Below are 70,826 nucleotides of genomic sequence, written 5' to 3' on the forward strand. Positions count from 1 at the left end.
GATGGTGGTGTGGGTTGATGTGGACTGAGGGAACTGTCTGCCGGGAAGTTTCATGGGTGTGTGACCTGGGCAGTCACACACAGCCCGACACTTAGAAGTGCCCTGTGCTTAGTTTAATGCTCAGATGTCACTGTCCTGAAATTCTTAATAATTTCTGAAGAAGGGGTCCTGATTATATGAAAGGGATATGGTGTCCACTCCCTAAGGGACCTGTAAGTAAGCAGGTATGGCTAAAGTGATGGATGCTTGTAGGAAACTTCCTGGTATGGGGTGAAAGTCTTGGGCTAGGAGCCCAAGTTTAAATCCAAGTTCTACCATTTAGATATAGGGCCATAGACAAGTTAAATAAGATCAGGGACCCTCGGTCCCTCATTTGTAAAATGGGGCAAACACCATCCAGCAGGGCTACTGTGAAGATCACTAAGGCTGCCTTCCACGCCCCTTCAGCACTGGTGTTTCCAGTCAGTAAGTCTAAAATAGAGATGCGTTAAGACAATCTATAGTAAAACTGACATCCATACCCAGACTCTTCAGCCTATAAAGGGCCTTGGTGGGGGAATCATCTATTCCAAGCATCCACCGAGGGCTAACATAGGAGGTTTGGGCTGATCAGGATTTCTCAGGGCGAGGTTGGAACTCAAGGAGGAAAAATTTGGCCTTGATCAACCAACCATGAAGCTGGGGGCTGTCCTGGCATAAGGGATGTAAGGGTGTGTGTAGGTTGCTGGATCTGGCTAGAGCAGCCCGGGGAGAAGGGGGACGAAGCAGTGGAGGGGAGCCAGAAAGCACACGGGGCAGATGGGAGCTGTGTAGCGTGGGGCCCAGGAGATCTGGGTTCTGGTTTCAGCTCTGCCATGGACTTATCGTGTGACCTTGGTCAAGGTGCTTGGTCCCCAAAGGCCTTGTGACCACTCTCTCCAGACAGGGTTCTTCAGACTGAGAGTTGTGACCCATGAATGGGTCAGGAACTCATTCTGGTTGGTGAAGACCAGTATTACAAAAATGAAATAAAATAGAATTGAAAATTTCAAAGCACATCACACATAGAGTAAGGATTGGTTTGTGAAACATTTTAGTTACATATGTATGTATGAATATACTAGCTTGCCAAGAAATATGTATTTCCTACTTTGGCTTAAGAGAAAAAAAAGATTTGAAAGCCAAATGTTTTGGATTCTGTACTTCAACAGCAAAACCTTTTAAAGAGCAGGGAAATATGTACAAGGTTTTTCTTTGTAATAGCAAAGAATTGGTTAGAATACAAATATCCATGTAATAGAAAACATACAGCAGTTAAAATGATTGAACCAGAGCAGATTAATCTAAAATATACAATGTTTTAAGTAAAAAACAGCAAGCTACAAATGGGTATGTACTGAATGATAACATTTATTTATATAAAGTTTAAAAATATGCAAACTAATAACATATGAATGTAACAAACCTATAAAAACACATGGGGAATAATAAATACAAAATTTTAAATTTACTGCACAAGCTACCTCTGAGTGGGAGGATGAGGAGAGAGGTGGAGGAGTGAAGTATACAGGGGCCTTTAACTGCACTGATAAAGATTTAGTTCTGGGCTTCCCTGGTGGCACAGCAGTTGAGAGTCGGCCTGCCAATGCTGGGGATACGGGTTCGTGCCCTGGTCCAGGAGGATCCCACGTGCCGCGGAGCGGCTGGGCCCGTGAGCTCATGGCCGCTGAGCCTGCGTGTCTGGAGCCTGTGCTCCGCAACGGGAGAGGCCACAACAGTGAGAGGCCTGAGGACCGCAAAAAAAAAAAAAAAGATTTAGTTCTGACCTGGGCTGGATGGTGGCTAAATGGAAGTTTAATATATTATAGTATGTTCATTTCCAGTTTTATTGAGACACAATTGAATTTTAACAATGCATTAGTTTAAGGTGTACAACATGATTTGATAATTGTATATATTGTTAAATCATTACCTTAGTAAGCGTAGTTAACATCCATCACCACAGTTACAAATTTTTTGTGTGTGTGATGAGAACTCTTAAGATCTAATCTCTTAGCAACTTTCAAATATACAATACAATATTGTTAATTATAGCCACCATTTTGTACATTACATCCCCATTAATATATTACTCTTGATATCTTGGAGTGTGTCTGAAAGCTTTCATAATTTAAAAAATTTAGAATGGAAGAAAAAAGTTTTTGAGAATTCATCCCAATATATATATATTTATCTGTACTGTTAATTTTTACATGCTATATATTAATACATATTGTTAAATGTTATAAAACCTAAGTAAATAAATTAGTAATTACATAATAAACAATAGTGAATAAATATTAATAAAAATTTACTATTTTTCTTTTAGATACTTTTAGATATTTTTCCATATCCCGGTAGATCATTATGGTCATTCCCTGGGGTGTTTGCACCCCACTTTGGAGGAAGGACTTAAAGTTTCAGCAGTGTTTCTAAAAATGTGGTTCTCAGAACGCTTGCATCAGAATCATCTGAGGATCTTATTAAAGATGCTTTAGCAGCTTCCCCAGTCCCATTCCATCTGGGGACCAGGGACCAGGAATATGCATTTTTCACTAGTAAGTGTCCTCGTAAGTTTGATGCACTGCTGCAGAGCAAGAATGTTCTGAGCTGCTCAGAAGCACCTGGGGGCGCTGGGTAAGTTGTGCCCAAGGCCTGCCCGCCAGGAGCTTCCAGGCAGCAGGGGCTGGGGTGGCCTCCTTCGTCTGTCTCACGTGTCTCCCCTCCCACTCCAGGAAGCAGATGCCAATGGAGGATTCTGAATGCAGCTCTGATGACACCAGCATCTCCCCCATGTCATCCACTTTGTTGAATCCCATCAAATTGGCCGTGACCCAGCCCAGTAGCAGCTTCTTTGCAGGGATGCTGGAGGGCGAGCTGAACAAACTCAGCTTCTCCTCGATGGACAAGAGTATAGAAAAGGGGGACCTGGCCCTCTGCCCCCAGTCTAAGTCCCAAATAGCCCCTTGTGGCCTGCTGGACCTTGACAACCCTGAGGTGGACACAGACACCTCCTCAACGCCCTCAGAGTCCTCTGTGGTCCTGGATGTGCCGGAGGCGCCCTTCATCTATGAACACACGGTCAGCGATTCCATGGCTGTGGTGCGTTTTCCCCTCCTTGTGCATTTGGTAAAGGCTTAATGGCTGCCCCCAACGTGCCAGGCACTGAGCTGAGCTCACTGGGGAGTGTGAAGATGCCTGCATCCCGACCTCAAGAACTCCAGCACAAGCTAGAGAGGGCTCAATGCTGTAGGAAAAGTTCAGATCAAGTGCCAATAGGGATTCAGAGGGAAAGAAATATTATTTCCAGGTGCAGAAATAAGCTTTGGTGGCATTTAGTAACATTTGAGCTGGGACACAGAGGTCGGATTTAAACATCTAGACATGGGGAAAGGCATTCCATGGAGGGCTGACACTAGCAGAGGCTCACAGGTGGGAAAGTATGGAAGGAAACACCTAGGTCCAATCCAGGGCTTCTCATACTTTCCCGTGCCTGCGGATCTGATCATCAAACCGATAAGATTCCTGGGCTTCAACCCTAGAGGTTCTGATTCAGTAGGTCTAGGGTGGGGCCTGAGACTCTGCACTGCTAACATTCCCAGGTGGTGTTGATGGCCCATGGACCACATGTCGAGTAGCACTGTTCTAGATACAGGGAGGGAAGAGAGCAGGAGTTAGTCTGGGGTCACTTTCCAGAGGTTCTTTAACATTACGCTACGTTATAGATTTTTCAGTAAGCAGTAACGATTAGCTTTTTGCAAAGCTTTATATCAGGTGATAGATGCAATTTGAGCTATATTTTGGAAGATGAATCTGGAAGTCCCATTGTTGGATGGCCTAGAGCAGTGTTTCTCAGTGTGGTCCCTAGACCGCCAGTAGCATCAGCATCATATGGCAACTTATTAGAAATTTAAATTCCCGCTTTCCCTACCCCCCACTTGGGCCTCCTGAATCGGAAACTGGGGGCAGGGGCCAGCGGTCTGTGTTTTTGTTTCTTTTTTTTTATAAATTTATTTATTTATTTTATTTTTGGCTGCGTTGGGTCTTCGTTGCTGTGCGCAGGCATTCTCTAGTTGCAGCGAGCGGGGGCTACTCTTCATTGTGGTGCACGGGCTTCTCATTGTGGTGGCTTCTCTTGTTGCAGAGCGTGAGTTTCAGTAGTTGTGGCGCACGGGCTTAGTTGCTCTGCAGCATGTGGGATCTTCCCAGATCAAGGATCGAACCCGTGTCCCCTGCATTGGCAGGCGGATTCTTAACCACTGTGCCACCAGGGGAGTCCCCAGCGGTCTTTGTTTGAACAGGTCCTCCGGGGTATTCTGATGCACACCAGAGTCTGAGAACCACTAGCCTAGTTAGAGGAGAAACTGGAAATGGGAGAAAAGACAGGTGACAGTAGGGCCAGGAATCTGCAGTGTTATAAAAACTCTCTGAGATCCTGGCTTGGCAACCACTGTTGTAGTACAAAGTGTATGGACTCTGGAGCTATTGGTTTGAACCTTGGCTCTGCCACTTAACTGCTGTGTGAACAAGGGCCAGCTACTTGCTCTCTCTGAACCTGTAATCCCATCTGCAATGAGTGAGGTGGACGAGATGATGGCTAAGGTCCCTTTCAACTGACACACAGTCTAGAATATGGAGTGAGGGTACACTCTGAGGTTGGTGAGGTTGCCCAGGGAGAGTTGCTCATGCTTTGGGCTGGTGGGGCCATATTTAGTGTTGGGAGTGCCTAACACTTTCCATCAGCTCTACCTCAGCTCCAGCAGGAGCAGGGATGGGAGTGGGGTCTTCTGACCCACATTGTGAGGGATGGCGGGGTGGTGAGGGGAGGCCAGGCCAGGCCAGGTCTGAGGAAGCCTCGGGGGTTCTCTTCCCCTAGATTTCCTGGACCTACGCCCCAGGCAAGCAGCGGGTCAATTTCTACCAGGTCCTGTTGCAGGAGATGGTCAGGAAAAATGATAGTGAGATGCCCAAGGCAAAGAATCACCCATGGATCTTCGATAAGATCATGAGCACCACCGTCAAGCTGATGAATCTGAAGACTAACACGAGTTACTGCCTGACTGTTCGCGCAGCCAACACCGCTGGGGTGGGGAAGTGGTGCAAGCCCTACAAAGTGAGCCCTGGGAGAAGGCAGGCCCGAGGGGTGTGGACCAAGGGTTTTGGAGGTTGGAAACACCCCTATACCCCCACGACTCATCCTCCTGCTGGCTCTCCTTCTCCCTGGGCAAATAAGCCTCAATTCCAGGCCACTCTCCTCTGGGAGGGTTCAGGGTTCAGCCACTTTGGGGCCCACTGGGAATGCAAATTGATCTTTTCATTCATCTCTAACGAAAGTCTCCCAAAGCCATTGGTTTCTGGATTCTTCAACTTAGTATCAATAATTGTGAGTGGGTCAGGAAGTCAAGGGCATTGAGGGTAAGAGAGGGAAGAGTCTAAAGCGGGACAAAGAAGGAACAGCCTGGGGGTGGGCAGGAAAGGCCCCAGTAAAGACAGCACACAACTGGCGAGGCACAGGTTTGAATCATGCCTCTTCCTGTTCCTGGTGTCAATGAATAGGTTGGTAAGGCTGTCGGACACCCCATTTAGCAGACAAACGAGGGGGTGGCAGAGTCGAAGAGGTGAGCTCAGGGTCAGGAGTTCTGAGGACTTTGGTTTATTTCAGTTTGCAACCGTTGATACAGACTTGACCAGCTTCCCCGAGAACAGTCCTATCCAGATCACCGTGCAGCGCAAGAAACCCCAGCGGAAAACCATATCCATGGGGTTGGAGGACATGCGGAGGCTAGAAGATCTGGAATACCTCTTTCCCTACTAAGGGGGAGGGCCCCAGGAAGCCCCTTAACTACTTTCAGCTTCGGCCCAGGGCCCTTAGGAACCGGAACCATGGAATGTACCAGCAGCATCAAGCCAGGGAACCGCTGACCACCCTGCTGGTCCCGGGCCTGGGGCTGAGGCCAAGTGGGAGCTCCATTCACCTGGAGATACCACAGGCCAGGCCAGGTCAGATCAGCCTCCACTGCCCATAGCTGCTAGGCTTCCTTCCCCAGATCTGGGCCGGTCCAGGTCCCTCATTAAAACCTGCAGGTCACCCAGCACCTTGGAATTCTGTTTCATGTCACCGACAGCCTCAGTTGGGCTGCTGCCACCCACCCTCCTGGCTTCTGCCAGGACCAAGAGTCCAGGTGGGTCAGGGGATGGGGCAATGAGATGACATCACCCTTTCCCCATGGGAGGAGGAGATGGTCCTCAAAGATTAAAACACACACCAGGAAAAAGAGCAATGTTGGACAGAGGTAGCGACAGCCCGCACACTGTCAGCCTCAGACTTGAGCTCTGGGGGACATGATGCAAAGTGCACAAGCTTTGGGGGGAGGGTCTGACTTAATTCTGTCTCTTCCTGGATGTGAGGGTACAGGCAAACCACTTAAGCTTCTTGGGCTCAATTTCCTCATCAAAAACATGGGGACGTGGTCTGACCCTTCCAGGTTCGGCTGCAGGGTTACTGTGAGGGTCACGTGAGAGCACAGAACAGTGCCTGGCACCGAGTAGGACCTCAGAACCCGCTGTCTCCCTCAGCCCCTCACGCAGCCCCCCTGCAGAGACCGGCCAGGTGGAAGCCAAGAACCACAGCCAGGCGACGATTTAACAGCACAGATGGGGCGGGGGAGGGTGAGAAGAAGCAAGATGTCAGAAGTGCTGTGGCCCCGAGCGGTCCATACAAGGATGGTTTGGAAGCCAACCTGAGTAGATGCACCTTGGTATTGGGAGAGAAAGTGGACGCAAGACGCACGGAGGGCAAGATCTCCACCAAAGGTTTGAGGATGTCCTGGTGGGGATTCCCTTCACTATGTGAGTCTTCACGGGGCAGAGAACCATCCTCCCCATTACACCACCCCCACTTCCTCCAGAGCTCCCACCACTGCACGGCCTGTTAGAGGGAACCCTCCGGGACAGCCGCTGCCTTCCTCTCTGTGCTGCGAGAGCCCAGCAGGGCTGTCTGAGGCCGAGGAAAGCACCCCAGAGCAGCACTGACCAGCACAAGTCCTTGTGATGGTCAAAGTGTCCTCTATCTGTGCTGTCCAAATCAGTAAGTAGCCCTGAGCTAGTGTGACAACTGCATTTCTAACTGGACCGAATTCTAGTTAATGCAAACATCTTCATGTGGCTGGTGCCAGCAGAATGGACAACACAGCCTTACATCATCCTCTGGCCACTAACATACTGGCTTCAGCCCATCTCCCCAGCCTCAGCTGGCCTCTCCCTCGTAGGCACGGTGGGAAGAGGGGAAAGGCGACTTCCTGATCAGCATGGTTTTGGTGCAGCCCAGAGGGAGGGGCTAGACAAGCTGACTTAGCATAGTCCTCAGTAAAGTCCTGAGAACCTGGGACAAGAAATCATAACCCAAACACACAAACTATAAGTTATTTATTTGGTCACAGAATCTGGGGTCTGACCCTAAATAGACGGCATTTAGGAAAGGAGGCAGGGGCAGCAGTAAGGGACAGTCATCGCTCGGCCTCCCCTGTGCTGGCATCAGCAAGCTATCAAGTGATGGCCAAGGGCTGAGCTCAGTGAGAACCTCCCACGACCTTCGACCTCCTGCTCTGGGGAGGGACGCTACTGGGGTCTGTCCAAGGACGGCAGGCCACGCTCATTCTCAAGGTCATCACCCCGGCCTTTGGTCTCCATCAGGGCAGACAGCTGGCAGAGGCTGAGTCCAGGTGGGGATCCTTGGGATTTCTCATCTCCTCCATCTGTGGAGAGAGGGACGGAACAGGATGGGGATGCCACCTCGGGAAAGGGAGGCACCATACAATCCCAGAAGCCCACTAAGGGGAGAGCTTGTGGTCCCCCCTCGGTCTACTCCCCCTGCCCCGGCTACTGTCCCTGCTCCAGCCACCCGAACTTAGGCCAGGCGCCCACCACTGCCTCAGCCAGGATCTCATTCAGGGGCCTGGCCCCTGCGATGCCCACCAAGGCTGTCCAATGACAAACAGTGGCAATCCTTTACAAGTACACAACCCTCAGGTTACAAAGTGTATTCACCTATCTTTGATCCTCCTGTCTCCTGGTAAGTCCCAGGAGACAGGTGAACCAAGCTCTCCACGACTGCACACTGAAAGGCAGAACAAGGATTTGACCTAGGTCACAGGACTCCAAAATCCAGTGTGCTAAGAACTACCGCCTCACGCTGGAGGCTACTGTCTCGGGACAGTGTGGGCACCTGGAGAGCCCTTGGAACTCTACACCACAGGGGACGGTCACAAAGGGCAGGAGAGCCGCCACCTCCCCCAAACTCACATCCGGAGGCATTTGTCCTTTCCACCACTTGCCACTCTCTGGCCATCTGGACTCCAGTCGACAGCGTATACCTGAAGGGAGGAGGGGGAGGGGGACGGTGGCACAGTGAGGAGGGTGGGGAGGAGGGCCAGGCTTCAATTCCCTCTCAACCACTTGCCCACGAGGGTCGGCCGCACCTCATCCGCATGGCCTGGCAGGTCTGTGGCCAGCTTCTGGGCCTTCACATCCCACACCTTCAGTGTGCTGTCACTGCTGCCACTGACCAAGAGCCGGCTGTCGGCCGACCATGCAATCTGGTACACGGCAGCCACATGGCCACGCAGGGAGGCCAGGTACCTGGGCCAGGGGAAGGAAGATGAGGATGGATATGAGATCTTCAAACACGCCTGAAGGGCCCTCTATGCCCACAGCGGTGGTTCTCAACCTTGGCTGTGTGTCAGGTTTACCTGGGAACTTTTACAAAATCTCACTGTCTGGTCCCCACCCCAGACCAATTTAATCTTTATCGGTCATTACGATGCTGTAAAACTTCTCCAAATGAGTTGCTTCTGGAATGCTTCTTGCCAGGCCTCCATACCTGCTCAACTTTGCAAGCCTCAGAATCCAATGCAGCCGTCTGCTTAGCCCATCTGCACGACACCACCCTCCCCCAACCACCATGACAGGTGCCTGCTGACAGGTGGCATGGAGAAACAGTGGGCCAGGCCCACCTGGAACCTGGTCGGGACAGACTGGCTGTGTCTGCTGGTGCAAGTCGTTGGGCCTCTCTGAGACTCAGTTTCCTTATCTTAAAAAGAAACCAGGGCTTCCCTGGCGGCGCAGTGGTTAAGAATCCACCTGCCAATGCAGGGGACACAGGTTTGAGCCCTGGTCCGGGAAGATCCCACATGCTGCGGAGCAACTAAGCTCATGCGCCACAACTACTGAGACTGCGCTCTACAGCCTGCGAGCCACAACTACTGAGCCTGTGAGCCACAACTACTGAAGCCCGCGCGCCTAGAGCCCATGCTCCGCAACACGAGAAGCCTGCGCACCGCAACCAAGAGTAGCCCCCACTCGCCACAACTAGAGAAAGCCCACATGCAGCAACGAAGACCCAACGCAGCCAAAAAAAAAAAGAAAAAAAAAAGAAACAAAAGAAATTGAATGATCTATTTCACAGGGCTGTGTTGTGAAAATACACGGAGACTGACACATAGGTGCCCCTTCGGCCTCAACAACGGTTTCCTTGCTCCTTTTCTCGCCCATGCCTCTGCCTCTCCTCCTAACTAACTGCAAGGGCACTGTGCCTCGTCATAGCAGTGCTTCTCAGACTTGAAAGGTGACCTTAAAATGCAGGTCATCTGATCCCCAAGGTCTGGGATGGGGCCCAAGGTTCTGCATTTCCATCAAGCTCCCAGGTGATGCACTGGCTCACTTTGAGGAGGGCCAGATAAAGACTGGACCACAAACCTACACTTGTGTTGCATCCTCAGCCCTTGGCCAGCTTTTTTTTTTTTTTGGCCATGCTGTGCGGCTTCCAGGATCTTAGCTCCCCGACCAGGGATCGCATCCCTGGCAGTGAGAGCACAGACTCCTAACCACTGGACCGCCAGGCAATTCCCTTGGCCAGCTTTAACATCATTTCTCTCCCTAGATATGAAAGAAACTAGCATTTTCAGCGCCCACTTAGTGATGGTGCTAAACAGACCACTTCATTTAATCCTTGTAACAAAGCAGAGAGGTAGGGGGTCTGCACATTCAGAAGAGGAAACAAGAGGCTCAGAAAACCCAAACACTTGCCAGGGCCACACAGCTAGGAAGTGGCAGAGCCAAGCTCCTTCCGGAGGAAGAGCGTCGCTCCTCCCCTCCCCACGCCCGCCACTCACTTGCCCGTCCTGCCATCCCACAGCTTGATAGACTTGTCAAAGGAGGCGCTGGCGATGACGCGTGAGTCCGCGGAGAAGAGCACCTGGTTGATGAGGGCCTGGTGCCCCGTCATCCGTGCCAGGGGCTTCTTGTTCTCCGCTGGGGACCACAGGAACAGGGTGAAGTCATCTGAGCCAGATACCAGCCTCTCTGGGCCCCGGCCCTGGGGAGGCACAAAGCGCACATGGTCTCAGAGAGGACAGCCCGACCTCGGCAGCGAACACACCACTGACTGCTCAATACCAGCACGGAGTCCAGGACTGCAGAAAGGAGGCTGGTTACTCCCCCCAAAGGGAGACTTCATGAACATGGGACAGGACCATTTCTATGACGTATAATTACAAGAAGAAGCAAGGTACAGAGCGGTGTGTTAAAAAGGGGAAGGAGGGCTTCCCTGGTGGCGCAGTGGTTGAGAGTCCGCCTGCCAATGCAGGGGACACGGGTTCGTGCCCCTGTCCGGGAAGATCCCACATGCCATGGAGCGGCTGGGCCCGTGAGCCATGGCCACTGAGCCTGTGTGTCCGGAGCCTGTGCTGCGCAACGGAAGAGGCCACAACAGTGAGAGGCCCGCGTACCGCAAAAAAAAAAAAAAAAAGGGAAGGATTTTACATGTGGGCTTGTATACGCGTGTGTATCTGTACTGTGTGTAGTGTACACATATATGTGTATGTGTATACATGACGTCTCTGGCAGGAGACACAAGACACTGGTAGCACTGGATGCTTCCAGAAGGCACGGATGAAGGTGCAACAGAGATGAGAGACTTTCCACCATCTAAAATGGCCCCTACTGCTTTGTGTTCTCTGCATTTAAAAAAATTTCTTTTTTTCTATTGGCCATGCCGTGCAGCATGCAGGATCTTAGTTCCCGACCAGGGATCGAATCCCGGGCCCTTGGCAGTGAGAGCGCCGAGTCCTAACCACTGGACCACCAGGGAATTCTCCTTTTTGTTTTCCTTGAACCTTAGACCATGTGAATGTGTTACTGAAACTAAATAAAATAAAAAAGAGAGGTACCTGAGGATTGCAAATAAACAGATAAGCAAACAAAACAAAATGAAATAAAATGATCCCCAGCACATTATGGTTTTTAGGATTGTAAACTAGGATTATCAGAACAACTTTCCGGAAAAGGTACGTTCTGAGCTGGGGCTAGAAGGGAGAAGGGCCTGAGTGTCTGCAGTGTTTTGGGGACGAGGAGAAGAAGCGCATAGAGCTGGCGGCGCTGGCAGATACTCACCCGCACGAGGCTGTAGCGGCTCAGAGCTCTCTCCTTTAACTCCTGCACTGTGTCCAGGTATCGAAGGAGAGAAGGAACAAGGCTGATGAGAAAATCCAACACAAAGTGCAAGTACCCGCCCCCCCAGCCTAGGTCCGCCTCTCGCATGTTAAGCTTGAGAATTGGCTCCTTCCCCCCCCCCCACCTCCCGCTCACTCACAGGACCCTCGGAGGTCTTGGGCATTAACTGAGGCCTCGGCTGGGTCAAAGGCCCCCGTGCGCAGGGCGTAGTCGGTGCTGAGGGCCATGGTGTTCACCCAGTGGCCATGGCCTTGCAGAGTCCGGCACAGCACGCCCTAGGGTGAAGGGAGACAGGTCAGACACACACAGAGCAGTCTCCACCCCTGGGAACATGCACCCCCAGATCAGCCCCAGAAGATGGGCACTGTGGGACTCAGAAGCAGGGCCCTCATTCACTGTGATCTGAATCAAATCACCCCTCTAGGCTCAAGTCTCTCCTCATTTGTAAAATAAGGGTACCAGCCCAGAGCACTGTTTCTGGAAATATGTTTCACAGAAGGGAAATGTCACAAAAAAGGGCTCTAGTCAAATAAGTTTGGGATACGGCAGGTTCGATAAACCTAAATAGGCTTCCTACAGCAGGAAATTTCCAGAGCCTGGCCATGCTAAGGGGTCCTGGAACCTCCGCTATAATGCAGCACCAAACCATAGGACCCCTGTTCCCGAAGCACTTCCCCAACCACCCAGGAAACAGTGGTCAACCTCCCTGGCCCAAGATTTCCCCAGGCTGGTTTCGGGCCTCTCCCAGCTCTTACATCATGAGCCCTCCAGACTTTGATGGTGCGGTCCTGGGAGGCGGAGTAGAGAAGCCCGTCCCCTCCCCACCGGAGACAGGTGACTGACTGTGTGTGCCCAGTGAGGATGCGCTCACAGCGGCCCGCAGCCGTGTCCCAGACCCGCACGCTGCCGTCCTTGGAGCTGCTGGCCACGTAGCGGCACTCGGGGTTGCTGGAAAGAAAGGGGGACATGCCCTCACTTCTGACCTGGCAACGTCTGTCTTCCAACACTGCCTCCCGATCCCCAGCGCGAAGACCAGGGATAATGTCTCGACAGCTTCCTGACCCCAAGATCTGGCTGCGCTGCAAGGTGGCTCTCAGGCCCCGTGATGAGCACCACCGCCCTCCCCCCGCCCCGCCCGCGCAACACAGGTGCAGAAGACCTTCCCCACTGCCTGCCACGCTGTCACTGCCAGTCAGACTGCCTACCCTGTCCCCTCACATAAGACTCCTCTGCACCAAGCAGGGGAGGGCTACGGCTTTGAAGCCCTGGCTCCTCAATCACCCAGCTGTCAGTGTCACTCACGCATGGAGGGGCTCCCAGCTCAGGGCTGTGATCCACTTGCTGTGGCCGGCAAGGGTCCTGCCCACTTGCTTCCCTGTGCTTGGGTCCCACAGGAGAATCTGAAGGACAGCAGCTCATCGAAAATAACCCTCCCCACCCTTCCCCTGGTCCCACCAAGGGTCCCCCGCCCATCGCCCCTGCTCACCCCTCCCCGAAGACCCCAGAACCTGATTCTGACCCATCTCGCAGGAAGGGAGCCCCAGAATCCCTGCCTAATTACCCTGACCATCTACCTGGCCATTCTTGCAGCCTGAAGCCAGCTTCTTGCCGTCTGGGGACCAGGATATGCTAAGGACCCAGTGTCTGTGTCCTAAGAAAGCAGTGGGGGAGAAAGGGGGACCACACCTTTCTTTATCCCTGTTGCCTAGCAACGCCTGGCACCCTGCAGAAACTCCTTAGCTAGCTGCTGAATAATTGAACGATCGAACAGAAGAGATGAGGCTTCCTAGGCAAAGGGAGAATCCTTCCCAAGTGCTAGGGCCATGCATCGCCGCACAGATAACACTGCCACTTTCTAGTAGTTCCTTATGTGCTACGTGATATAAAGTTCTTCCACACACATCAGTCCTACAATTCTCATGACAGCTCTAGAGTATGGGGCAAAGCAAGAAGTATCACCACATTCTCCAGATGAGAAAACTAAAGCTTAGAAAGGAAGCAAGGCCTACCTACAAGATCACCCAGCTAGTGTGAGGTCCCCAGGCCAGCAGCATCAGCAATGCCTAGGAACTTGAAACGCAAATTTCAGGTCACACCCCAGACCTAAGGAGACAAAATTCTGGGGGTGGGACCCAGAAATCTATATTTTAACAAGCCCTCCAGGTGATTCTGATGCACGTTCTAGTTTGAGAACCACTATGGCAGAGACTGGATTTAAGCCTGGTTCTCCTTGCTACCAGGCAGTTAGCCCCTGCCCACAACCCCACGCTGACTCTTCCGTCCAGTCTCTGCTTGTTTGTAAGTGGCTGGCAGGGCTCAAGGGTAAGGTCTCTACCTAGGAACAGGCAGCCACTAACTGGATGTCAAGGGGCTGGAATGTGCTCTGGGCCTCCTCTCCTCCTCAGGAACTAAAGAGCTGAGTGAATCAGCCACCCGCCACTGCGTTAAAACCCCCTAAGTGGGTAACTGGGTACTGACCCTGGCATGTGAAATGTGGTGTCTCAGTGCTGATATCCCAGAAGCGCACAGTAGTGTCTCCAGAGCCACTGGCCAGGTACCTGGGGAAGAAGAGAGGCCACCTGACCTCTGCAGTGAGGACAAGGGGTGGGGCACACCGGAAACACTGCACATGTACATTCCTGCTGCCTAGTAAATCATCTTCTGGGAACAGAATCTGGGACTGGAATTTTCTCTTATGAGAAGGACAAATATAACACGGATGCCATCTGGGAGAAGACCCCAGGAAGCCATTTCTCTCCTTGTCCTTCCTAAATGGAATGGCCACAGTCAAAACCAGATTTAAAGCTTCTTACTATCCTCACAGGATTGTGAGAAGCAAATAAACCCTATTTCTCAGGTGAACAACTAACTCAGAGAGAGGTTAAATGACTTGACCAGGTCACATGGCTAGGAAGGGACAGAGGTGAGCTTGCAGCTCAGATCTCCTGAGGTCAAGTCCAGGAAGGGCTCTTCCAAGGCAGGCATCCTTGACCTTTGGGGACCAAACTCCACTGGGGAAGTCCCTTACTTGCAACCTGAGCCCAAAGCTTGGGTCTATGGTGGGCAGCCGGAGGCCCCATTGAGCATAACTTGGGGGTTCCCCCACCCCCGCCAGCAGCTGCACCCACACTCTCCTCCATGACTCTGCAGCTGTCCTTACTTTCCTGTAGGGCTGAAGGCCACAGAAATGACTGCCTCGCTGTGACCCTCCAAGGAGCTGGTGCAGCGGGTCACAGCACGAACCCTGAAGATAGCCTGTGGCTGGTAGACGATGTCAAGGACCTTCTCTGTCTCCACCGCCTGTGACTCCAGTGTCCTCCCCAGAGACGAGATGATCTCGGCATCATGGACATAGAAAGCCAGTGGCAGGGGATCCTCCTGGAGGACAACAGAAAAGAGAACCCCCCCATCAAAGGATGGGCAAGGCCATCTCCACCAGGGACCCCCACCCTCTGTGAGCTGTGGGCAGGCAACGCTTCCTACTTTTCAAGCCACCCTGCTTGGGTTACCCCCATCATTCCCCATTCAGCAAGACCTTTTTAATCCTTGAAGAGCGACTGCAAGACACACACCACTTCAAAATCCTGTATCTGAATCTCACAACCACCCTGGGAAGGAGGCATTAATATTGATAGATGAAAAAAACTGAGGCTCAGAGCAACTAAGTGATTAACGCAACGTCCTATTGCTAATGCCTAATTCAGGTTCTTCAGAAAGAAAACTAAAGTCCAGGATTAGGGTTAGTATATAGCATTATGCAGCGTTTTCTAAACCACCAGACCATGCTGCATAATGTGTAAGAAGCATCCAAAAAGCTGACTGAAAAAGGTAGACCCTCTGCTTCACCCCAGAGTCTGTGTAGTAAGTCTTGGGTGGGGTCCAGGTATTGCATTTTTAAACAGCCTCCCACCCCTCAATAGAGGGCAGCATTCTGATCAACACCGGCTTAGGAGAGCATGAGTTTTAAATCTGACACTTGGCTTCCAACTCCCAATCTACCACCTACTGCGCAGTGCCAGACAAATAACTGAATGGACTCAGGCAGCACTTTTGTAAAATGGGGATATTAATGACAATAGGAATATAATGAGGAGCTGTGACAAGGAATCACTGTTACGATGCACCCAATGCGTTCAAAACGCGGTCTCTCTCCGCGGGTGAACTCGCGATGGTGGGCGCGTAAAGCGCTCTCACACTGATCACATCTTCCGACCCTCCCCAAGGCAGACGGCACCGCCGGGTTGTTATCACCCCTGTGGGAGAGTAGTGGGGATGTACCCGAGACCTTCGGTCTCCTGATTCCCTGCGTCCCCGACCAGGGCAGAGCCGCCCGCCCTCCGCCGGGCCCGCCGCTCACCTGGGCCAGCAGCGCGTTGCACACGAGCTGCAGCTTGTCCGGGGTGATGTCCACGGGCACGTCGAATGGGGAGCCCAGCAGCTGCCCGCCCTCATCCTGGAACTGCACTAGCAGTCGCTGCACGTCGCGCGTCGCCGCCTCGTCCTGTGTGGACAAGCGCGGCGGGCGTCATGCACGCCGCCCGGACCGAAGGGCCCTAACTTCCGCCTCCCTCCGGCCTCGGGGACCCCGGCCCGAGCGCCCAGCCGCGGCGCCCCCGCCCCCAGTCAGGCCCACCCACCGCCACCACCGCCGCCATCCTGTGTCCCCACGTGGAAGGGAAAACTCCGGCGGGACGGAGCGCCGCCCCCGTGGTCCAGTGGTGCCGCAATCCGCCACATCGCCCTCTGGTGTTGAGGAGGGGAAGTGTCGCTCCGCCCCTGGCCTCAAATAAATGGATCAAATAAATTAATCATACTTGATGCGAGGCTTCCCTGGTGGCGCAGTGGTTGAGAGTCCGCCTGCCGAGGCGGGGGACACGGGTTCGTGTCTCGGTCCAGGCAAATCCCACATGCCGCGGAGTGGTTGGGCTCGTGAGCCAATGGCCGCTGAGCCTGTGCGTCCGGAGCCTGTGCTCCGCAACGGGAGAGACCGCAAGAGTGAGAGGCCCGCGTACCGCAAAAAAAACAAAAAACAAACAAAAAAAACAACTTGATGCGTACAGAAGCAAAAAATTCCTACAGTTTTCAACAGTGTAGAGCAATGTATCAGGCATTGTTCTAAGTGCTTTACATATGTAACTCATTTAATTCTCACAACTCTTTTCACCCCATGTTACAGATGAGGAACTAAAGCAGAGTCGGACCAGGAGCGCTCTTACCGGAAACCGGGGATCTTCCTGTCAGTTCCTCTCTCTCTCTCTCTCTCTCTCTCTCTCTCTCTCTCTCTTTCTCGCTCTCTCTCCCCCCTGCATCCAGGGAGTCTCAAGCTCTGCCAATGCTGCCTCATGAACCTATCTAGAATCTGTTCTCTCCATCTCCACTGCCACACTCTGCTCTGAGTCAACCGTGGTCCCTACAATAGCCTCTTCACTTTCCTCCCTGTCTCTACCCTGCCTCCTCCTGTGCGTTCTCCACACAGCAACCAGAGTGACGTTTCAAACCAAAACTCTGGTCTGTTACTTTCTGTCCTAAAACCCTACAATGGCTCCCATTACAGGCAGGAAAAAATCAGACTCCTTATAATGGTGCACTCAGCCTTACCTCTCCAGCCACTCCTCTCACTTTAAGATCAAATCTTCCTGGCTATTTCTTAGTTCTTCCAAGTGCTTTTGCCCATGCTGTTTTCTGGAACTGGTACAGACCTGTGCACACCCCCCCCATTCATATGTTAAAGCCCTAACCCCCAGTGTGACTGTATTTGGAGATAGACTCTATGAGGATGTAATAAAGGTTACGTGAGGTCAAAAAGATGGCATCCAAATTTGATAGGACTGGTGTCCTTATAAGAAGAAGAGGAGAAACAACAGCTCTCGCGTGCTCTCCCTCCGCTGCCCCACACCTCTCTTTGCTCTCACACAGAGAGCAGGCTGTGTGAATACACCGCAGAAGGTGGCTGTCTACAAGCCAGGAAGTGAAGTTTCACCAGAAACCAACCCTAATGATGACACCTTGAGGCTTCTAGCCTCCAGCACTGTGAGAATAAAAATTTTTTGTTGTTTAAGCCACCAAGTTGTGGTATTTTGCTATGGCAGCCTGAGCTGATGAATACATACAGGAACAGTTCCTCATTCTTCAGGTCTTGCTTTAAATATCCATTCAATCATTTAACAAAGGTCTTTGTCAGACACTGTTCTAGGAGCTCTATGTACAGTAACTCATTCAATCATTTACTCAGGGAAACCTCTGAAACAATGTCATGTTTCCTGATTTCAAAACACCTTGGTATTCTTCAGAAATCACAGATCCATGGAAGTCTTTCATCCATTCATTCAACAAATATTATTGAGCACCTATTACATACCATGCACTGTTGCAGACCCTTGGGATATGTAAGTGAACAAAATAGACACAAATCCTTATCCCCATGAATGTTCTCTGCTTCCATAATCATTCACAGTTTCTGGCACATAGCAAATGCTTAAGAAATGCTTGTGGGGGGCTTCCCTGGTGGCGCAGTGGTTGAGACTCCGCCTGCCCATGCAGGGGACACGGGTTCGTGCCCCAGTCTGGGAGGATCCCACATACCGCGGAGCGGCTGGGCCCGTGAGCCATGGCCGCTGAGCTTGCGCGTCCGGAGCCTGTGCTCCACAACGGGAGAGGCCACCGCGGTGAGAGGCCCGCGTACCGCAAAAAAAAAAAAAAAAGCAACTTGTGGAATGAATTACTGAATCAGGATTTGAATCTAGGGTCCCTTGGATCTCTCTCTGCCAATGGCAGGATCCTTTACCATATTATGTCACTGCTACAGAGAGCCGCCCACAAAGGGACCCGGGGTTGGGGACACCATGAAGGCAGGGAATTCACCCATCCATTCATTCGTTTATTCAGTCAACAAACATATATCAGGGCTGGATCTTGTGTCCAGCAGAGCAGTAGAACTTGTCCAAAGTCACAGAGCTGTGTTTTCAAGGTCACAGAGCTAAGAGCAGAATCTGGTGTGAGTGATCCCACCTATGCTTTTTTTCCTGCAGTATCTTTCTCAGTTTGAAAGTATAGGGGAGAAGTTGACAGAATGAGGAAGTGAAGCAAAGCATCAGCACAAAGACTTCATGCATTCATCCATTTAGGAACATGCATTGGGCACTCATTCTTCCAGGCTCTGTGCCAGGGGAAAACAAACTGCATGAGATGCTATCCTTGCCCTCTGGGAGGGTGCCCACAGCCCAGGCTCAGAGACACAGAAATGTGGGAGAATTCTAAATCCAAGTAGGGACAACCTCATAAATTTCTCTTAGGAACCCTCAGTTGGATGAGGAGAAACAATTCCTGCCCCAGGGGAGACCCTTTCTGGTGATGAATACATTGTTGTTCTTTTTTTAATTAAAAAATTTTAATTTAATTAAAATGTTAACATTGAGGTATAGTTGATTTACAATATTACATAAGTTTCAGGTGCACGACATAGTGATTCACAGTTTTGGGTTTTTGTTTTTGTTTTTGTTTTTTGGCCGCGTGGAGCAACATGCAGGACCTTAGTTCCCCGAACAAGGATCAAGCCCATGACCCCTGCAGTGGGAGCATGGGGTCTTAACCACTGGACTGCCAGGGAAGTCCCTGATTCAGTTTTTAGTGAATACATAGCTTTTGTCCCAGGAAGACCCCCTTCTGCTGAGGGGGACTCCGCAAGTCCCAGTCAGTTAGGGGGCACAGTTCTTGGTTTCAGGGAATTCCCAGGTTGCCCCAGCTCTTGCTGTGGGAGAAGATTTCAGTCTTGTGGGGGATGAACAGAGCCCGTCCTCTGGGAGCTCCCAGTCTGATGGGAGAGAGAGGCTGAATATAGCCACTCCATACAGACGGGGAGGAACCACAGAAGATGTGCAGAGTGGAACAAAGAAACAATCCACTTCCACCAAAGTGAGATAGCAAGTCCATGGGTCTTTCTGTAAAGCAAGGACATTTTCAACAGATGGAAGGGGTAGGGGAGTTGTGGCCAAGGGGAAGAGGGGAAGGAACATTCCTCCTTCTTCTTCCCTCCTCCCTCCAGAAGGGCATTTCTGGATGTCTCCAGTTGGTCTGGGACCTGGGCAGCTGCTCTGTGTGTCCAAGTCTGCCAGCCCCTCAGCTGTCACTCTGCTCCCAAAATAGCAGTGGTGGGGGGGAGGGGCGAGGAGGTTGTTTATCTGAGATGGAGGTGGGTAAGCGGCATTAGAGCCATGCCGAGGGAGGGAGGGTGTGCTGGGGGGGTTCCCGTCCCTCTGGATCTTTCTCTCACTCTTTGGGGTATGAGTGCCTGTGCCCCCAGGACTGCCCCTGAGTGGAGTGCTGGGGCAGAGGTTAGTCAGACCCTCCACGTGGTAATGACTGTCCAGTCTGGGGAGGGGGAGGGCCCTGAGTATCAGTGACAGACTCCAGGGGCACCTGCCCCTGTGGCCAAATATGGTCTGGAGCCACTAGCAGGGCTGATAAAGTCTCCTGGATGGGGGCTAGGAGGGGCAGACTGACGCTGGCTGGGGGTTCACACGCACCAGAGCAGCACCCTGGGGAGGCCAGACCGAGAACACTGTCCTTGTGAGAAAGTGAGCTGGCCTGGAGGGTTCCTTGGACTGGGGAGGGAGAAGGGGGACCCAGAAATTTTAAGGCCTGCAGTGAGAATTCAGGCCCTTGGTGTGTCTAGCTGGGAGGGAGAGAGAGGGGGGAGCAGGGATTTTTTTTTTTTTAATTTTATATTGGAGTAGAGTTGGTTAACAATGTTGCCTTAGCTTCAGGTGTACAGCAAAGTGATTCAGTTCTGCATATACATGTATCTATTCTTTTTCAGATTCTTTTCCCATTTAGGTTGTTACATAATATTGAGCAGAGTTCCCTAGGAACAGGGTCTCTGAGACCCCTCTCAACTCGGGCCACACTCCGAGCAAATGCTGTGATGTCCTTCTGGGCAAAGGATTCGCGGGTGCTCCGGGTGGGTCTGTTGCAGGCAGCATCCTCACCTCCCATCCTGGTCGATGGGGCACCTGGTGCTCCAGACCTCAGGCCAGGAGCCCAGCCCCGGGTCTGGAGGGAGGGGATGGCCAGACGGAGCTCATCCTGTCCCCACAGATGGCCGAGGCAGAAGCAGTGCAGCTGAAGGAGGAGGGCAACCGGCATTTCCAGCGCCAGGACTACAAGGCCGCAGCAAAGAGCTATAGCCAAGCCCTGAAGCTGACCAAGGATAAGGCCCTCCTGGCCACGCTCTATCGGAACCGGGCAGCCTGTGGCCTGAAAACGGTCTGGGATGAAGAGGGGCAGGGAGCTGAGGGCCAGGGCTAGGATGCAGGGGTATGGAGGCAGCCCCCTCATCCTGACGGGCACGCCTATCAACCCAGCCCTCTCACTGGACCCCTCAGGTTGGAGAAGGGTGCCTCCCACTGCTTTCTGGTACCCATTGCCTGACCCAGTCCTCTGGGAGACAGAAATTCATCCATGGAGATAGTTCTCATCCCGCGGGAAGCAGCCTCATGGGAAGTGGCATCATGACAGGGGCCTTTCATAGGTTATTTCGTGGCATTTCAACTGCAGACCATGAGGTCGCTGCTGCTTCCATGCCCATATCACAGATAACAAACTCAAGACTCAGAGGAGGGCTCAGTAACTTCCCCAAGATCTCCAGGTAGTTAGTAGCAGAGCTGGGTTCAAACCCGAGTTTGCCTGATGCCAAAGCTCGTCCACTTTTCCATACCCAGTGAGGGGCGCTCCCCTGGCCTCTGACAGTGGCAGCTGCCAGCGAGCCCTCTCTCCTCGCCTCGGGGACCCTCTCTGGCTGTCACTGTGTCGGGCCCACATTAACCAAGTTTCCTCCTTCCCCGTTTCTCAGGAGAGCTATGTTCAGGCGGCTTCAGATGCCTCAAGAGGTGAGCCCCCCTCACTCGGGCCTTGCCCTCCTTCCCTCCCCTTCTGCATCCCTGTTTAGTCTAAGATGCTCTCGACACTCGCAGGGATGACCAATTGTATAAACGCCATCCTGGGCATTGTAGGTGGGGCTTCAGATGTACCATCCTTATGTGAAAGGAGAGCTCCAGAAAAGCCATCCCTAAGTCACGGTTTTACATGTTAAATATGCTGGGGCAGCTTCTTTGCTTAGAAGGTTGCTTCCAGAAATCCTTTTGTCACGGTAAGGACACAGCCAGTTTGTTGGAAGTTTGGATATGTTCATATGGGATGGCAGGGGGAGAGGGCTGGTTCCCATAACCAGGGCATCAGCCTGGTCCACTCTGTGGGGACCGGGCTTCCTGAGGGGAAGACGGAGGCACTATTTCATTCCACAGACACTAGGAGGAATAAACATACGTCAACGCTGGCCATGGAGTGCCTCAACTTCTGAGAGAACTTAGGCTTAAGAGCACGATCAAAATGGGAACACTTCTCCTGGCTGCATTTTTAGGGCTATAATATGCAGAATGAAGGGGATTCTCCTCTGCATAGGTCCGTGTTGGGGTTTGATTTGGTCACTTTTTTTTAGGAGAAACAGAGATAGTCTGAGTGAGTTCAGAAGGGAGGGACCCAGCTGGAAAGGGGAATGGAAACACGTCCTGTGAAGAGCAGGGAAGTGGCAATATTTAGCTCAGAGAAGGAACTCCCAGGTAGGACAGGGAGCTGCCTTCAAATACCTAAAAGGCTGTCACAAGGAAGAAGGATTGGATTTCATCTCACGTGTTCCAGGGCTAGACTCAAGACAAAAGGGCAAAGTTACAGGAAGATATGTTTCAGGTGGGAGGAGGGAAGGGCTCTCCGAAGGAGCTGTCTGCCTTGAGAAGGAAGGAGCTCCCGGACTGCTGGAGGTATGCAAGCACCAGCTGGATGAGCCTTTGGCAGGGATCACTGAGCCGAGACTGGAGAGTCAGGAATTAGACAAGATGACCCTTAAGCTCCCTTCCAACCCTGAGACTGTAATTCTTACCGCTTCCCTAACAAAGGGGAGGCTTGGACCAGATAGTCTACATGGATGCATACTCTCCAAGGAAGGCACAGAAGCCCTGCAGTTGGGGGCAGCGGTGGGGGAGGGGAAGGTGGTCTGTAGCCCGGCCCCCTGAGGCCTTGCCTGTCCCCCTTGCTAGCCATCGACATCAACTCCTCGGACATCAAGGCTCTGTATCGGCGATGCCAGGCACTGGAGCACCTGGGGAAGTTGGCCCAGGCCTTCAAGGATGTGCAATGCTGTGCCACCCTGGAGCCACGGAACCAAAACTTCCAGGAGACGCTGAGGAGGCTCAACACCAGCATCCAGGAGAAGGTGAGCCGGACCCCTGCGCATAATCCTTGGCTGCCTCTCCCCATTCCTAGTAGGGACCAGTTAGGGGAGCGGGACATCAGGCAGGGCTGGCCTACCTCCACATCCTTGGATGAGTGATCAGAGATGCCGTGATGCTTGTTCGAGGGTGCAAGCCAGCCAGAACTAGAACATCAGTCTTTTAAATTCCAGTTGGAGGCTTTTTAAAAAACTGCAACTCAGTATGTCTGCACCATGATCTTCCTCTCTGGGGGGACAAAGGCAGCCAGGAGAAACCTAGGACCTGGGGGAAGGGCATTGCTGGGGATGGAGGACAGCCAGGAACCAGTAGGAACAGGGAATCTTTTCTAGGAAAGTGGAGTGGGGTCGGGAGAACTTGGACCAGAGATGAGGAATCCTGCACCCTAATACTGGCTTAGCTACCGATTTTCTGAGGGACCCCTTGGGGTGTTGCTTTCCCCACTGTAAGAGCGGGAAGGTAACTGATCACGCAGCTCCTTGCTCCAAGACACAGTAACTTCTTTGTGCCTGGGGCAGTCCCATGGTGGGACCATGTCGTACTGTCCAGAGTGCAGACTCAAGGGCTGAGAAAATACAGACTAAGGAGTGATGGAAATAGGTGGCACTGTAGACCAGCAGAAAAAAGCAGTGGGAGGTGCAGATGGAGCTGGCAAGATGGGGGATGATGGATCTGTTAGGTCGCTTTATGAAAGCTTCAGAGCACTGGGGTTGGGAGAGTGAGGGATGAGACATTCAAAAATAATGGTTTTAATTTGCTTGAAAAGGTACTTAGAAACGGCTTCAGGTTTCCGATCCTGGAGATATATTTCTGTTTTAGCCCGTATATATTTTTAAAATTTTATTTTATTTATTTATTTTTGGCTGCGTTGGGTCTTTGTTGCTGCACGCGGGCTTTCTCTTGTTGCGGTGAGCAGGGGCTACTCTTCATTGCAGTGCGCGGGCTTCTCACTGCGGTGGCTTCTCTTGTCGCGGAGCATGGGCTCTAGGTGCACGGGCTTCAGCAGTCGTGGCTCACGGGCTCTAGAGCGCAGGCTCAGTAGTTGTGGCGCACGGGCTTAGTTGATCCGCGCCATGTGGGATCTTCCCGGACCAGGGCTTGACCCCCGTGTCCCCTGCATTGGCAGGCAGATTCTCAACCATTGCGCCACCAGGGAAGCCCTTTAGCCCATATTAAAATGTCTAATAGCTAATTGTTTACTAGACTTCAAAACTGGGGTGATGATCCTTTGCCTTCCAAGACTTGTGAAGACCAAATGGGATGGCGAATATAACCAGACTGTCAGCTTTGTGGGGCAAGGACTTGACTTTGTTCTCCATTCTATACAGTGTCTGACTCATAGTAGTTGTTCAGTAAATGTTTGTTGAATGAATGAATGATGGAGGGAGACAGGAAGCTATTAATTGAGATGAACTTTATGTGGAGCCAACTGGAATGACGGGGACCCCTGCCTGCCTTCTTCCCCACTCCCTCCTCTCTCCTCAGCTCCGTGTGCAGTTCTCCACAGACTCGAGGGTACAGAAGATGTTTGAGATTCTCCTGGATGGAAACAGTAAAGCTGATAAGCTGGAGAAGGTGGGTGCTGGGCCAGCAGCGGGTGGTCTTGGGACCTGCCAGGTAACTGCACTTCCACTGCAGACTCTGCTCCTGTGTCTGTCGCCGACAGGTTGCAGGCCAGGGAGGAGGCTCCTTGGAGAAACTAAACAAAATTGATTTTGATATTTTAAAACATTGCATTAAATACAAATTTATTAAATGCATTGCATTTACAAATTTATTAAACTTATTTACATATTACATACAAATTTATTAAATTTATTAAATGCATTGCATTTATCTTGATTACAGAGGTTTTTGGTGCCCCGTAAATTTTGCACCCAAGGTGTCTTTCTTGCCTCACCCTACTTTTGGCCCTGAGAAACAATGACACATTAAAATAATGTTTTATTCCATTTCAAATCATTGCAACAAGTCATTCTGAAATATGAAAATCTTTATTCAGAATACCATCCTCTTAGCCAAATTTGCTGCATTTTTAAAATGTTCCTAGGGACTTCCCTAGTGGTCCAGTAGTTAAGACTGTGCTCCCAATGCAAGGTGCCCGGGTTCAATCCCTGGACAGGGAACTAGATCCCACATGCGTGCCACAACTAAAAGAGTTCGCATGCCACAACTAAGGAGCCCATGTGCCTCAACTAAGACCCGGTGCAACCAAATAAATTAATTAATTAAATAAATTTTATAAAATAAAACGTTTCTAGTCCTTCAGAGAAAAAAAAAAAGAATATCTGAATATGTATAAGAACTTGGCAGACAACGCCTGGGGAATTTTTGTTAGTTTAATGGTCAATAAGTCCATATAATATGCAGCTATCTTTTATAGCAAACTCTTATGAGGACTTAAGTTGTTATAGATGAAAGTAGTTCGAGAAGTACAAAGTCCTTGACTGACAGAGCGATGATGGTTCAGCTCATGCTTGCCTGGGATTCTCTAATCAGCCTCCCTACCTATTTGTCTACCTCCTCCTTTTCCTGCCTCATGAGTTCTTTGCCCAACCCCAGGGTCTCAGGGCCTGTTCAAGGCCTCCTCTCCAGATCTGGGGCCTTTTAAGGAATTTCGATCCTCAGTTGGTTGCCTGTGGTTAAGGAGGGCCGAATGTACTATGTCATTTTATATAAGGGACTTGAGCATACGTGGATTTTGTTATCCGTGGGGGTCCTGGAAAAAATCCCCTGCGGATACTGAGGGATGACTGTATATACATCCTCAAGGAGGAAGGCTTTAGGGTAGGAAGACACTTGAAAACCCAGCTCAACTGTCTATTTTTACAGACAGGAATCTGGGGCCCAGAGAGGTGCTATGACTTGCCCAAGGTCACACAGCTAGCATGTGGCAGAATCAGCACTCAAACCCAGGGCTTTCAAATCCCATCTTGTGCTCTGTCTGCCCACAACCTTCAACCTTCCTGAGAACCCCCTGCAACTTCAGATCTCCCTAAACAGATAAACGAACAAACAATGCCAAAACCATATTCGAAGAACTTTTTTTTTTTTTTTTTTCAGTACGCGGGCCTCTCACTGCTGTGGCCTCTCGCAGCATGTGGGATCCTCCTGGGCTGGGGCATGAACCCGTGTCCCCTGCATTGGCAGGCGGATTCTCAACCACTGCGCCACCAGGGAAGCCCCGAAGAACATTTTTCATGGAAAAATAATTTCCCATGTGAAATCACTTCACTTCTGTTAGAAGATAAACTGAGACATATAAAAATTCTAAGAATTTATTTGAGCAAAATCTGTTTGAATTGGGCAGCGCGAAAACAGAAGTGGTTGGGGTACTCCACCGACAGGAGCTAGGAAAAAGACGTTTATAGAAAACAGGTGGAAGCAAAACAAGGGAATTATTTGACTGGCTATAGCTGAAGCAGTTGCATTATTTGGGAAAGGCTCATTAGCTGTTTGTGACTGGTCATCCTTAAGGTTCGATTTCTTAAACTTGAGGCAATACAGGGTTAGGTTTTGCTTTGTTTTGTGTTTTTTTAAATTGAATTATAGTTGATTTGCAATGTTGTGTTAATTTCTGCTGTACAGCCAAGTGTGGTTTGGGTTTGCTTACTTAGTTGCTTAGGCATTGAAGCCACCTCCTTGTTTAATTAATTTAACATTTCCCTACCTTTTTAAAGTCCTTATCCACAAGCATATATACACAGGTTTATTTCACCATAAGTGCAATCAGAGTGAACCTGTGATTCTGTTTCTGCTTACGAATGTTTTTTCCAAGCTTCTTCTGAGTCTTTTCATTCATGACTTTAATGGCTGCAATATATTTCATCCAGTTGGTCTTTATTGCAAGTTACTCTGTTTCTTGTTTTGAATTATATTCTTGGGCTATGTTCCCATGAGTAGGATTATAGGGCAAAAGAATATAAAGATGTTTTGAAGACCTAGTCCTTGCACCAGCCCCTGCACTTGGCTCATGGCCAAGGCCTCTGCAGCCAGACTTCCCTCATGACCTTCATTGTTTCCTCCCTCCTTCAGGCGGCCAACAACCTCATTGTTCTCAGCCGTGAGGAAGCAGGGGCTGAGAGGATCTTCCAGAACAACGGTGTGGCCCTGTTGCGGCAGCTTTTGGACACTAAGAGGCCTGAGCTGATGTTGGCTGCAGTACGGACCCTGTCGGGCATGTGTAGTGGCCACCGAGCTAGGGTGAGGGCAGGGCCAGGGTTCATGGCATGGAGGGCTGCCAGTCTGAGGACCTGGCATTGACCTGTGGGCAGGGCGTGGCTGGCATGGATAGACCCTGATACAACGTCTAAAGTGTCTCCCCTCAACCTTGGTTGTATGGCCCCAGATTCAACAGAGATTGATCCTTTTATTTTTTCTTTGAGCTGGGAATGGGTCTGACTAAACAAAGATAAGTTTCTTGAAAGTGGTTTATGCGGAAGAGCTGAATGCAAAGGTTATGATAGTTTACAGTTTTTCATATTAACTCTTCAAAACCCAGTGTGCATTTTACCTCACAAGCACATCTCAATGTGAACTCGCTGCATTACACGTGTTCAATGCCTCCCCTGTGGCGAGTGGCTACTGTATTGGATGGAGCAGCTCTACACCTCTGGAAAGGGGCATGGCTTGTGTCAAGGGCCTTCCCAGGCCACGGGTCCCATGAGGCATTGGCTGCCTGATCTTCTGTCCCTCCTGCACAGGGCAGCTATCACCCACTCCCTAACCTGCATGGCAGCTGGAAGGGGAGGGCAGACAGCTGACTGTGCTCCTTGCTGGGGGCGTCTAGGCCACAGCGATTCTCCATGCAGTCCGGATAGACCGAATCTGCAGCCTCATGGCCGTGGAGAATGAAGAGCTGCCTCTGACCGTCTGCAACCTGCTCCAGGCCATCATCGACGCTCTGTCTGGGGAGGACAAGCGAGAGCATCGAGGGAAGGAAGAGGCCCTGGTTCTGGGTAGGAAACAGTTTTCAGCCTTGGTTCAAGGGGGTGGAGGTAAGGAAGTGTCAGTTACCACCTTAGACTGGGCGTTCCGTGCATGTGGAGGTGGCCTGGTTATATTTTTACATTTATTTTCTGATGATAAAAGTAACAGAGGCACAGCCGCATAATTTACGACAGCTAAAAGGTGGAAGCATCCCAAGTGTCTATCGATGGATGAATGGAGAAACAAAATGTGGTGTCCATCTATACAGTGGAGTATTGTTTGGCCTTAAAAAGGCAGGAAATTCTGACACATGCTACAACATGGAGAAACCTCGAGGACACTATGTTAAGTGAAATAAGCCAGTCACAACAAGACAAATACTGTATGATTCCATGTATATGTGATTTCAAAAACAGTCAAACTCATAGAAACAGAAAGTAGAATGATGGTTGCCAGGGGCGGGGGAGGAGGAAATAAGGAATTGTTTGATGGGATAGAGTTTCAGTTTTGCAAGGTGAAAAAAGTTCTGTGGATGGATTGTGGTGCTGGTTGCACAACGGTGTTTATGTGCTTAATGCCACTGAACTGCATACTTTAAAACAGTTAAAATGGTAAATTTTATTTTATGCATGTTTTACAACAATTTTTATAAGTAACAGGGGCTTATGGAGAAATGTGGAAAATTTTAGAAATATGTAAAGATGAAAAAAATCCCAACAACCTGTAATCACCCCTCCAGATAACCACTACTATCACTGCCATGTGTATCCTTCCAGTCTTTTTTCTATAAAGTATTTTATTTATTTTTAAATTAATTAATTATTTTCTGGGCCTGCATTGGGTCTTCATTGCTGCGCAAGGGCTTTCTCTAGTTGCTGTGAGCGGGGGCTACTCTTCATTGCGGTGCGTGGGCTTCTCAGTGCGGTGGCTTCTCTTGTTGCGGAGCACGGGCTCTAGGCGCGCGGGCTTCAGTAGTTGTGTTTCACGGGCTCTAGAGCACAGGCTCAATAGTTGTGGTGCACGGGCTTAGTTGCTCCGCGGCATGTGGGATCTGCCCGGACCAGGGATCGAACCCGCATCCCCTGTATTGGCAGGCAGATTCTTAACCACTGCGCCACCAGGGAAGTCCCCCTTCCAGTCTTTCTTCTATCCCTCCATATAAATATCTATTTAACAAAGTTGGGATTCAGCTATGGATATTTTTGTGTTTTTCTCCTTTCTGAGCATTATATTACTATTGCATACCGTTTAATATTCTTAAAGAGGATTCCTTTTTACTTGAATAATTATTAATTTAACATTTGTCTCATTCCTGCATATATGCACATACAAACTCAGGCTTCTTCCTGTATATCCAGGTCCTAGACATCATTTTACAACTTCCTGTTCTGGCTGGGAAGGTCACAGAGGCAGGTTCACTCATAGAAAGCTTGATCTTAAATAATTTCATTACACGCCATTGTATGGATATATCATAACTCATCAATCAGCTCTATATTGTTGGAGATTTAGATTGCCTTTAATTTCATACTTATAAAAAACACTTCGGTAGCTATTCTTAACATAAACCTATATTTGCATTTGTAATTATTTTCTTGGAACAAATTCCTAGAAATGGGAGTACTAAGTTAAATGCTATGAACATAACTAAAGGTCTTTCACTACCTTACTTTCGAACTCCTTTTGAGAGGGTGCATCAGTTTTTACTCTCACCAAGTGATGTTAAGAGTTCCAGCCTCAAATCATTCTCACCAGATTCAAATACTATCATTCTTAAAGATATTTTCCTATTCAGTAAGTAATAATTATCTGTTTGAATTTTTAAAATTTACGAATTAGACATTATTTTTCCTTATCCTTATTAGCCATTTGGATTTCTTTGTCTTCAAATGGTTTGTTCATGTTGTTATCTATTTCCTCTGTTGGAGTATCAGTGTTTTTCTTATTGATTCCTAAGAGCTCTTTGTGTATTAGTAATTAACCTGCTTGGAGTCTTGAATTCTTGATGTGGTTCTGACTTACTATGGTAAGGATCCTTTTCTGCACTAGAATTATTGGAGGGTCCAACATGGCTTCACTTGGATGGCTGGTGGTTAACTGGAGATGCTGGCCAGGGTGTCTTGGTTTTACTCCTTGTAGCCTCTCTGGTGGGCAGCTTGGGTGTCTATGTAACATGGTGGCTGCATTTTGAATGGACAAGCCCCAATGTGTAAGTGCTTTTTAAGCCTCTGAGTGTGCCGTAAGGTCACATGAGCAATCCAGGGCCAGTGTGGGAGGGAACTCCCCAAGAGAATGAATACTGAGAGGTGTGGTTCATTGGGGGCCATGACTTCCTCCGGAGGGAGTGAGCTGTTGGACATCTCTGCTGAATAATTCTTCCATATATTGATTTCAAATCTGTCCCCTTGTAATCCCACTCACTTCTGGTCCCTGTTCTGCCCTGTGGAACCTCACAGAATAAGTCTGTTATCTCACATACTTTTATCTGAAGACAAGCTATCATGTACATTTGTGGCTTTCCTTCACCAGTTAGATAGCCCAATTCCTTCATCATTTATTTATATGACATGGCTTGGAGATCTTTCCTTTTCTACTTGCCTGCCTGCTTGCCTTTGGGCTACAATCTAGAATGAGGACAAAAATCTCCAAGTTCCAGAGAGTTCAGACCGCAAAAGCAGGAGGAGGCATTTGCCTTTAAGATCCCCAGTGGGCAGGGAAGACCTGGCATCCCAGGCAAATGCTTGAATTTCAGGCTCCCAGCATGTCTGAATCTGCGGGGAGTAAAATGTCTATAAAGGAGTGTCAATTTCCTTCCTGGAAAACAGTTTATTAAATCAGTGTATTAAAAACTGCACGAAGCACCTTTGGATCCCTGCCCATCGTTGCCTGGGAGTGAAGAACTTTCTAAGAACCAGACTGTTCAAGAATGGAATGGGCTGCCATAGAAGTCGGTGTTCAGAGCGGCTGGAGGACCCCTTGGGGGTGTTGTCTAGAGATCTCCCTCCCTTTTTTGGAGTGAGATACTATACTCTCCTAGGAAATTCCAAAATCTGGGAAGCAGTGGATTCAATATTTCCAGAGGCCTTCCAGAAGCCTCTGCCATCCCTTGTCCTATATACCTGAGACACCCTGGTCCTCTCTATTTACCCCTGTCCTCTCCTTCCTCAGACACTAAGAAGGACCTGAAGCAGATCACCAACCACCTGCTTGACATGCTGGTCAGTAAGAAGGTGTCTGGCCAGGGCAGGGATCAGGCCCTGAACCTGCTCAATAAGAACGTCCCCAGGAAGGACCTCGCCATTCACGACAACTCACGCACCATCTATGTGGTGGATAACGGTGAGGAGGTGGGAGGGTCTGGGGCTCATGCCAGCCTTTCCAGTGGGCACCAGGGTACCAGGCAACCAGCAGAAGGTGGAAGGGGTGCAGCTCTTGTCTGGGAGAAGTCTTCATTTCCAACTGAAAAGCCAGGAAAAGTCATTAGCATATTAGGATCCACCAGTGGGCTGGTGAAGGCATAGGTCCAGGCTCTGAATTCAGGACCTGAACACACCCAGAACACACTCAAAAACATCTGGGTGGAGTTTCCTGACAAGCGAGGCAAGTGCCAAAAAAACCCAAACAAGACTCCACCAACAAGGGGTAACGTTCCTGAAGTCTCAGGATGGCAAAATACAGGCCTTCCAGAGGGAGAAATGGCACCTGTGTACGTTATACAAAGTCCAGTAACAATGTGCCAGGAGATAGTCACTAAATTTGTCAGCTCCAGGGCATCACCCCTCTCCTAAATCACCTTGTTCAACTGTTCAAGAATCATACCTGTGGCTTTATGATCTGCTGTGATAAATTCTCCCACAGGTATAATGACATATAGACCAGACCTTGTTCTAAAAGGTTCAAGTCAGCTTATAGCAGCTTTACCTTTATTCTCTTTTGATACAGCACTTCCCCTGTTTGGTTTTCACAGATCTCAGCAAAGTTCATGTGTAAGTGCTTAGACTTGAACAAATTACTCTAGTGCTTTAACCCTCCCCCTCTCAACACCCTCCCCCCATCCCAGTTTGGTCTTCTCTCATGTATTACAAAGCCTGGGCATTGACAATTGACTTTTCTCTGCGCTAGGATTTAGGCCCAACCACATGGTTTATAGGATGGGGGTGGGATGGGGAGCAGTATCTGAAAACTGGGCTGAAGACTTGGGTAGGGGAGCCACCAGGCAGGGTAGGGGAACCACCAGGATGTCAAGCCTGAAGTAAGTTTTTGGGTTCAGGGAGGGGCAGACATGGACAAGGAGGAGGTCCAGAGTGTTCTAGCAAAAGAGAATGAGATGCTCAAGGCAAGGGCAGAGTGGAAGGGAAGGGTAGGGGGTGAGGCTGGGGAGGTAGAGCAGGTGCATTTGATGAAGGCCTTTGACAGCCAGGCTGGGGGCTTTGCGTTGGTTCATCAGGCCCCTTCCAATGACTCTCCAGCCCTCCCAGTGCTTTTGTGTGTGTGTTAAAATACACAGCACAAAATTTACTGCCAGGCACTTTTATTTTCGATCTTTACTTTTTTTTTTTTTTTTTTTTTTTTGTGGTACACGGGTCTCTCACTGTTGTGGCCTCTCCCGTTGCGGAGCACAGGCTCTGGACGCGCAGGCCCAGCGGCCATGGCTTACGGGCCCAGCTGCTCCGCGGCATGTGGGATCTTCCTGGACTGGGGCACGAACCCGTGTCCCCTGCATCAGCAGGCGGACTCTCAACCACTGCGCCACCGGGGAAGCCCGATCTTTACATTTTTAAAATTAATTTTTATTGGAATATAGTTGCTTTACAATGTTGTGTTAGTTTCTGTACAGCAAAATGAATCGGCTATGCATATACATGCCAAGCACTTTTGATTCCCTGCTACATCCAGAGTTTCATGCCTCCCAATGTTTACCTAGGATGTTTCCCCTCCCGTTTACCTGTCCCACCCAAGGTCTGACCAGCTCCTAGCCAACCTCTACAACCTGGCTCTGAAATCAAGCTATTGTCCCCACAGCAGTGTAGTGTAACAGTTAACATCGTGGGCTTTGAAATCAGACATTGCTGGGAGAGGGTTGCTGCTATGTCACTTGCCAGTTATGTGATCCTGGGCAAGTTACTTGGCTTCTCCATGTCTTGGTTTTCTGCTCTGATCGATGGCGATAATGATTCATACTAACCAGTAGGGTCAATGTTAGGATTAAATGAGATAATGTATAGAAAGCTCTTGGCACATAGTAAGTGCTCCAAATAACTTGAAACTCTTGCTTTGTTCGAGTGAATCACACCATTTGCGGTGTCACTGTTCTGTCCTTATTTACACCTTGTTGTAATCTTTATACATCTGTCTTCCCTTCCCTGTATTGTGAGCTTTTTGATGTCAGGATTGTCTTTTATTTTGGTAGCCAGTACCTAAAAGGTGGTTGTTTATTCGTTCACTTATTCATTCATTTATTCAACAAATACTTAATGGTCGAATTAGCCTGGTGGGTAATAGGAAGCCACTGAAGTTTCTTCAACAGAAGAGAAGAGAAGGGATAATAACCATAAATAGTAAACGTTATATTTACTAAACAAATAATAAATATTTATTGAGTGTCATGATGTGCCTGGAATGGCACTAGGCAGTTTCCATACATTATCTCACTGAATCCTCAAACCCTATGAGGAAGGCAGTATTGTTCCCATTTTACAAAAAAAGAAACTGAAGTCTGGGGAAAAGAGAGCATAAAATAGCATTTGAGGAAGATTATACATCAACCCACAAAATGTTAGCACTGGTAGAGTCCTCTGAGATCAAATAGTCCTGACTTTGTAAATGCTGAAAACAGAAGCCCATAGCGGGAGGCTAATTGCTCAGGTAGAGGCAGAGTCAGGGGTAGAACCTGGCTCTCTTGGCCCCATCCCAGTGCCCTTCACGTTGGATAAGCTACATGCTGCCTAAAGAGCTCTGGTGATAAAACAGGACTGAGCGAGAAGGAGCGTTTGTGAAGACAGAGCCCGGCAAGCATCTTACACTTGCTGCTGTCTGTCTTGCAGGCCTGAGGAAGATCCTGAAGGTAGTGGGGCAGGTTCCAGATCTGCCGTCCTGCTTGCCCCTGACTGACAACACCCGAATGCTGGCCTCTATCCTCATCAACAAGCTCTATGACGATCTGCGCTGTGACCCGGAGCGTGATCACTTCCGCAAGATCTGCGAGGAGTACATCACGTGAGTTTCCTGGAGGGTCGAGTAACTGCAAGTGTAGGACTGGTTGCTCTAAAGCCGGTAAAGAGGCAAGGCTGGTGGAAAGGAAAAGTTTGCTTTATTTCGGAGGCTGGAAACCTGGGGGTGGGAGGAGGGCATACGCCTGTCCAAAGGCTGACTCCCCCCACCGCCCCACCAGACAATCAGGGGGCAAGAACTTTCATAGACAGAGGGAGGGGGCTACAGGCAGAAACAGCACAGTCAGCTCTGACAGTCATCTTGAAATTAGTCATGCAGTGGTCGGATCAGTGTCATCTTGATTGTTTTAGGTACAGTTAGTCTTTAGTTCCAGGGTCAGTTTGTTCCCATTTCTTTGAGGCCAGTTCTCAGAACTGTGGCAGCTTATGTCACGGCTACAGCCTGGTCATCATGTAGTTAACTTCTTCCACCTGGTGAAGGTTTCAGTCTCTATAAGACAGCTAACAGGATACGGCTCAGAATATTATCTATAGCCCTTGAGGGGAACCAAAGGCCCTGGACTTTGCCTAATGACTATTTTTATTTGGTCTCCTTTGACTGCTTTCCTCTGTTTCTGCCTTTTCTCACTTCTCTGATTAAACTTGTTTGGCTAAACGTTTTCCACAGACAAAAGGCAGGCGGAAGACATGGTGGGGGAAGGACCATAGGGTCCTGCTCCGTTTCCGTCGGGCTCTGTATTAGTCATTGATGGCCGTGTAACACATTACCCCCAAACTTAGCAGCTTAAAACAAGAAGTATCATGTGTTATCTCACAATAGGACAGCAGTGTGGCCGAGAATCAGCTGGGTAGTTCTGGCTTTGGGGCTTACAAATGACAGTCGCATGTTGGCCTGGGCTGCCGTCATCCAAAGGCTGGACTGGGGCTGGAAGATCTGCTTCCAAGATGGCGTGCTCAAGTGGCTGGCACGTTGGTGCTGGCTCTTGGTGGGAGGCCACGGTTCCTCCCCATGTGGATCTCTCCTCATGGTAGCTGGCTTTCCCCCTCCTTTATTCCAATGATCCTCATACTTGGAAACTATTCAGATTTCTGGGACCGCCCCCCACCCCACCCCATGACCCAGTAGTCTGGGCTGTGGCTCAGGAAGCTGCATGTTTAAAAATCACCAGGTGAGTCTTGGGAAGGTGAAGACCCTGCCTTCACTCTGCTTTCCTTTCTCTATTCCACGGGTTGGCAAACTTTTCCTGTAAAGGGCCAGAGAGTACGTTTAGGGTTTGTGGGACACATAGGTCTCTATCACAATTTTTTTTTTTTAAAAACCTTTAAAATGTAAAAACTGTTCTCAGCTTCCTGGATTTGGGTCCCAGCGAAGTTGGCTCCATCCTGTAGCTTCTCCTGATCCTGACTTTGTGTCACTTAAAGCTCCTCAGGGCTTCTCCAGTTTTTTTCGACCTCAGCTTCAGCATCCGGTAACTATCTCCCAGCCAGTCCCCGTTTGAACGAGGCCCCCTCCTGGTCAGCCTGTACATGCTGCCTCTGAGGTCACCTGACACTGAGTGGGTAGGGTCACCGCCTTCAACAAATGGTGCCTGAGGCTGCCACTCCCCTCCCCCCTCCAGGGAGGTGCTTCATTAGGGGCCAGGGGCTGGGTGGAGGTTCAGGCACCAGCTGGCATAAGGAACCAGTTTAAAGGGCAGACCCCAACTAATTATGCAAGGCTGGTTCCCCGGCACCGAGTGGGAAGACGATGAGGCACAGGACACGGATTCTCAGAGCTGGAGGGGTGCCCGGAGCTCCCAAGGCTGATCCCTCTCCCCCAGAGGGACTTGCCCAGTTACCCAGCCAGAGGCAGATGTGGGACCAGAGCCCAGGTCTCTGACTCTTGCTCCATGCTCTCTTCTTTCTTTTTTTTTTTTTATGATATTTTCCTTAGCTTTTTTTTTTTTTTAATTTATTTTATTTTTGGCTGCATTGGGTCTTCGTTGCTGCACATGGGCTTTCTCTAGTTGAGGCGAGCAGTGTGTGGGCTTCTCATTGCGGTGTGCGGGCAGTGTGTTGCAGTGTGTGGGCTTCTCATTGCGGTGGCTTCTCTTGTTGCGGAGCACGGGTTCTAGGCACGCGGGCTTCAGTAGTTGGGCTCTAGGCACGCGGGCTGCAGTAGTTGTGGCACGCGGGCTCAGTAGCTGTGGCTCGTGGGCTCTAGAGCACAGGCTCAGCAGCTGTGATGCACGGGCTTAGTTGCTCTGCGGCATGTGGGATCTTCTCGGGCCAGGGCTCGAACCCCTGTCCCCTGCACTGGCAGGCGGATTTGTAACCACTGCACCACCAGGGAAGCCCTGCTCTCTTCTTTCATTTATACACATCTGCATTTGCACTGTGCACATCTGCCCTGATTCCCCACATCAAATCAACCTGGGCAGATCACGGAAGGATCAGAAGGTGTGTCACCTCTGACGTCCTCATACAGAGATCCTTCTGTAGAGTAGATGATAGTAGATTTTGAAAGGAAGGCAGAAACTTCTGGCTCTTCTAATCTACCCCTCACCCCCGACTCGTTAGGGGAAGGGACTGGACCAGACGGGATTGACTGGCTCAGGCTACATCATGACTCAGCTACATGGCAGAGTCAGGTCGTGCGGCAGGCATCCTGGTAGCCCTATTGTGCTGTGGTGGCTGCTGTCCTGTCCCACCAGACACCCCAGCTTCTGGGAAGCCTGTTGGCTGACAGCTCTCACCTGTCACCTCTTTTTGGGGACTTGCCTTGGCTGAGGACAGCTGTTCACCCTTCTCAGGGCAGCCAGCATTCAATGACTTGTCCCTCACCCCAACTTGGAACAACTTTGAAGGGTGTCTCGGCTCTGGAACTCTTTGCAAGCTGAGGCTTTGTCACGACCGCATCTCAGTCCAGTGCCTCCCTCCATCCAGGCCTGATTTCTTCCCTTTCCCAACAGGTGTTGATCCCAAGAGCTCTCCCAAATAAACTTCCTGAGTGTCAGTCCCCATCTGAGTGTGCTTCTTGAGGAACACATCTATTACTTCATTTATCCCCATCGTAACTCTGAGAAGTAGTAGTGCTATCCTCAGTTTCCAGATCAAGAAGCTGAGGCTCAGAGAGGTTCAGTGAATTGCCCCAGGTTACACAGCACATGAGTGGTGTATCTAGGATGCAAAAACAAATCTGTCTGTCCCCAAATCTCACACTCCTCCCATTCCCCTTGGCCAGTTCTCTTGACCACGCTGGTCCTCTGTTTTAGGGGCAAGTTTGACCCCCAGGACATGGACAAGAATGTGATTGCCATCCAGACGGTGTCAGGGATCCTGCAGGGCCCCTTTGACCTGGGCAATCAGCTGCTGGGACTGAAAGGAGTTATGGAGATGATGGTGGCTCTGTGCGGCTCAGAGCGTGAAGCAGACCAGCTGGTGGCCGTGGAGGCCCTCATCCATGCCTCCACCAAGCTCAGCCGTGCCACATTCATCATCACCAACGGCGTGTCACTGCTCAAAGAGATCTACAAGACCACCAAAAACGAGAAGATCAAGATCCGCACACTGGTGGTGAGTGCGCTGGGTACCAGACACTGTGCCGGGCATCAGGGACACCAGAATGAATGAGACGTGGTCCCTGTCCTTGAGGAGACCACGCCCTAAGCACCCAGATCCACCCACAGGCCTCTGCAGATCAGGGTGATAAGCAGGAGGCTGTGAGAACGTGGATTCAGGATGGGGGACCCTGCCATGTAACCCTAACAATGATCTCCTCGATGCTTTTGAACGACAAACACTGATGAGCTTTTGTCCACCAAGTAGTTTCAGTGCAAACTCCAAAAACTCAGTTTGTTTCCTTAATCGGTTTCTATATAGCACCTTGTTTCCATTTTCATTTTATAGAAGTAACTTCCTTTTTCTTGACAGCAATTACAGTGAAGATTTGAGTCACTGATCTGTTTGTTTGTGGGGTTTTTTTTGGGTTCATATCAATTAAAAAAAAACTAATTTTAGCTTCTGCAGAGTCCAATTTTTCCTGGGTAAAAATCTGCACAGCTGAATCTGCCCCCCAACAAAAATATGATTTCACAGCCAGTTTTTGTGCCATACGTTTTATCGTTGTGGTTACAGATATGGTTAGTATTATCCTGTGCTGATTTTTCAAAATGACAAACACAAAACATCTACGTGGGCAAAATGGTGGGGGAAAAGGGTAAGTTGAAAACCTCCAGCTTTGTGGGCATCTACCCTAACCTGGAAGCCTCAGGGAAGGCATCTCAGAAAGGTGACGCCTGCCCTTAGTTCTGTAGGATGCAGACAGGTTTATCCAGGCAAAGAAAAGGGGCAAAGTGTTCCAGCCACAGGGACCCGTGTGAGCAAGGCCTCGTCCCCAGGCCTTGGTGTCTCTGATCCTACACATCTCCCCTTCTCCCCAGGGACTCTGTAAACTTGGCTCTGCTGGCGGCACAGACTATGGTCTCAGGCAGTTTGCAGAAGGGTCGACAGAGAAGCTGGCCAAACAGTGCCGCAAGTAAGGGGGTCCTATTTCCTCAAGCCCACCATCTCCTCTCAGGGATGTGCCCTAGTGGATGCCAGATCCTAAAAAGCCGCCCACCTGCTGCCCTGAATTGTTTCACTCTTGCCCCAGTCCCAGCACCCTTGCCTCCCCTCCCCCAGGTGGCTGTGCAACACGTCCACAGATACCCGGACCCGGCGATGGGCAGCGGAGGGCCTGGCCTACCTCACGCTGGACGCCGACGTGAAGGATGACTTTGTTCAGGACATCCCTGCCCTGCAGGCCATGTTGGAGCTGGCCAAGGCGAGTGTGGCCCTGGCCTCTGGCCTCAGGATCTGCTGGATTCAGGCTCACGGGGCTGTCCGCTGAGCGTGGGAAATTAGACACACAGTCCTCATCCTGACTCTACCCTCTACTCTTCCTGTAAACCTGGGTTGGTCATTTCCCTCTGTCTGGCCCTCATCTTTCATGACTGTAATATGGGCTCACAACTCTTCATGCCTTCCAGGCAGTGGAAGGATGAATAAGATGAGGGCATTTTTTTCCTGAGATCCCCCCTCCCCCCCCAGGGAGTTGAGGTTTTTGAGGGACCGAGGGGCAGTACCTGGCCTCTTCTGGGCCCCTCCCTCCTTCCCAGTCCCTCCCAGATGTCCTTCCTCCTCTGCTGGGCCACCTCCCCCCGCGCCCCCCTTCCCCCGCTCTTTGCCGCCACTAAAGGGTGGAAGTGTGGGAGGGAGTTTCCACCAAAGGGTGTCCAGCTCCCACCCTATCCCACCGCAGTCTGATGGAAAGCCTATGGGACTGGGCTTTTGAAAGGGGCACAAAGCAAAAAGTGCACTGAGAGGACTCCCGTTGGTGCTCTGAGGTGCTGCTGAGGGGAGCAGAGCCTGTGTGAGCAGAGCTGGTTCCTCTCCCTCGGGGCCACGCCAGCCACGCTCCTCCCAAACCAGCCTGCCTGTGAGGGAGCCTCTTGGAGGCAGTGGTTTGTTCTCAGGTTTCCTTGCTGCCTGTCCCCTCCTATCCCCCACCTCCTGCCTCCAGACCCCTGACAAGACCATCCTGTACTCGGTGGCCACCACCCTGGTGAACTGTACCAACAGCTACGACGTCAATGAGGTCATCCCAGAGCTGGTGCAGCTGGCCAAGTTCTCCAAGCAGCACGTGCCCGAGGAGCACCCCAAGGTGGGGAAAGGGATGGCCTGGAGGGGAGCTGTACCACCGGACCGCCAGAGAGGTGGGAAGGACAGTTAATGATGTTCAGGCGCCGTGCCTGTGTGTCTGGGAGGATTCGGTGGAAGAGGCAGAGAAATTGAAAAGGATCATGGTCAGTTTCTCCCACTAGGTGGCACTTGTGTTTTTCTTAGTGTTAATGTTCTGTGGAGGGGGAGGAGGAATCCACGATTTAAAGTCGGAGAAACCAAATGGAGCCAGGATGAACGTCTTCCAATTTATGTTGTTGATTTCATGGACATCTGACAGTTAGTTGTATTTCATGTCTTCCACATTTATACAAATTTTATTTTCTGGGATATCTGGATTTGGGGATATGGGTGCTAAGTACGAATAATGAGAAGCGGAGGAACGGGGGATCAGGGGCAGCCCAGGTGTCACAAATCCCCTTGGGACCCTTCCCACAATGATTCACTGCACGCAACGGCATACTTTGTATGTGGTTTGTATATGAATATATATGCATTGTATTTCCAGCCAATAAAACATTTAGATTTTTTAAAAAATGACCAAAGTAATATAACCATGTTGCAAAACAAACACAAATGTGACAGTAGAGAAAAGAAAACAGCTACTTGCAATTACATCATCTCCCTCTGAGAACTATTTTGGTGTATTATATCACCTATCAGAGACTCTTTATTTCTGTGCGTTTTAAAAAAAAATAGTTATAATCAGGGAACCTCCCTGGTGGTCCAGTGGCTAAGACTCTGTGCTCCCAATGCAGGGGACCCGGGTCCGACCCCTGGTCCTGGAACTAGATCCCACATGTTGCAACTAAGAGTTCGCAGGTCAAAACTAGAGATCCTACGTGGCTCAACTAAGACCCAGCGCAGCCAAATAAATAAATAATTAATTACTTAAAAAAGAAAAAATAATAAAAATAGTTATAATCAGAATGTAGTTATTATTTTGTACCCAATTTGGGGAAAATACTTTAGATGTTTTCCACACTGCTATGTCGTTCTCTGAATCATTTTTTAAAGCTGCATAGGATTTCACGCAGGCAAGGGTGTATAGCATGTTCTGCCGCCATGAAGTTCTAATGTGGCTTCTAGAGATTGCCTCTTCCCAGCCACCCTGAGGATTATCTGTAGAGACTATTCAACCCCGGGGCTGACCCAATCCACTGTTAGGTCAGCTTTATCTGTTCTCTCTCCCCTCCCACCTCTGTTTACCCACCCCACCCCCATGCATAGCCTAATGGAAAGCCAGCCTTCTGCAAGAAAGTAACATCTAGGTCATCTAGGGTTTGGATGATCTTCCTTCTCTTTCGGGATTGATTTCCTTGCCATCTTTTCATCTCCCCAGGACAAGAAGGACTTTGTGGACATGCGGGTGAAGCGGCTTCTGAAGGCCGGTGTCATCTCAGTGCTGGCCTGCATGGTGAAAGCCGACAATGCCATCCTCACTGACCAGACCAAAGAGTTGCTGGCCAGGTACGGCTGCAGCAGTTCAGGGCTGGGGTCTGAGGGGCCTGGAGGCAGGAGGCTGGGTGGGGAGATAGAGATGGTGGGGGTGGGGAGTAAATGAGGGAATGAGCCATTAGGGGCCTGAAGAGGAGGCTGATGGGGATCAACACTGAAAAGTGACATGGCGGGCAGGTCATCACAGGGGCAACTTTGCATTGTGAGGAAAGAGGTCACTGTCCATTCTGGTGACCTGGTTCCCAGGCCCTGAAATGCCAAAGATGAAAGGCACAGTTTCTGTGCAGCCGGACGGGAGGCACACAGGCTCAGTTACCACACGACACGGCAGGTGCCATGATGGGGGACATACAGAGGGCTGGCTGGAGCACGAGCAGTGGCACCCAACTGGCCAGACTGGAGGGTAGGTGGGTAGGCAGCTAGAAAGGCCTCCTGGAAGATGTCACAACTCAGGGGAACCCTGAAGGAAAAAAAGGAGCCACTCAAATGCAGCAGAAGGAAGGGTTCCAGGAGAAGGAGGGAACAGCGTATGCAAAGACCCTGAGGATGGAGGGAGAATGAGTGAATGAGGACGGGGTTCTCCAGGGATATGTCTGGAGCATGGAGTGCACAGGAGAGAGTGGTGCTAGATAAGACCAGAGAGGACGGCAAGGGCCAGAACATGGTGGTCCTGGGGTGCTTCCATGTGGAAGAGTTTCTCCTGGATGCTGGGCAGCAGGGAGCCATTTGGTATCTCTCTAAACAGGGATGGGGCTGCTGTTTGCAGCTACATCTGGCCTCACTTCCTCCTCAGCCACTTATGTCCATGGCAGTATCTTCCCAAGGTTAGTTCTGGGGCACGTGCTCACTGGCAGTACTTCCCAGAGTTTCACTGGGCCTGCTGATGCCTGGGAAGCGTGTGCTCATGCACTGAATGTCCTTTATCCTTGCTCTCCAGGGTATTCCTGGCACTGTGTGACAACCCAAAGGACCGAGGTACCATCGTGGCTCAAGGTGGTGGCAAGGTACATTGGGTGGGCTAAGGGGTCCTTGCCATCCTAGAAGGTGCTTCACTGGGGAGAAGCACACTTGTGTACGTGTGTGTAGGTCTGTGTGTGTGTCTCTCTGTGTGTATGTATGTGTATATGTGTCTATGTGTGTCTGTGTGTGTCTCTGTGTCTCTTCATTTGTGTATGTGTGTGTCTCTTTGTGTGTATTTGTGTGTGCACGTTCTTTGCCTGGCCCAAGAATAATGCACCCCCTGCCCCAACCCAACCTCTGGAATACAGTCATTAAGGTATCTGTGCTGTCAGTGCCTAAGTCTATGAAGTGTCATGGGATTTACTGTGGGATCCCATTTATCCTCCTTGTTACTGGAAGGAACCCTGGTGCAGATAGAGACCGTGGGCTTTGCTATAGAAGGCTTGTCATCGAGTCCTTGCTTGTCCCCTTTTTAGCTGTGCAACTTCAGGCAAATTACTTAATCTCCCTGAGTCACAGTTTCCTCGTCTGTAAAACAAGGGAGAACATCACACACTCACTTTGCAGAATGTCACAAGGATTAGAGAAAATACACTTAAGTGTTGGCTCATAGGAGGTGCTCAGTGAATGGCTGCTATTATGATTAGGTTTGACTTAGTCAGAAAGTAAAAAATGATTGATTTGTTTTTCCAAAAGCCACATGAACGTACGGATGGGTGGGGAAGAGGGCGGGCGAAGATCTCCATGTGTGCTAGGAACCAAGGGGAGTGAATCCGTGATTAAGAATTTAACTGTTTTCCATGATGCTCAAGAGTTGACTCTATTACAGTCTTCCTGAACTTCTGATGGGACAGCAGTTGGAGAGGGACGCTAGGGAGAGAGGCCTCTGTATATTTGTGACCGAGGGGTGACTGTGCCCTTTCTTGCAGGCCCTGATTCCCCTGGCTTTGGAGGGCACAGACGTGGGCAAGGTGAAGGCAGCCCATGCTCTAGCGAAGATCGCTGCAGTCTCCAATCCGGACATCGCCTTCCCTGGGGAGCGGGTGGGTGATGGGGGCAGTAGGGTGGCAGTGATGGGAGGAGTCTGCTCCCAGGGGCCTTTCCCCTTGCCACCCTACCCCTGGCCTGGGAGAGGGCGTGGTGCTGTCACAAAGAGGGCCATGAATCGGAGGTACGTGGATCCCAGGCCTGGCTCTACCTCTGACAAATAAGGCCGTCCCCTTGGAAACTCAGTTATCTCACCTACGAAGTAAAGGAAATAATCCCGCCCCTCAGGATCATTGTGAAGATTGAATCAGACAATGGGTGGGCACGTGCATTGGAAATTCTAGAGCTGGGCACCTGTAAATGACTGGGGGGACATGGTCTCCACCTGACCACTCCTTGACGCCTCCCCCCACAGGTGTACGAAGTAGTGCGGCCCCTTGTGAGTCTCCTCAACACACAGAGGGATGGGCTCCAGAACTATGAGGCTCTCCTAGGCCTCACCAACCTGTCTGAGCGGAGTGACAAACTCCGGTGAGTGGGGCGTAGAGGGAGCAGGGGTGGAGAGAGGTGTCCCATGAAGTGTTGGTGGAAATGTCACAGGTACCGTGTGTGCTCTTCTCTGAGGACAGGCTCGAAGGCAGTGGGTAGAAACGACCGTGGGAAAGATTTGAACTAGCACTTGGAAAGACTACAGTGAATGTGCAAAGCCAAAGGAGACTGGAAAGGCATTTCCTTCTGAAGTAGTAGAAAAGATATCAGGTGGATGGGTGGGGATAAAGTGTCCCCACACATCCCCAGAAGCAGGGGGATGGTGGGATTGGGTTGAAATTCTTTTGATTGCAAGTGGCAGAAAACTCAACTCCAATTGGTTTAAGCATAAAGGGAATTTAATGACTCAGGTCATTAATGACTCATCTGGGATAAACCAGATTCAGGTGCGGCTTGATGCAGGCGTTACAAAGCTGTCCTAGATCCTACACCTCTCCACCTCTTCTGTCTGTATTGTCTTAATTTTCAGACGGGCTCTTCCCCTCTCTCATGATCACATGAGGGTTGCTCCAGACTTCACATCTTCTTGGCTTCATCTCCAGCAGGAGAGAGAAAGACATTCCCCAGCAATAATACAAGAGAATCTCTGGCTGGGTGACATGTTCATCCCAGACCCTGTTTCTATGGCCAGGATGCTGTGCTATGTCATTGGATACCCCTCCTGGAGCCGGGGGTGGGATTACTGCCATCTAAACCATGCTGGCTGAGGATGTGGAATGGCCCTTGGGTGGCCAAAACCCCAAATGCTCATTACAGAGGACTCAGCAGCCTCTCTTCTTCCACCCCTCAAACCCTAGGCAGAAGATCTTTAAGGAGAAGGCCTTGCCAGATATTGAGAACTACATGTTTGAGAACCATGACCAGCTGCGGCAGGCAGCCACAGAGTGCATGTGCAACATGGTGGTGAACAAGGAGGTGAGGGGGCTCCGGATGGGAGTGATCAAGGCATGGAGAGTCGGGCCACAGGTCAGGGCCTGGCGCTAGATTGGGGGCTGTTACAGTGGTATTAAGGCAACATTTTTTTTTTTTTTTGCGGTACGCGGGCCTCTCACTGTTGTGGCCTCTCCCGTTGCGGAGCACAGGCTCTGGACGCACAGGCTCAGCGGCCATGGCTCACGGGCCCAGCTGCTCCGTGGCATGTGGGATCTTCCCGGTCCAGGGCACGAACCCATGTCGCCCGCATCGGCAGGCGGACTCTCAACCACTGCGCCACCAGGGAAGCCCTTAAGGCAACATTTTGTCAAAGAACCCAGGAATCCCTCAATCTTTCCTAGATGACAGCCTCCCTCCCTATAAGGACCCCGAGAGGAATATAATGCACAAAGGAGACAAAGGAGAATACACAAAGTAATATCATCCCTAGCTGTGGCTTTGACCCCAAAGCTTGGGCTGGATGGTGTAGAAGTCCCATTTCCCCAAGTTATTTACTAAATAATCTCATAGCAAAAAATATAGGAGGCCAGGGCCTCTTAGAGGTCAAGAGAGGCTAGACCACTTGCATCTGTTGAAGCTCCACATATATAAAAAAATGAAGAAATGCAAAAACAGTTACAAACGATTTTAGAATATGTTAAATGTTAACATTTAATGAACGATCGCTGTTTCCACAGAAACCGCAATGCACTATAACTGTGTTCATCACAGAATAATTATAGGATTTGTAAAAATAAAATGAATTCAGAACACATCAATGGCTTCATGGTCTGGTACTGGGATAAATTATCACCATATGATGAATGAATGTTTCCTTCTTTCCATCCTGGCAGAGCACTGCTGTGCCTGTAGGTAGAACCTCATCAGAGGTAACAACAGGGTTGAAATCTGAGGCCCTTTGTTAACATGACAACCAGGGCTAGTGGCCGAGTGTGAGACCCACTCCGTTGCCCCTCAGTTCTTAACTCAAGTCTTGGATGTTCTCACTGTTATAGCAGGAAAACCTGATCCATGAAAGTCTTTTAAAATCAAAAGGAATAAAGCTACCACAGTCCACCAGGGAGCTGGCCTGAGGCTGGGCTGGGGGCCTGGCAGCCACGTGGGAGAAGAGAGTGTATCCAAAGACAGTGGAGGGGATGGGGAGCACCAGCGGCCACAACAACCCGAATCAAAATGAACAGTGGTCCCAACAGGACAGAAGTTCATTTCTCGCTCACATCATTTCTTGCTCACATTAGGATCAGGTGGCTCGTTTCCAAGCAATGACTTAGGGATGCAGGCATCTTCAATCATCTATATAACTTATATATAGTTATATAGGTATATAACTATACCCCCCCCAAAAAAAAGAACTGTCTCTCCCTCTGCCACCTTGAGAGTGGTCTCCATTCAGATGGGGAATGGGGAGACAGACCACAGGAGAGACCCCTGTAGCGCTCCGCCATGGTGGCCTGGAAGTGACACACATTACATCCATTCATGTTCTGTAATGAGAATGAGGTCATGGCCATATTTAGTGCAAGAGGTGGGGAATGCAGTCCTTTTGGGGCAGCTGCTTTCCAGTCACACCTGTGCCCCATGAGGGGACTGCGCTATCACTATACTCTTACCTCTGAGGACCACTGCTCCAGCTTCAGGGAGTTGTAGGTAGAGGTTTATAACCTGGGCAGCTGTGACCTTTGACCCCTCTTGGCGTTCCCCTTCTAGGACACCTCACCCAACAAAATGCCCTTAAATTTAATCAGTCAGATTTTACTATAGAGCAGAGGGGTGCGGGGGGAAGGGGGGGGTCAGTGTGCTTTCAGGCATGTCAGGGCCCTGGGCCCCAGGAGGCTCTTCTCCTGGCTTTTGGGTGCTTGGGAAGCCTCATCCCTCACCTGGTGAATGGTACAGCAGCTCCTGAGTACCATGTAAACTACCCAACTGTCTGCGGCTCTTGCCAAGCCTCTGTGCCTTCAGGGACTGCAAAGTCATTTAATGGCAGACCCTGAAGGCCCATCTGTTGTGGAAGAAACAGTCCAGGCTTCCCCAAAGGGACGTGAAACATGGCTCTTCAGGCAACATCTACCCTTCAGGAGTCTGTGCCTGACCTTTCCCCAGGGGTGGAGAGCTGAATGCAAACAGAGGCAACAGCGAATGCTATACAAGGAACCCCTTATTCTCTTTAGCCTTTTAGCTGGAGGAGTCTGTAGCACTTTCATCTAACTAGTCAGAGAAGACTTCCTGGAGGAGGAGGTGTCATGGGTGAGATGCTCAAAGAAAAGCTCTGAGGGATCTTGGGTCAGAGAATTTGGCTCCAGATGCATCTTTCCCTCTCCAGGCTGGGCAGATGGGGGCATTTTTCTCTGAGCCGTGTACCCGCCTCCCATAGGTACAGGAGAGGTTCCTGGCTGATGGGAATGACCGGCTGAAGCTGGTGGTGCTGCTCTGCGGGGAGGATGATGACAAGGTGCAGAATGCGGCTGCGGGGGCCCTGGCCATGCTGACAGCAGCACATAAGAAACTGTGCTTCAAGATGACTCAAGTGGTGAGAGTGGGCCCTAGGGACTCTGGGGAGTCCCCCCACCCCCAGACCACACTGCCCTGTATGATCTTCTGGGGGGGAGGCCAGCCCCTGTATCTGTTCCTACCACCTAAAGAGAGGAGAATCTATATGATTCGACCCCCTACACTCACCATTTGGACTCCCTAAGTGTGCTAACTCACTTTGGTGGTGCTTATAAGTCATTACTTAAGAATAATCACAATAATAACAATAGCACTAACTATTGCTGTGGAGCCCCTGAGCTCCCCAAGAGAAGAATGGATGTGGTTGGGTTACCATCCACAGTTTGACGAAGAGGCAGCAGATTCTCTTAAGTTCACGTGATGACCAGACCCTTTGTGGGACTGTGGCCATCTCAGCAGGTGTAATGAGAGTGATATTGACATAGCTGCAAACAAGGGGATGCAAAATGAAATTTTCCTTATTTCACCAAACTGAACTTAGTTTGTGGGCATCATATTCACTGATGGTGAAAAATGTAAACATCTCAAAAAAAATGTAAACATCTCAATTCAAATGTATTAAAGCAAGTCTGCTTTACAGGCAGGCTCTTTTAGATAGCCAGCTGAAGGCAGGTGTGTGTGTGTGTGTGTGTGTGTGTGTGTGTGTGTGTGTGTGTGTGTTCTCTAAATTCCATGGGGGCTTATGCTGTCCTGGCACCAGGGGAGGGGTCTCTCTCCTAGATGTAGCTCATCCTGCTTGGTCCCTGGCCTTCAGCACTTTCCCTAACGCAAGTGTTTCAAAATTGTAAGGTGTGTAAGAGTCACACGGAGGGCTGGTTAAAACACTTTCCCCAGATATTCTGACTGAGTAGATCGGAGGTGGGGTGCTTCCGGCCTGGGGACCACAGGCTGCTATCCTAGAGCAGCTTCTGCTGAAGTTACTGGTCACACATTTCTGTCACCAGGCCCCGCAGGGTGCTCTGTGACTCCTCCACTTACTGTGCTCCAGGCGCTGCTCTAAGTGCTTGCACCTATTATGTCATTCCATCCTCCCAACAACCCTGTGCAGTGGGCATGGTTATTATTATCCTCACTCACCAATGGTGAAACCGAGCTCAGAAAAGTAATAGTCCAACACCACATAGCCAGTTAGATAGGAGGGGACTGGGATTCTTCAGGATTGCAACCCACTCCTGGCCACTTCTTCCATCTTCCCAAGGGGCTCAGAAATCCTGGCTGCATTCCTGTCCCAGGGAGTGATAGGCACTAGACCCATGATCAATTACGCATCAGCATAAAATCTTTCCCTGAACCCTACCACAGCTAGCTGAACTTTCCTTTCCTTTCCTTGTGGTAGGATACAGTGCAGAGTTTACAAAAGTCTGCTGAGAAGCTCAGAAGAATAATTTGCCTTTTCTTCCTCTCTGTATCTGTCTCCCCATCTGATAGCAATGTATGTAGAAAGGTATCTCTGCTAACTAGTGGAAGGTAATAGGTCTGAGGAAGCAAAGGGGAAATTGTTGGATTAGTGCCTAAAATCAACATTCCTGTCCACTTCTATGTGATGGGCTCTTACTATGCTCTAGCCATCATGCTAAGCTCTTTTCATGTGTCATATCATTAGATCATCACAATATTATGAGGTAAGATAACAGATGAGGCTCCTGAGGCTTGGAGAGGTTAAATAATTTAGCTAAGGTCATACAGTTGGTAAGTGGCTGAGTTGGGACCTGAACACTAGTCTCTCTGACTCCAAAACCCATACTGATGACTATTCTATTCTGTGTCTGTTGAATGTTGTAAGTGTCAAGCCTCCTGGTTCTATTCTCAGCTCCATTTCTGTCTCCTGGGGGTGATCAGAGTGGTCTAGAGTCCTGTCTCCCCCATGTACAGTAGTTGGGCTGCTTCACATCTGGAAATGGAGGAGAGAGATGGAGGAGGGGTGGAGGAGAGGATACACTCCAGACTCCAGTGTTAATTCCAGTTGAAGTCAGGGCTGGTGGAGTGCATGCCTAGAGCATGTCTCTAAGGGCACCTGGGTTGGCAGAAGCAGGCGTTGTGCATGCGTCCAGGGTTAGAATCCTCCTTTCTGAACATCCTCCATTCCCATTGCACTCAGGCATGCAGTGGGCAGGTCCCTTTGCTTCTCAAGATGCTTAAAAATTAAATGGATGTGTGGATGTTTATTCTCTACTATTTCCAGATGTGTGACTATAGCTAAGTTACTTCCTCTCCCTGAACCCCAATTCCTCCACTTATAAAATGAAAAGGATTGGATTATTTCAAGTTCCTTCTAGTTCTTCAATTCCTGCCCTGGTCCTGGTAAGGAGATGGGCATCACCCAGCTAGTCCCAAGGGGTTCAAGTGGGCATATGCTGAGCCCCATACAGATAACCAGATGTGTGCTTCCCCTTTCAGAGCTCAGAATCTGGGCCTGGCCAAGGCCTTCTTTTTATCTTGTCCAAAATCTACTTTCTCCGTCCCCCCCACTGATTCCTCCAATCCTTCCTTATCCTCTTCCCCACCTTCAGACGACTCAGTGGTTGGAGATACTACAGCGGCTTTGCTTGCACGACCGGCTGTCAGTTCAACACCGGGGCCTGGTCATTGCCTACAACCTGCTGGCGGCTGATGCTGAGCTGGCCAAGAAGCTGGTGGAGAGTGAGTTGCTGGAGATCCTGACTGTGGTGGGCAAACAAGAGCCAGATGAGAAGAGGGCAGCAGTGGTTCAGACAGCTCGGGAATGTCTCATCAAATGCATGGATTATGGCTTCATTAAACCAGTGTCTTAGACAGGGCCCAGAGGGATGCTGGGGCTGCTCCTGTTCTGTGCAGAGTTCTGAGCTAAGAACTCACTCCTGGGGTGTCAGTTCAGCTAGGGATCATAGCAGCGACAACGAAGTCTCCATATAAAAGAAGGACTTGATTGTCCCCTGAGTTGTGAATCTCCCCCTTTGCTCTAGGAAAGTTTGCATGTTTCATTAGCTCTCTTGTTCCTTACATCTGTCATGTTCCCAAAATTCCTAGAATAATTTTCATCTGTGATTAGGAAGACAGGTTGGATAATTCTCTCTGTACCCATTCCAAAGTCCAGGATAATGGGCTGAAGTTCTTTATGTTTTGGAAAATGGATTGTGTGGTAAAGTAGGAACTAACAGGTGTGTGAATATAAACGTTAGTGCTGGTGTATCTGGATGCTGATCTGTGCTGTTTTTTATATCGTCTCTCCCATGCTGTTTGAATAAGGCTGCCTAGAACTGCATGTTTCAGCTGTAGTGCCCTGTCCCAGCCCCATGTCCATTCCCATCACTGGAAGTACAGTTTATGTTCAAGAGTATGACATGGTTTTTGCAATCTGCTTGGGGCAATCTTCTAAGCAAGATGTATGTGATGAATATAAATAAGATCGACTCATAGTACTTTAAGCAAAAAAAAAAAAGAATTCATTGGTTCATATATCTTGTCAATGCAGGGAAAGGTCTGACATTGTTAGAACCAGGGCTCAAATGTTGTCACCAATATTCTTTTCCGTGTGAGGACTTTTATCTCTCTGTCATCCCCCGTGTCATATTTTGGTTTTAATTTCCTCTGGGTTGGGCTTAATTTCTGGCAAGCTCTTTTCATGTGGTGGGAAAGATAGTGCCCAAAAGCTCCAGACTTCCACGTTTGTTTGTTTTTTTGCCCGTGGTTTGTGGGATTTTAGTTCCCCGACCAGGGATCGAACCCTGGCCCTCAGCAGTGAAAGTAAGGTGTCCTAACCACTGGACCTCCAGGGAATTCCCACATAGTTGTTATAGCTCATAATCATGGAAGAGAAGAGAGAGGACCATTCTTAATAACCCATCAAAATTCCCAGAGATAACTCTGATATGTGTAGCTTGTATCACATTTCCATATATCACATTAACAGCATGAAGAAGAAAAATAGTATGATTATTTCAATAGATGCAGGGAAGACATTTGATAAAATTAAACAACTCATGATAAAAAATTCCAGTAAACTAAAATTAGGAGACTTCATTAGTCTGATAAAGATTATCTACATAAAGGCTACAGCCTAAATGATATCTAATGATCCCCCTGAGATTAAGAATGAGACACGGGACGTCTCTGGTGGCGCAGTGGTTAAGAATCCCCCTGCCAATGCAGGGGACACAGGTTCAATCCCTGGTCCAGGAAGATCCCACATACCATGGAGCAACTAAGCCCGTGCGCTACAACTACTGAGCCTGTGCTCTAGAGCCCGCGAGCCACAACTACTGAGCCTGTGTCCCACAACTACTGAAGCCCGCGTGCCTAGAGCCCGTGCTCCACAACAAGAGAAGCCACCGCAATGAGAAGCCCGTGCACCACAACGAAGAGTAGCCCCCAACTAGAGAAAGCCTGCATGCAGCAACAAAGACCCAGCACAGCCAAAAAAAAAAACCAGTAAAACAATACTTGCTATTACCAATTCTATTTGGTTTTGTACTAGAGGTTCAAGCTAGTACAATAAGGCAAGAAAAGGAAATGAAAAGCAGAAAGATTGAAAATCAAGAAATAAAACTTTCAAATTATTCACACAACAGTACTGTACATGTATACATGTACATGTGTACAGAAAACATTTACAGATAAACTCTTAGAAATAATAAGTGAATTTAGATACAAGGTCAATTTACAAAAATTAATTGTATTTCTGTATACCTGTAACAATTAGGAAATTAAAATGTAAAAGATGATGCCATTTACAATAACAAAAACTACATCAAATACTTAGGAACAAATCATGTGAAAGATATTGAAGGATTCTACATAGAAAACTATAAAATATTATTGAGAGGAATAAAAGAAAACCTACATAAATGAGAGATATTACCATGTCATGGATTGGATGACTCAATATTAAATTGGGGATGTACATTCTCTCCAAACTGCCATATAGGTTCCATGAAATGCTAATCAAACCTGAGCCTTTTGGGGGACAGACTGATAAGTTATTTCTAAAGTGTATATGAAAATGCAAATAATCCAGAATACCTGAGCAAACTACTTGAACAGGCATGTCATAAAAGAGGCCAATAAGTACATGAAAAGATGCTCAACCTCACTAGTCATCAGGAAAATGGAAAATAAAAGTATTATGAGATGCCACTATAGACATTAGAATGGCTAATATTAAAAACACTGACAAAAATCAAGTGTTGGTGAGAATGTGGAGTAACTGGAACTCTTTTTTTTTTTTTTTTTGCGGTACGCGGGCCTCTCACTGTTGTGGCCTCTCCCATTGCGGACCACAGGCTCCGGACACGCAGGCTCAGTGGTCATGGCTCACGGGCCCAGCCGCTCCGTGGCATGTGGGATCTTCCCGGTCCGGGGCACGAACCCATGTCCCCTGCATCGGCAGGCGGACTCTCAACCACTGCGCCACCAGGGAAGCCCTGGAACTCTTATACATTGCAGATGGGAATGTAAATTACTACAACCACCTAAGAAAATGTATTTGGCAGTATCCCTAAAAGTGTTAAGCAGTACCCACTAAAATAGCCAGCAACTCCTAGGTACAGAGTCAACAGAAATACATACTTATGTGTGCCAAAACCCATGTACTATACAATGAAAGAAAACATTTTCAATCACAGCTCCCAAGTGCAAATAACCCCAATGTCCATAGAAACTGGATAAATTGTTCCATCCTCATACAGGAGATGATGATACACCAATGAAAGTGAATAAACTACTGCTACATACAACAATATGGAGGCAACTTACATAACATTCAGTGAAAGGAGCTGGACCTAACACCATGTACTGTATAGTGAATGATTCCATTTGTATAGGTTCAAAACCAGGCAAACTTGGCTATGGTATTCAGAGTCGGGATACTATTTACAGTACTTGTAGGGAGAAGGGAGTGGATAGTGATGAGGAGGGACCCTAAGAGAGCATCTAATTTTTGGTCTGGATGTGTTCACTTTCATCAAGCTTACGATTTATGCACTTTTCTGTATGTTTCATTTTTAGAGACTTAATATAGAAAGTAAATGTTTTTCTCTTAAGAGTATGAGGATTACATAAAAGAATGGATCTTAAGTACCTGGTTCGTAGCATATGAATAATCAGTTAGTTCCTTTCCTTTCATCTGATTAATATTCCCTGTCCCAACTGATGGATCTGTACTTCAACAGGTCACTTAGGGGAACAGGGGACTGGTGAGTAAGCCAGTTAACATTTGCAAATTCACCCAAGGAATGGCGGACACCTGGCCTCAGTGTGTTTAGGAAACAAGGGTTCTTGGCCAGCGAGCTCGCAGTGATGAAATGCAATAACATCTGTTCTCCGAGATCCCAAGACAGAGTGGCCGCAGGGCGCCAGGTGAGAGCCCAGGTTGGAGCTGGGATTGTACTAAACCACCCAGGAGCCCCCACGGTGCTGCTTACTCTCCCAGGGAAGTGTGGGCTCCCATTACATCTCTCTTAGTTCCCCAGCCAGGGATGGAATCCTCGTTCCCTGCATTGGAAGAGCAGAGTCTTAACGACTGGACCGCCAAGTAAGTCTCCCCATTACCTCTCTTTGCAGCATGCTTCCCTCTCTCTTCGCCTTCTTGGGCCTGTTGGAGTGTCTGGGCCGGGCCGTGGCGCGTGAGTCTGGCACATCGCCAGCGCCCAAAAAATAGTGCTTAATTTTGTTTCCTCTGAACCGCAAAAACACCTGCACCTGTCACCATCTGCAGTCAAATTCCAGCGCCTTGGGGGAGCTAAGAAAGTCTGCCTTAGACAACACATACGCTTTAAGAATTTCATCAATAAGAAAGGAGAGAAGGGAGGGAGGGAGGCAGGGAGGGAGGAAGGAAGGAATTAGGAAGGAAGGAAGGGAAGGGCGTGGTCTTTAAGAATCTGCCTGCCGATGCAGTGGACGCGGGTTCGATCCCTGTTCCTGGAAAATTCCATATGCCGGGGAGCAACTAAGCTCCTGTGGCACCACTCCTGAGCCTGCGCTCTAGAGCCCGCGAGCCATAACTACTGAAGCCCGCGCGTCTCGAGCCCGTGCTCCGCAACAAGGGAAGCCACCCCAAAGAGAAGCCCGCGCCCTGAAACGAAGAGTAGTCCCTGCTCGTCGCAACTAGAGAAAGAGAAAGCCCCTGGGCAGCAACAAAGACCACATGCAGCCAAAAATAAATAAAATAAATTTAAAAAAAAAAGAGCGGAAAAGTGTACTTTGCAGAAGCGGAGGCTCGATTTCCTACCTCCTTCTCGCCCCATCGCTCACACTCACCTCCTTCTCCCGGCGGGGAACCTGGGCGCATCTGGCAAATCAAACAGGCATCCACCGGCTGGAAGCACCCCGCCCCCGGACAGCGCAGGGATTGAGGTGTCGTCCCGTGGGCGCAAAAGCCGGAGGTGGGAGGGTGCGGGGATGTGGGGAGGCATCGGGGTCCACCCGCGAGAACCATCGCTGTCGTCCTTCTGGGCGTGGGTCCCCGGGCTGAGTAGTTGCTGCTGTCGCTCGATGCCCCCACCTCCGTGGCGACGCGGCCGGGTGGCGTCCCCCAGCCAGACACACGGAGCAGACACGGGCGGGAGGCTGGAGCGCCCTGGTGCCTCTACCAAGACACCCGCATGGAGGACGCGCGGAGCTGGTAGGAAGGCTCTGCCACCTCCTAAGTCCTCAAAGACTCGCCTCTCCCCAGACCTCCGGGGTCTCATCCACCCCAGATCTAGGAGGACGTGGACGGGGTGCGTCGGGCGCTGCCCCGCCCGCCCCTCTCCTGCCCTTCGCGTGGCCGCTTCCTAGCTCCAGACTCCGCAGAGACTTTCCCAGAAAGGCCAGCGTGGCGGCTCTAAGGGCGGGGCGACCCGGGCAGAGGACGGGTTGGGACCCGACCGGAGGGATCCAGATCAGATGTCACCACTTGCCTGCACCGGGAAGCACTGAATACTCAGAAAGGAGGGGCATCTGAGTGATGGAGGTGGGGCTGCGGCAGCCTGGCGGGAGAAGCAAAGAGCACTTTGGACAGACAGGTCCAAGGGCCCTCAGTCAGGTGCAGATCTCCCAAGTTCCTGGACGTCCCTCCTGCTCCAGGTTCTGAGAGTAAGCATAGGCGGGTAATAGGAGCTGCAGAGGCACTTGCTGCGCTATAGATGTACGGACAATTTACACCGTACTCTCAGGTAGGATTTCATAATCTGTAAGGAGGAAAGGGATAATGAAAATGACCTCAATACAGTAAAATACCAAGTGCCACCGGCAGGGGGATACATTTGTCACCTCCTTCTATTTGGTTCTGCCAAAATGACACTTTGGCACTGACCTTTGAGGTTCTGGGGTCTGCGGGTTTCCCTCTTAGTGCTGAAGTTGAAAACCCAATCCATCGAAACACCAAGGTAACAGACTTCCTCGTGGTTCATAAAATCTTTCATAAAACATTTTATGAAAGATTTTCACAAAACATGAAAGATTTTCAAGGAAACAGCCACACCATGAACCAAGGTTCTGGGACCCAAGCTAGGCAGGTGAGTTTTGGGTCTTGGGTATGACTAGGTCCCTGAGATCATTTTACCATGGGTTGTGTTCCAAATGATTGCCTGTGAGTTGCTGTCTTTGAAGTCTTTGTAGATACCAGCTTTGGATGGGGTGGGAAGGTGGAGATTTCTTCTCCCATCTGCTTATGGTGGGTTTGGGGGCTAGAAAATGAATCCTCTAGGGCAGTGGCCCCCAACCTTTTTGGCACCAGGGACCGGTTTCTTGGAAGACAATTTTTCCAAAGATGGGAGGAGGGGGCGGGGGTGGGGAATGGTTCAGGCGGTAATGCGAGCGATGGGGAGCGGCAGATGAATTCCTTTTCTGGCTAGCCCGCTGCTCACTTCCAGTCCTGCGGCCAGGTTCCTAACAGGCCCTGGACCGGGTTGGGGACCCCTGCTCTAAGACAGAGCCTGAGCCAGGGAGCCAGGGGGTGCTGAAAGGTGAGCTGAGGATGTTCCCTGGGGTCTGGGAAGGTAAAGTGTTAGGACTCAGTTCAGGATTTATTGGACTGCTCCTACGGAGTTGGTAGTTGTTTTTTTAAAAAGTGCCTATGATACAAACCCCAGAACACCTACCCACCCACCCAAAAAGCATAGTTCCCATGACACTCTGCTTTCTTCCATTTAGTCCCTCTTGGAAATCCACCACTAAGCTTGGGGACTTCACCCCAGCGAAACTGTAAGGGTTGTCAGGTTTTCATGCAAGAGTCTTGCTGTAGTGTGAATAGCTGTGACTGATGGATGACTCATAACTATCCGTGGTTACGAGTTACACTGAGGTTGTAACCCCATTCTGCTTTCTGCACAAAAAAGAAGTTTTGTAAACATACTCTTTAAAAAAAAAAAGGTAATAGAGGTCATGGGAAAGAATGAAGGAGCTACTGCTGTCACCTGCAGGTGGCAGTGCAGGGTGCATGCTGGCTGGCACAAGGGGAACTGAGTCCCCATAGTTTCTTGGGGATGGGTGAGTTCTGGGTGTCACACCAGTAGGGAAGGTCACCAGCGCTTCCTGGGTAAGAAATGTTCATTTAAATGAAACATAACTCTCAAACTCTTAAGAAATTGAGCAGAAGCATAAGTTTTATTATCTCCATGCATGTGGGAGACAGGAAAGAACTCTTCTTCCTTCTGGCTCGAAAAAGCAAATTTGTGCTTTTCGAGCACAAATGGATGGATAAGTGTATATCCATCCCTTCCAGGAAAAAGGTGTCAATTTATCTATTTATTTATTATTTTAAAAATATTTATTTATGGCTGTGTTGGGTCTTTGTTGCTGGGTGCAGGCTTCCTCTAGTTGCAGTGAGAGGGGGCTACTCTTCGTTGCGGTGCGCAGGTTTCTCATTGTCGTGGCTTCTCTTGTTGCGGAGCACGGGCTCTAGGCACGTGGGCTCAGTAGTTGTGGCTCGCGGGCTCTAGAGCTCAGGCTCAGTAGTTGTGGCACATGGGCTTAGTTGCTCCACAGCTTGTGGGATCTTCCTGGGCCAGGGCTCGAACCTGTATCCCCTACATTGGCAGGCAGATTCTTAACCACTGTGCCACCAGGGAAGCCCCCAAGGTGTCAATTTAAATGTTATCAGAGCTGTAGATCATTTAGTTAACCGATCAGGATAACAGACTTTTTAGCAGTTAGTGATCACTTTCATAGGACACACCAACAGTCTCTCAATTCCAGGTGTTTATACAATTCTCCTTTGTCAGAATAGCATTTAGAAAGACAGCTTTCCCAAGCTGAGTGTTATCTGCTTTTTTTGCAGCTCTTAAGGGACAGGAAGACATTATCTGCTTATCTTGCTGATTTTTTTTTTTCCCCACCCAGGTCTGTAATTTTCAGAGCCAAGCACTGCAGTTTCACTAGTTGCTTTGGAGAAAACGAATGCGAGATCCCCAAAACTCAAAAGTTAGAATGTGCAGGGAGAGGTCAGGATGGGATTTTTATTATTATTTGACTGTAGATCCTGCGGTGTTTTACATTCACAAGAGTGCCAAGAATCTGGGACTATAAAACAGATTGTATCAGAGACTCAGGTTATATGGGGGGAAAAGCTCTGAAATAGGAGACACACACATTGTCTACTACTTTCCAGATTATTATAAGAATTTTTATAAAATTAAAAAATCAAAGTTGCACAAGTACATGGTATTGAAAATCAAATAGTTCTACAAGGCTTATTATAAAATCAGCAGTCTCCTGTCCCACCCCTCTTCCTGCTCCCCAGAAACAATCACTTTTATGTTTCTTTTGGATATACCTTTCTGTAAGTGCAGTTTTGGGTTTCAAATGGGTGTTATCTATTTACTTCCTGAAGATTTAGTTCAATTACACTCCCTCCCTATCCTCCCCTCCCCATATCCTGCCAATATGCTTATATCAGCATTTTGGGTTAGAAAAATATTCAGTGTATACCTTATTATGACTTTTCACAATTGTGCTAGGCAATACACTATGTGTGCATTTCATCTCTTGTACAATTTCCTGCTTTGCTCAGGATTTATAATCATCTTACTTTTTGTTTAATTTTATATTTATCTAACTAATTTATCTCCAAATTCTCTGCCTCATACAAGGAAACTTTTTGTTGTTGCTGTTAATCTAATACATTAAGTATACTATCAATTAACATCAATTTTGTATCCTCAGGACATGAGGATATGCCCCCTGAGCCCTGTGCCCTGGGATCCTGACTGGGGCCTCTCTAGGTTCACTCCCAGACTCTCCCTTCATGTGTATCCAGGTTTTTTTTGGTTTTTGTTTTGTTTTGTTTTTCTTTTCCCTAGGGTTAGATCCTTGTTTCCTGCATTGAGCTGCTTGCAGAAGTATAGTGTGGAAACAGGGCCAGGGCAATGCTTGGGGCACCGGAGTTTCCCTGTATGTGCTTTAAAAATCTCTCCAATCCATTTAGTTTTTCAAATTTCTTGGTTTATACTTTGATGAAACAAAATCTCTCTTTATTTTTAGAAAAAAATGTCACCTATCAGCAAATTATTAATGTTTCTTTAAGCCTAAAGGGATAAGAGATGGTGATATAGTCTGCTGACATTCCTTTGACAAACAAGACTCAAGACCTTTTATTCATGGAAGAGAGCTTCCAGTTTGAATATAGTTACTTTACCAATGAACTAACATGAAATCTGTTTAAACTAAAGGTTCCAATACATGGGAAAAAACTTTAATGCTTTGAAGGCTAGATGTTTCAAATGGGACTTGTTTTTCCCCTAGTAGCTCCACTACACTTTTTTTATTTGGCCGCGCCAGACGGCTTGCAGGATCCTAGTTCCCAATCAGGGATTGAACCCTGGCCCTTGGAAGTGAAAGTGCCCAGTCCCAACCACTGGACCGCCAGGGAATCCCCTAGTGTGTGAGTGTGTGTGTGTGTGTGTGTGTGTGTGTGTGTGTGTGTTTTAATGGGACGTTTTCTAAATAATCTTCAAGCATCCTTTAGTACACAAGATGGTCACAAATATAACTTTTCACAAAGGGGAATTCTGTTAGACAGGTGTGTGTGATTGTGAATGCTCTGGCCTTCACTTACCTACAGACTCTGAGAATTTACCCACCGTGATATCCTGACACCCACTACCTTCTTCTGAACCAGCCTCTTCAAGGTCACTGATGATGTACAGTTTTCTCTATACAGTTTACCAGTGTCATTACATTGCTGTGCTCCTTACCAGGCACTTGACACCCCACCTTGAAACACCCCCATCCCTGGGCTTCCTTGATATAACTCTCACAGTGTCTTGTTCATTTTTTAAACTGTGTTAAAAATAAAAACACATAAAATTTACTGTTTTAAACTGTACAGTTCAGTAGTGTTAAGTATATTCACATTGTTGTGAAATAGACCACAGCTTTTTCATTTTGTAGAACTGAAACTCTATACCCATTAAGCAACTACTCCTCATTCCTCCCTTCCCTAACCCCTGGCAGCCACTATTCTATTTCTGTCTCTCGGAATTTGGCTACTCGAGGTACCTCGTATAAGTGGAATCATACAGTATTTGTCTTTTTGTGATTGGCTTATTTCACTTAGCATAATGTCATCAAGGTTCATCATATTGGAGCATGTGACAGGATTTTTAAAGCTGAATAATATTCCATTGTATGTATTTACCACATTTTGTTTATTCATTCATCTGTTGATGGACACTTGGGTGTCCACTTCTACCTCCCAGCTATCGTAAACAGTGCTGCTATGAACATGAGTGTGTAAATACCTCTTCAAGATCTTGTTTTCAATTATTTTGGGTATATACCTAGAAATGGGATTGCTGGATCACATGATGGTTTTAACTTTTTGAGGAACCTTTATACTCTTTTTCATAGGACTGTACCATTTTACCATGTCACAAACAATGCAGAAGGGTTCCAATTTCTCTGCATCCTCATCAACACTAGTTATTTTGTTTTGTTTTTTTTCTGATAGTATCATCCTAATGGGTGTGAGAAAGTACCGCATTGTGGTTTTGATTTGCATTTCTCTGATGCTCTGATGGTTAGTGATATGGAACATCTTCTAATACACTTGTTGGCCATTTGTATATCATCTTTGGAGAAATGTCCATTCAAGTCCTTTGTCCATTCTGAATCAGGTTATCTGATTTTTTTAAGTTGTTGAAGTTCTCTATATATTCTGGATATTAACCCCTTACCAGATATATGATTTGCAAACATTTTCTCCCAGTCTGTATGTTGTCTTTTCACTCTGTTGATTGTGTCCTTTGATACACAGAAGTTTTAAAGTTTGATATAGTCCCATTTGTCTATTTTTTGTTTTTGTTGCTGTCCTATTCGTTTTATTCCCTAAATATCTCTCAGATGTGCTCAAGTGTCTTCTTCTCCACTGCCACTAGTCTAGTTTAGACCACCATCTCTCAACTGTATGGCTGCAATGATCCTCCTTTGCTTTTAGTTTTCCTTCCCCACATCTTCCCTCCACCCTGTGTTAATAATATGACACTTTAAAGTGTAGGTTGGAACATGTCTCTTCCTTACCTAAAACCCTTCATAGAGGCATAACCTATGGCTTTGGGAACCTGTTGGTCTGAAAAACAATGGATCTTAAATCAAGGATAGAGAAATCCATCTTGAAGAAGTGAATCGTTTTTACCTTTGTGTTCTCTGAATACTGTTAGATCTTTGATGACAATCAGGCTTGGCATATAGTAGCTATTCAATAGATTGCTGTTGAATGAAGTGAGTGAATGAGAAAATGGTTCTTGAACATTTCTAAGATTATTGTCACTAAGTCAACAATTATTTACTAAATCATAATGTGTAGGGCTCTATGCTGTCTTCCTCAGGGGATACAAAGTTTCTCTTTCCATGAACCTTACAATTCGTTCATTTATTCACTAAATATTTATTGAGAACCTACTATGTGGCAGATACTGTGGCAATGACGGGGATACAGTGTTGTACAATATAGACACAGTACCTGGCCTCATGGAGCTTTTGGTTTAGTAGGGAAGATACCCATGAAAACAATTACATAAATATTTAATTAGTTTTTATATGGGTTATTAATGAAAAGCACAGGAATCTATGAGAACGTTTTATAGAGGGTCCTAATCTAGGGTTAGGGATGGTATATGTGGAGAGGGGCAGGGTGGGGGAATAAGACATATATACTGAGGGACTTCCCTGGTGGTCCAGTGGTAAAGAATCCGCCTTACAATGTAGGGGACGCGGGTTCGATAGCTGGTCTGGCAACTAAGACCACGCACTAAAACTACTGAGCTTGCGTGCCTCAACTAGAGAGCCTGCATGTCGCAAACTACAGAGCCCACGTGCTCTGGAACCCGTGCTCCACAGCTACAGAGCCCACGCGCCCTGAAGCCTGTGCCACAAGGAAGAGCTCGCACGCCGCAACGGAAGATCCCGCATGAGGTAAGTTCCATCAGAACCTCAAGCAAAGCACTAATGAGATTTAGAGAAAGGAGAAACATAGAAACAGAGAAATGAGTTCAAGATCTAAAACAACTCTTCTTTAATGGTGAATCTCTGGGCATGCAGCAAAAGCATGCAGCAAAGGCAGGAGTCTAGGCAAGGAAGAGGATGCATGTTTGCCCAATGTCCTCTAAATTCTCCAAGCCTCACTTTGGAGCTTGTCAGAAATGCAGACTCTCAGGCCCAATTCCAAAACTACTGAGTCAGAACGTGCAGGTCTAACAAGATCCCCAGGTGATTCATAAAGACCTTAAAGATACCAGAATGAATGAAGATATCAGGTCAGAAGACTGTAATACATTTAGCACCTTCGTCAACGAAAGGAAGTTCTGCCATGGAGCACTGTACCACCGAGGTGGTTTTTTGACCTTTACCGGGTAGAGCACACAAAGCAAGTGCATTTTTTAGGTAAAGTCAGTTTCATTATCATTATTTTTTCATATGTGCCTCACTTTTATCTTATTTATTTTTAAATGAACACACCTTATTTTTTACAGCAGTTTTAAATTCATAACAAAATTGAGCAGAAAATACAGAGAGTATGTCCTGTCACCACACACATACAACCTCTTCCCACTATGGATTTTCTGCACCACAGTGGTACACTTCTTTTTTTTTTTTTTTTTTGCGGTACATGTGCCTCTCCCGTTGCAGAGCACAGGCTCCAGACGCGCAGAATCAGCGACCATGGCTCACGGGCATAGCCGCTCCGCGGCATGTGGGATCCTCCCGGATCGGGGCACGAACCTGTGTCCCCTGCATCGGCAGGCAGACTCTCAACCACTGCGCCACCAGGGAAGCCCCAGTGGTACATTTCTTACAATCGATGAACCTACTCTGACATATTATCATCCAAGGTCCATAGTTTACATTAGGGTTCACTGTTGGAGTTGAAGTCTATGGGTCTGAACAAATACACAATAAGATGTGTCCACCATTATAGTATCATACAGAGTGGTTTCACTGCCCTAAAAATCCTCTGAGATTATTTCTTCATCTTTAACAGGTACAACACATGCAGAAATCATTGGTTGGGTAGTCAGTTTTTGTTTCAGAGAGAATTCAGAATTTCTTTTAGCTGGTGATGAAACTGACCATGTTTTGTTTCAGAACCCCAGAATAAAAGGAAGCATGTGAGCTCAGAGGAAAGACAGGGCCAGGGAAGGGAGAATTTATTTCAAACTCAACTGCTTGTGCTACCTTATAAGCTTGGTCCTTTTTGTTTGACTTCCAACCACTGCTCTTTCAAATTTGGTATTACCTTGGAATTATTTTCTTCTTCCTGAAGCAGTTCAGAAGTTAAAGCCTCAATCACCTTCAATCCAGTTGTACCACAAATCAAGTTCATTTGCTTTGGCTTTTTGAACTCATTTTTAAAATGAGTACTTCTTTTTAAAGTGAATTTCTCAGTGAATCTCTTCATACTTGACAGGGTGCAAGTGGAATCACCTTATAAAGTATTTTTTGTGCGCATTCATCATGTGTTATATATTTTAGCTGAGTTTTAATTTTCAGCTTATTGAAAAGAAGTTGCTCAAATTTAAGTCTGAATTCAAGGTACAAGGAGCACTAACATCCACATGTCCCTACCACATGCCAGTGTGTTCACGGTTAGTTCATTCAATCTTCCCAGCAACTCTGAGAGGTGGGTCTGTATTGTCTATGGTAAAAAGAGTGAAGCTCAAAGAAGTCAGATAACTTTCCCACAGCTTCCCAGGGCCAGGAACAGTTTGACTCCAAGGACCATGGTCTTTCCACTGCAGCAAACTGTCTAGTGCTTACAGACCCCATTTTAAAGAGATGCTGTAAACCTATAAGTTATGTATTTGCTGAAGACACTATCTGCTATAACATGTCTTCCTTTCCCTTGCAAAGGGAACCGTGTGGTAAACAACCAATCAGCCCCCAATGCAATGCTACCTAGCCATCCCAGGGCAAAACTGTGATGGTCTGTAACAAAGTAGATTTAAGAAGAATACAAGGACTCAAAAAGGAAACTGTAATATACATTGTTTATGTTAATTAATAGCATTCTGAGCCAAATTTTCACTAAAGCCTCTACTGTAACAAAGCATTAAAACTTATTTACAAAGTTTCCACTGCTGCTGAATCTAATTCCAGCTCAACTGTTTTTAAAGTTAACATGAGGGGGATGAGCTCATAAAATGCCCCCAAATCATCACATATATACTTTTATACTAGGTCACCCTAAACTCTGGGGAATATATACTTCACAACTCTCTGAGACAATAGTAAATGATATTTTTCCTCACTAAAAAAAGCCATAAAATTGATGTTGTAGTCCTAACTTGAAGCATCTCTGTACTTACATAGAAAAGCACAACAGGTATAAAATAATGTTTTTACGCAGAACTGTGGTGTGTGTGTGTGTGTTTGTGTTTTCAGGAAATTAACTGATATATCACTATCTCTTCTAAAATGTGTGTTTTTATAATTTTGTGAGAGGTAGAGGAGTTTTCATCCTTCAGATTTCATCTAAGAATTTGATTTCCCAATTGTTTTGCTAGTAGGAAATTACAGCTACTTTAAAATTAGAGAACGACCTGAAAATTCACTAACTAGTAAGAACATACAGACAAAAAATAAGACAAAATGAAGATGTAAAAGAGTCAACTGAAATTGAAGAAGATAATGAAAATAACATTCCTCCTTAGTTTATGAGAAATGTGCTGTATTAATCACTTGTCACTGCATTGATGGGAAGATCTTTCAGTAATTAATAATAACACAACAACCATGACAATTTTAATAATACAGCCGCAGCTATCATCTATTGAGCACCTACTGTGTGCAAGGTTCTTAGACCCATTATCTCTTAAATTCTACCATAGCCCTATGAAGGAAGCATCTCTAGATGAGCAACATGAGGGGTTTAGAGGTTAGTTTGCCCATGTCCCGTCCATGTGGAACTCTAGCTTAGTCTGACTGAAGTATATACTCATAAGCACTGCTACCTTGTCTTTTTCATAGTTAGCCTTTAAAAAAATGCTTTTTCAAAAACTTTCAAAAAGAAAATGTGTGTTTTGTGGTAGTCTGTTTACATTAGTGACCCCCAATGGGCTATGTATTCATGGTTTGGGGCAGTTTCCTCCTCTTGAATATCTGGGCTGGGAAAATAACTGGCCTTAATCAACATAATGAGGTAGAAATGATACTGTGTCAGGTCTGGGCCTCAGCCTTAAGAAGTCTGGCAACTTCTCCTTTTGTGCTCTTGAGAGATCTGAGCTGTCACATGGGAAGTATGGCTACCCACCTGGAGAGCCCACATGGAGAGAGAAAAAGGCCCAGCCAAACCAGTGTCCCAGCTGCTTCCTGCTCCTATCCATTCCCTCCAAGGCACCAGCCACCTGGGCGGAGCACTGTCTTGGATGTCCCATCCCGGGCCACTCTCCATCTCCTTTAAAATATGTGCCTTCATGACTCTGGGGTAACAAGGGAGACCAGCATAAGAACTGTCCAGCTGAGACCCACTCAACTCAGAATTATGAGCAGACAGAAAGGTTTTGGTTTAATCCACTAAGTTTTAGGGTGCTTTGTTACTAACAATAACTGAAATAGAAATTCACCCCTGGAATTGAGGTATTGATGTAACAAAAATCTAAAACATGTGTCATTGGCTTTGACACCGGCTGAGGCTTAAGGCAGTCAAAGTGATCTGGCAGTCACAGAACCAGGAAACGGCCGAGTCAGGACCTGAATCTTGGTCTCTCTCTCTTTCTACAACACTTCACTATCTTAAGCCAAAAAGACCACTTCTCCCGAGTGGTGAGAAAACACAATTGTAGCCCTCTATGTCAGTGTCACACATGATTCACCTCATCATTTACTTTTTTTTTCTTTACTTGCACAATGGTACATTTTCCTCAAGGAAATCATACGATTCTTGAAGGCAGGAAGTGGTTCTTCAATGTCTTTTGTATTTCACACAGTAGTTAGAAAATTTGGAAACTAACATAACATTGTAAATCAACTATACTCTAATAAAAATTTTTAGAAAAATAAATAAATAAAAGAGACCTAGAGGTCCAAAAGAAAATTTTGGGCCACAAAATCCTCCCCATCCCCTATGTATTCTGCATCAGCTACATAAAGCTATTCACCACTCGCCATGTAATCTGGGACCTCTGTGACTATGAACAATGTTCTTTGTGCCTCTGATGCTGTGTTCACCTTGTTCACCTAAGAACTGCTCATCCTTCAAGGGCCAGTTCCCACATGGTCTTTGAAAAACAGCTCATGGCATGTTAGTCGGCCCTCATGAAGAACAAACTCTCTCTCAATCACAGGATACAAACTGTTCATTCACCTAGAACTGTCTGTTATGAGCTGTGTTTTGTTGGACCCACCAAGTCCAACAACATCCAACAAGTTGGATGGGCCCAGCAGCTGTTCATCGAAAGACAGATATGGCACATGCAAACTGAGCCTGAGCAGAACAGGGCACAAGTAAGCTGCATGAACAGGTAGCCCAGATCCCACCTCTCTACCCGATGTCACCCACCACATTTGAACTAGTTTGCACCCATGGCTGTATGGGGGCTGGAGGAGTAACCAATACAACTGGATGAAAGAAGAGGAAAAGGCTCAAGCCTCAGATCAAGAAATTATGTGTAAGGTGCCTGCTACCTTGTAGGCAATCAGCAAATTATTAATTCTTTCTTTGCTTTCTGTTTTACTCCACTTACTTTTAAGGTTTATTTATTATTTATTAATTTAGTGTTTTGTTTTTGTTTTTGACTGCGTCAGATCTTAGTTGTGGCACTCAGGATCTTCGTTGAGGCGTGTGGGATCTTTTGTTGTGGCATGCGGGCTTCTTTCTAGTTGTGGCATGAGGGCTCCAGGGCGCGTGGGTTCTGTAGTTGTGGAGCGCAGGTCCCAGAGCACATGGGCTCTGTAGTTTGCGGCACACAGGCTCTCTAGTTGAGGCGCGCAAGCTCAGTAGTTGTGGTGTGCAGGCTTAGTTGCCCCGTGGCACATGGGATCCTAGTTCCCTGACCAGGGATCGAACTCACGTCCCCTGAATTGTAAGGCAGATTCTTTACCACTAGACAACCAGGAAAGTCCCTATTCCACTTACTTTTAAATTTAATAAGTGAGTAATTAATCCATTCTTCTTAAAAATAGGACATTACAATTAGACCTAAAGACGCTTTGACTCTAACTCCAATCATATGTCCCCTACTCCCACTCCTCAGTCCTCCATCACACACACATTTTTTTCAGTTTTGTGTACATGAGATGTTTAAAATTTTATGTATATATGTACCTATATAAATTGTAAAGAATAGGTTTGGGTGTTTTCTTTACATATATGTTACATATACATATTTGTCAACTTACTTTTTTTTTTTTTTTTTTGTCGTACACGGGCCTCTCACTGTTGTGGCCTCTCCCGTTGCGGAGCACAGGCTCTGGACGCACAGGCTCAGTGGCCATGGCTCACGGGCCCAGCCGCTCCGCGGCATGTGGGATTCTCCCGGACTGGGGCACAAACCTGTGTCCCCTGCATCGGCAGGCCGACTCTCAACCACTGCGCCACCAGGGAAGCCCATCAACTTGCTTTTTAAAACTCAATTATATGTATTTGATTATGTATGTATGTATGTATGCAACACATATATACAACCTTTTGTTGTAGAAATTTTCAGATGAACATGAAGGTAGAAATAATAACACAGTGAACCTCCATATATTCATCACTCAGCTTCAACAATTATCAACATTTTTTCCAATTCCCTAATTTCCACCCAGCTTTGTTTTCTAGATTATTTTAAAGCAAATTCTAGACAGTATATCATTTTACTTATATATTGATACATTACAGTAGATATATCTGCTGTAATGTATCAATATATCTCCAACAGATAAGAACATTTAAAAACGTATAACCGGGCTTCCCTGGTGGTGCAGTGGTTGAGAGTCCGCCTGTTGATACTGGGAACACCGGTTCGTGCCCCGGTCCGGGAGGATCCCACATGCCGCGGAGCGGCTTGGCCCGTGAGCCATGGCCGCTGAGCCTGCACGTCCGGAGCCTGTGCTCCGTAACGGGAGAGGCCACAACAGTGAGAGGCCCGTGTACCACACACACACACAAAAACACACACACACACAAAAAACAAAAAAAGTATGACCACTATGCCGTTATCACACTATACAAAATTGCTAATAATTTATTATTATAATCCAATACCCAGTCATTGTCAGAGTTCCCTGACTGTCACAAGTTTTGTTACATTTTGTTTGTTTAAATCAGGATCCAAACAAGGTCCACATATTGCATTTAGTTGATAGGTGACTTAAGTCCCTCTTAATCTATAGCATTAACCCTCCCTTTTCTCTCCAGTTACTTGTTGAAAAATCCTGTTCATTTATCCTGTTGAACTTCCTACATTCATGATTCAGTTGACTGCCTCCTCATGGTGCCATTTAACTTCTTCCTCAATGCCTGTGTTTCACCTAACCTGGCAATTAGACCTATAGGACTGAATACTTTTACGTTCATTGATGTGTGTGTGTTGAAGGGGAGGCCATTTGCTAGAAGACCTCCTAGGTGGTGTTGCATATTTGCTAATGTACATAATGTCTCATAATAACCTCTGACTGGTGAGCCGATTGAAGAACTGTCATTCTGATCCATCTATTATAAAGTTTCCCATCAACCTTTCACCTAGTGAAGTGGTTGGTCCTTAGCCTTGGCTGCACATTTGGAATCACCTGGGGATCTTTACAGTCAACTCAAAGGTTCTTATTCACTTGGTCTGGAGTGCAGCCTACACAGTGAGACTTCTAATATGTCTCCTGGGCAGCCAAGGTATAGAACCACTATCCTGGTAATTTCAGCATCCATTGGTGATTGTTACTGAGATTCATCATTTCACTAGGGCTTGCAAAATGGTGGTTCTTCCTAATTCCATCATTTTTTTCTGAGTTTATTACTGGACACGTTTCCGTGCAAAACGTTTCTCATCATCTCTTTGCTCTGAAATAGAATTCATACAGGAAAGGAGTATAAATGCTTAATCATTTCCCCTTGTCAATTTTTGAAATGATGATTTAGTGCCCTAGCATGAATTCACTAAGGTGAACAATGACATGTTTTTAAAAGTGTGAATATGAACACATAGACTTTTGTATATGAAAGTAATTTGAAATTGTAGAGGAAATGTTATTTCCCCTAATGTTTTTTTTCTATCTTTGAATTTTATTTATTTTTTTATACAGCAGGTTCTTATTAGTCATCAATTTTATACACATCAGTGTATACATGTCAATCCCAATCGCCCAATTCATCACCCCCAACCCCCACCCCCCAACTGCTTTCCCCCCTTGGTGTCCATACGTTTGTTCTCTACATCTGTGTCTCAATTTCTGCCCTGCAAACCGGTTCATCTGTACCATTTTTCTAGGTTCCACATATGTGCGTTAATTTACGATATTTGTTTTTCTCTTTCTGACTTACTTCACTCTGTATGGCAGTCTCTAGATCCATCCAGGTCTCAACAAATGACCCAATTTCGTTCCTTTTTATGGCTGAGTAATATTCCATTGTATATATGTACCACAGCTTCTTTATCCATTCATCTGTTGATGGGCATTAGGTTGCTTCCATGACCTGGGTATTGTAAACAGTGCTGCAATGAATATTGGGGTGCATGTATCTTTTTGAATTATGGTTTTCTCTGGGTATATGCCAGTAGTGGGACTGCTGGATCATACAGTAATTTTATTTTTACTTTTTAAAGGAAGCTCCATATTGTTCTCCATAGTGGCTGTATCAATTTACATTCCCACCAACAGTGCAAGAGGGTTCCCTTTTCTCCACACCCTCTCCAGCATTTGTTGTTTGTAGATTTTCTGATGATGCCCATTCTAACTGGTGTGAGGTGATACCTCATTGTAGTTTTCATTTGCATTTCTCTAATAATTAGTGATGTTGAGCAGCTTTTCATGTGCTTCTTGGCCATCTGTATATCTTTTTTGGAGAACTGTCTATTTAGGTCTTTGGCCCATTTTTGGATTGGGTTGTTTGTTTTTTTAATATTGAGCTGCATGAGCTGTTTATATATTCTGGAGATTAATCCTTTGTCCGCCGATTCATTTGTAAATATCTTCTCCCATTCTGAGAGTTGTCTTTTCATCCTGTCTACGGCTTCCTTTGCTGTGCAAAAGCTTTGAAGTTTCATTAGGTCCCATTTGTTTATTTTTGTTTTTATTTCCATTACTCTAAGAGGTGGATTAAAAAATATCTTGCTGTGATTTATGTCTTAAGAGTGTTCTTCCTATGTTTTCCTCTAAGAGTTTTATGGTGTCTGGTCTTACATTTAGGTCTCTAATCCATTTTCAGTTTATTTTTGTGTATGGTGTTAGGGACTGTTTTAATTTCATTCTTTTACATGTAGCTGTCCAGTTTTCCCAGCACCGCTTACTGAAGAGACTGTCTTTTCTCCATTGTATATCCTTGCCTCCTCTGTCACAGATTAGTTGACCATAGGTGCGTGGGTTTATCTCTGGGCTTTATATCCTGTTCCATTGATCTATATTTCTGTTTTTGTGCCAGCACCATATTGTCTTGATTACTGTAGCTTTGTAGTATAGTCTGAAGTCAGGGAGTCTGATTCCTCCAGCTCTACTTTTTTTCCCTCAAAACTGCTTTGGCTATTCGGGGTCTTTTGTGTTTCCATACAAATTGTGAAATTTTTTGTTCTAGTTTTGTGAAAAATGCCATTGGTAGTTTGATAGGGATTGCATTGAATCTGTAGATTGCTTTGGGTAGTATAGTCATTTTCACAATATTGATTCTTCCAATCCAAGAACATGGTATATCTCTCCACCTGTTGGTATCATCTTTAATTTCTTTCATCAGTGTCTTACAGTTTTCTGCATACATGTCTTTTGTCTCCCTAGGTAGGTTTATTCCTAGGTATTTTATTCTTTTTGTTGCAATGGTAAATGGGAGTGTTTCCTTAATATTTCTTTCAGATTTTTCCTCATTAGTATATAGGAATGCAAGAGGTTTCTGTGCATTAATTTCGTATCCTGCAACTTTACCAAAATTCATTGATTAGCTCTAGTAGTTTTCTGGTAGCATCTTTAGGATTCTCTATGTATAGTATCATGTCATCTGCAGACAGTGACAGTTTTACTTCTTTTCCGATTTGTATTCCTTTTATTTCTTTCTTCTCTGATTGCCATGGCTAGGACTTCCAAAACTATGTTGAATAATAGTGGTGAGAGTGGATATCCTTGTCTTGTTCCTGATTTTAGAGGAAATGCTTTCAGTTTTTCACCATTGAGAATGATGTTTGCTGTGGGTTTGTCATATATGGCCTTTATTATGTTGAGGTAGGTTCCCTCTATGCCCACTTTCTGGAGGGTTATC

General features: G+C 47.7%; 3 protein-coding genes across 10 annotated transcripts in view; 2 read left to right on the top strand and 1 right to left on the bottom strand.

The window, feature by feature from the left end:
* FNDC8 (fibronectin type III domain containing 8) overlaps positions 1-5,833 on the top strand; it is a gene marked incomplete at both ends in the record, with an annotated part of 6,819 nt that extends 986 nt beyond the window's left edge. Inside the window, 3 exons of the mRNA XM_079905578.1 lie at positions 2,754-3,120; positions 4,895-5,131; positions 5,681-5,833. Of these exons, the coding sequence (XP_079761704.1) occupies positions 2,754-3,120; positions 4,895-5,131; positions 5,681-5,833 (757 nt within the window). The remainder of the gene's footprint in view (positions 1-2,753; positions 3,121-4,894; positions 5,132-5,680) is intronic.
* Positions 5,834-7,274: 1,441 nt separating this feature from the next.
* NLE1 (notchless homolog 1) lies at positions 7,275-16,811 on the bottom strand (the record flags this gene model as incomplete). Of its 6 annotated transcripts, XM_079904633.1 has the most annotated exons (14): positions 16,585-16,809; positions 16,341-16,491; positions 15,884-16,027; positions 14,687-14,904; positions 14,005-14,084; positions 13,101-13,177; positions 12,829-12,926; positions 12,282-12,474; positions 11,666-11,801; positions 11,467-11,513; positions 10,188-10,390; positions 8,496-8,655; positions 8,320-8,390; positions 7,275-7,772 (listed from the first exon to the last, which is right to left on the bottom strand). In XM_079904633.1, the coding sequence occupies exons 1-14, from the start codon at positions 16,665-16,667 to the stop codon at positions 7,760-7,762; spliced, it is 1,674 nt and encodes a 557-aa protein (XP_079760759.1). In that variant the 5' UTR covers positions 16,668-16,809. The 6 variants fall into 6 exon arrangements, with proteins under 6 accessions (XP_079760759.1, XP_079760757.1, XP_079760760.1 ...); XM_079904631.1 differs by having other exon boundaries at positions 16,341-16,809; XM_079904634.1 differs by lacking the exons at positions 16,341-16,491; positions 16,585-16,809 and adding an exon at positions 16,164-16,233.
* Positions 16,812-20,619: 3,808 nt separating this feature from the next.
* UNC45B (unc-45 myosin chaperone B) lies at positions 20,620-50,143 on the top strand (the record flags this gene model as incomplete). Of its 3 annotated transcripts, none has more annotated exons than XM_079905168.1 (19): positions 20,620-20,787; positions 21,374-21,410; positions 22,614-22,789; positions 24,291-24,380; positions 26,841-27,008; positions 27,595-27,763; positions 30,903-31,073; positions 33,779-33,950; positions 37,159-37,459; positions 38,326-38,420; positions 38,567-38,714; positions 39,447-39,587; positions 40,947-41,074; positions 42,000-42,066; positions 42,952-43,065; positions 43,425-43,540; positions 44,356-44,473; positions 46,863-47,018; positions 49,510-50,143. In XM_079905168.1, the coding sequence occupies 19 exons, from the start codon at positions 20,620-20,622 to the stop codon at positions 49,768-49,770; spliced, it is 2,796 nt and encodes a 931-aa protein (XP_079761294.1). In that variant the 3' UTR covers positions 49,771-50,143. The 3 variants fall into 3 exon arrangements, with proteins under 3 accessions (XP_079761294.1, XP_079761295.1, XP_079761296.1); XM_079905169.1 differs by having other exon boundaries at positions 38,567-38,708; XM_079905170.1 differs by lacking the exons at positions 38,326-38,420; positions 38,567-38,714.
* Between the last annotated feature and the right edge of the window lie 20,683 nt (positions 50,144-70,826).

Source organism: Stenella coeruleoalba, assembly GCF_951394435.1.
Source record: "Stenella coeruleoalba genome assembly, chromosome: 19".
Taxonomy (NCBI): domain Eukaryota; kingdom Metazoa; phylum Chordata; class Mammalia; order Artiodactyla; family Delphinidae; genus Stenella; species Stenella coeruleoalba.